This window comes from Taudactylus pleione, unplaced genomic scaffold, assembly GCF_031769625.1.
Source record: "Taudactylus pleione unplaced genomic scaffold, aTauple2 ptg000674l, whole genome shotgun sequence".
NCBI classification, from domain to species: Eukaryota; Metazoa; Chordata; class Amphibia; order Anura; family Myobatrachidae; genus Taudactylus; species Taudactylus pleione.
Window position 1 is genome coordinate 939,277 of NW_028285076.1, and position 72,089 is coordinate 1,011,365.

Genomic DNA, 72,089 nt, shown 5'->3' on the forward strand with positions numbered 1-72,089 from the left:
ATATGCAATTTCTATATATTTTGCACAAAGAAAGTGAAAATATCTAAGTGTTGAAACAGTAAACAGTCAGATCTTATTGCATGTAATATATTGCTCAATAATCCCAGATATCTAACATTTTACCTCAAATGTCTTATGAAATTAATAAAGAATATTTAACTACAGAATTTTTTTTTATTGGTACTGTGACCATCACCATGGGTTACGGCGATTCATCATCAAAGCCACATGTCATGACTGTATGTATTCTGTGTTCCCTGGGTAGTGTGCTCATGGTACTATGAGCAACAACCTGTCCATGAGTGATGTGTATTATTATAGTTCCCCTAAAATATATACAGTATTTCAGGAATGTTTGCTTGCTATGAATTGGTACATTATGTCAAAACTTCATTGCATCAGCAACACAGAACCAAGTAGTCCGGTGCTACCTAGCCTTTAAAGACACCGTTTCATGGAAGGAGTGTTTGCTTTTCACCCTAGGGAGTCCTTGTTCCAGGGCTGTGCACAGACAGGCCAACTCATTTTGTAGTTTATCAGTTTTCCTGCCATAAAAAGACCTTTTCAAGTCATGAAGATATGACACTTTTATGCTGCATACACACGGGACAATTTTCCAGAACGATATGAATAACGATATCGTTGAACAAAATATTGTTAATTTTTAGGCAGTGAACAATCGACCAACTATGCGCATTCCCGCATGGACGATATAGATATCTTTCGTTGTCCATGCATGCAGGCCAACTTGGACGATATTGTCAATTTTCCCTGTTCAGAGATGTGGCAGGATGACTCACTGAATGATATCTCTGAATGATATCCTTCAAGTCGTTGGTGGTACAGATCGTACCATGTGTATGCACCTTTAGTCCTGGTTTACATCTAGACAGATCTTGTGTAGAACAAAAGGACAGTCCCTTTTGATCTCAGAGAGGTGGGGGCTGCTGGGGAAAAGGGTGGTTGTGGAACCATATGACCCAGCCACTCACGCTTTCATGGTGTTCACTCTGCAAAGAAGTAGCTAGGTGTGCTCCACATATTCTGTATATGGTGGTCCCCCTCCACACAGAACTCCTAAGACCTCAGAGTCAGATAACTTAGGATTCTTACTTTTTATCACTTTCTTTTGTGGAATATTAAGTAAGATTTAAGTGTCTGGGGATCGCAAGAGCACTATTCTAATACTCTTCGTGCTGGCAGCTTGAGTAAAACCCACATCACAACCACCCCCTGTGTCAGGTTGGCGTATCTGAGAGCAGGCTGGGGCGCAGTGTCATGACAGGTACATACTGTAGAACAAAAATTCAACAATTAGAATATACCAGTAGTTGATGCATTTGTTACAAATGGGAAGGAAGGCCAGAAATAAATAATTTACTAATTAGGGAACAATCTTTATTAATCACTTTTTTTAATGTTTGTTAGTAAATTCCCCTTAGTGGCTGTTTACAATTCAAGTTTGAATCAGACTGATACTGGCCAAGAAAGGTTAAATACCAAAGTAAATGGCCCCATACATATGCCAGCCAATTCCACAATGTGACCAGAACTGCTGATCCATTGATCAGAAAAGCCGATCTGCGGTCATCGATGTTTGCTGATTCGTCTGGAAATTGGGGATCTTTAACACGAACAATTTTACCAATTTGCTAATCCCAATCATATTATGGTCAGGATAAGCAAATCGGGAAAATCAAACATGCTGGATTTTACCTATGCCACGATCCTGGATTCTTGGGCTTGGGCAATTTCCCCAATACATTGTTCATTTATGGGGGCTTTTAGTCAGGATAGACCAGAATATGAATAAGGTTTGATAGCTGCAGAATTTACATCTAATACCCCTTTCACACTGAAAATCCAATTACCGGGTAAGCACTTTTTCCCGATAATTTGCTGAACACTGGGTTTTTTTTTCCTGTGTGAAAGGGTCATCCCGAGACATAATTCCCAGGTCTCCCACCCTGGTTTGTTTGCCTAATACTACTTTCACATTCTGTGTGAGAGCAGTATTAGGAGCCTCCGTTTACAGCTTGTGCTGTACCGTTGTTGAGATCTGCACAATTGCACTGATCCTTTCTAGTGATGCAGCAATTATTAGACCAGACAATCAAGACACGTTTGCATTAATGCCATACTACGAATCTTCCATAAACTATTTAGAAGAAGTGGTACTAACTACTGAACTACTAACTACTCAATTGGGGGAACTTGTGTAAGAAAGGACCTTCTTTGCTTTTGGATTCTGTTGGAGAATTTCGGGAATTTTCTTCTCCTTTCAATGCAGTAGAAACCACCAATTATTTAGACCTAATTCCCCAAGTGGTTGTTGCTGGGATGCATATTTCTACTCAGTGATTTTAGGATTACATTAATTTGCCCCCCCCCTCCCTCATAACAGACTGGCATTTGTAGTGATACAAATCATCCAGGTCCATCAGCTGCCACATGCGTCTCATCTGTGTTTCTTACTAAGATGAGATTATAAAAGCCAGTAAGTTTGCTCTCTCATTGATTTACTTTTCTCTAAGCTTTTAGCCATAACTGTCAGTAGTATGCCTATCTTTATACAGTGGCTTCTTTCTTTTATTGGCTGTGATGAACTTTCTCTTTAAAATTCTTACTTTCACATAGTCTCCTACCATTCTCACTTAGGACCTCATTCAGAGTCTCTCACAAGCGGCCGCTCGCTCGCATCTAGCGTATGCAAATTTTTCAAAGTGACGCCATGGGAAGCGATCACTCTGTGTATGCTGACACCCATTAGCCTATGTTGAGACGCCCACTTGCGCACATCATCTCCAGGAAGTGTATTAAAACATTGGTACATCGAGCACCATCGGTTGCGATCGCAGCGCTTGTGGTTGCCTTACCGTGCCGCAAGCACTGCGAGGATGTCAGTGTAAAAAACAAGCATGTGACTATGTACATAGTACTGTGTACTATGACGCTGCCTGTTAATTATGCACACCTTAAAAATGGCATTGAAACACTCAGGCACGCCTGCGTTCACACCTCCACTCCCCCGTTATTAGTGTCCTGCCCCTGTTACTACCCACAAATGGCCTCTCCTGTCACTCATTTCACTGGGCTGTCTTTGCTGGGTGAGCGGGCTGCGATTGCACAGAGTAGTTTGCACATGCACAGAACGAAGCATGCGCGTTTGCAAACCATCGGGCCGCTTGTGAGAGACTCTGAATGAGGTCCTTAGTCCACTCCATATTAAGACTGACTAACTTGTTCAAAATCACTCCCCATAGGCAAACGCAGGGGGGGTTCCATCTGCTTGGAAACCCCCCTCCCCAGCACATACCATGACCAGAATAGAAATAGTAATATAATAGATTACTAGTGCTGCATGTTCTTCTCAGTATCACAATTGAAATTAGCACAACCTGTGGATCTTTTAACATGTATCAGCCAGTAATAAATAACCTGTGCACCAACTAGAAGATCTGGAAAACATGCACTATTAGAGATGCACTGCTATAGAGCCCAATATGTACATATATGTCCAGGGCAGTGCTAGGTTCTTCTGCTGCTCCTCCAGGCTCCCAGACTTGCTGCAATGCTCTGTAATGGTGCCCACATCTAATATAAATACATTCAGCTCAAGCAGGATGGCCTACTGATGCATCTAATGGCTTCCTGTGATCACTGGGTCCTGTATATGCTGGAATGATTACACATAATACACTTTGTATGACACTTATTAAAGCTGGTGAAGTACTAATTCTGCCCTCTTCATTGACAGGCCACACTCACTCTAAAATTAAGCATTTGGAAACCCCCATCTGGAAATCCTGCATTTACCACTGCTCCCCTGCATTATCCTGCAGTTCAAGCATCGGTGGGGTGGCCCTTCCTGAACAGTAGCTAATTGCAACCCTTGTGATTGCTGAGAAGCAGTAATCTGCAACAGGTCTTTGATCATCTTTAATTTTGAAGGTTTAGGAAGTAGAATCCAGCTTATTTCTGAATACTGATATAATGGTCTGCTTTACTTTTCAGGTTGGCAGACAACTTATATAACCATAAAGCAGTGGGTGAAAGATTCCAGAGGCTTAATCACACTGCAAATACACAATTGTTTTTTTTAATCTGTCACTTTGATTCGCACTTCTGGATTTTGAGTCACTCTTCACTCATGATGTAAGGACTAAGCTCAACCATGCCAAACCATGTTGCCAGAATTTAATCTAATCATAGCAGTCTCTCTGAATGAACGGTGTCCAGGTTACTTCCATCAATAGAACACCACCATCCTATGTTGAAACTGTGCCTTTTAAATCCTGCTGGTCTCAGGGCGACTAACCTCACCCGAGTTCTCTTACCTATAGCATCGATGCCTTTACGTCATTGTGGTAGCCATATGCCACCTGCTTCCCTGAGAACTCACTCTTATACACCCTCTACTCCAAAAAACTGCCTTGACCAAAGTTGCCAGCATTTTTCTCTCCATTTAATCATTACTCTGTTCTCACTGATCTTGACTTCTCCACCAATCAACCACGGTTTTTGCTCTTACCTCATTCTTTGTGACAGTAATTTATTGATTATCTTATCTTTCCAACCAATATTCTCTCCATCTTAACTTCCACTTCTGCTCCACTTTCCTGTAGGGGATCCTCTCAAGCCTCTGTCTTCTGTGCCCTACTCCTCTTACATTACACCTCCTTGCTTTTGGTGACCTTATCTGCTCCACTGGTTTGTAGCTCCAAATTTATGCTGATAGTAATCAACTTTACCTGTTCTATAATGACCCCACCCTTTCCTCCTTTCTCATACTGTATTTTAGCTGTCTTTCCTCCATTTCATCATGGATATCTCAAAACTTTCTCAAGCTTAATACTGTATATATAATTTTTTTAGTTTCCATGATTCTCATATCTTTAGCCTTCCATCTTTATGGACAATACTACCATCTATTCAGGTTTCAAGACCACTGCCTGGGAGTCACTATTGACTCCTCAATCCCATTCACCCCTTCATCCATTCCTGTTGGTTCCATCTCTAGAACATCACCAGGATTATACCATCCTCTCGCATGATGCTATCAAAACACTCATCCATGGTATTTATGGTCTGTTGCCTAAACTATTGCAACTTTCTTCTGTCTGTTTTCTCCTTTACCAGATTTTTTTTTTCTCTTCAGTAACTCCTTAATGTTATTGTTAAATGGATCTATGTTTTATACCACATCTATCACCATCTACGAGCTTTCTCACTGCAAAATCTGCATATGTATCATCCATAGGGTTCAATTTTGCAGTCAGAAAGCCCATTGATGTTTATTGATTTAGATCTTTTCTAATTCTACCTTTAGTCAAATTTACTTTCTAACTGCAATGTGCCATGCCGGGCAACTGACCCTCCAGGTTCAGTGCTTGCGCCAAGTGTCCTTTTCACCCAAAAATGTGTCACAAATGGATGTTAAAAAAAGCTTCATAAGACTGCACTGATGAGCTTTATATTAGACACTTGTATTTCTGTGTGTGAACCAATGTGTACGGTATTGTTAACACTTCAGAAAGGGATTGTGATCCCTGGGAGTATGAGGGTGAAGACTGGGAGGTGACCTACAATGATTGCAAAAAGGGTCCATTTCATAGGTGTGTTATGGGAGTGTCACAGGTGTCTGGGAACACTTCTGTATTCCCCAATCACATACTGTACACAGCTTCAGAGGCCCAGCACCACACTAACCCATTGCTTAATCCCTCTATATACACTGAATACTTATCATTATGCAATAAATACATTTTACAAACATACATACAACACAACTTTATTGGAATGTACTGTACACTATATTATTTACACTTGCTATTATCTAAGAACTAATATAATATATACAGAGCAAGATAGAGATACAGAATAAAGGTAACAATCTGATTCTAAAACATATATATATTTTTTTCATTCCAGTTCCCATTCCAACCATCAGAGGAGGATCAGATAGATTTGCTTTATCCCATGCAGAAGGTGATTATGCTGCAAATATAACTACAGCTGTGATGTTGGTTCATTTCCACAATTACTGATTTCTCACACTGCTAAATTCTTAGTATTTCTATATTCTCATATTCTTCATCTATATTAATTTATTTTACTGTAGTGAGAGAGAAATAAATATTTGAAGATAACATGACAAATAGAGTCTATAACACAATCTTTACCAACATTTGTGATTAGCATGTTGATATCAGTATGTCGACATGGTTGAGTTGAACGTTATGTTTACACAATGTCAACATTGTCAGAATATCAGCATGACGACATTTTGTAAATATCAGCCCTAACCCTATTCTAACCGCAGCCTGACCTTAATCCTAACATGATCTGTCCATATTCACAATGCTCACATTATATTGATGTTAACATTTTGAATGTCAACATAACATCCATGCTGATACTCTGTGTACATTCAGACCATGTCAACATTCTGGTGTCGGCACTCTGACTACATACTTTACTAACTGTATACTAGGGGTGTGCACCGGCCACTTTTCGTGTTTTGTGATCTGGATCTTTCTTCGTGTTTTGGATCTGGATTGGTTTTGCCAAAACCACCCTTCCGTGTTTTGGGTTCTGGGTTTTGTGTTTTGGATCTGTATTTTTTTGAAAAAAGCATAAAAACAGCTAACATCACAGAATTTGTGGGTTTTTCTGCTCCTATGCTATTATTAACCTCAATAACCTTCATTTCCACTCATTTCCAGTCTATTCTGAACACCTCACACCTTACAATACTGTTTTTATGGCCAAAAGGTTGCACCGAGGTAGCTGGATGACTATGCTAAGCGACACGAGTGGGCGGCACAAACACGTGGCCCATCTAGGAGTGACACTGCAGTGGCAGACAGGATGGCAGTTTGAAAAACTAGGCCCCAAACAGTACATAATGCAAAGAAAAAAAAGAGGTGCAAGATGGAATTGTCCTTGGGACCTCCCACCCACCCTTATGTTGTATAGAGGACATGCACACTTAACAAACCAATCATTTCAGCGCCAGGGTCTGCCACATGACTGTGGCTGAAATGATTGGTTCGTTTGGGCCCCCACAAAATAAGCTGGCAATTAATCTGTCCCTGCACAAACTGGCTCTACGGAGGCAAGATGTCGTCCTCATCCTCCTCATCCACCGATTCCTTGGATACAACAGGACAACGGGATTTAGGTGTCCCTGGACTGCTTACGGTCTTAGCCAAAGTTTCTGAACTTGACTAACTTTTTATGAACGCGCTGCAGGTGCCGTATAAGGGAGGATGTTCCTAGGTGGTTAATGTCCCTACCCCTACTTATTTCACCTTTACATATGGTACATATGGCAAGACAGTTGTTGTCCGGATTTGGATAGAAATATTGCCAGACCAAAGAGGTGGAATGTTTGGTCTTCTGCCCAGGCATGACCGTGATGGGCTTTTTCATCCCACGGACAACAACTGTCTCCCCGGAGCCTGATTTAAACAAACCACATCACCATCAGAATCCTCCTCGCCAACTTCCTCCTCAGCGCCAGCTACACCAGTATCCTCATCCTGTTGTACTTCAACAGTGACATCTTCAATTTGCATATCAGCAAGTGCACTGTGGGTGCTCCTTTCAGCACTTGCAGGGGGCGTGCAAATGGTGGAAAGAGCCACCTCTTCCCATCCAGTGCTGGGAAGGTCAGGCATCACAACCACCACCACACTTGGACTCTCCTTGGGGATTTGTGATATCTTCTTAGAACGCACAGTTCTTCGCTGTGCTTTTGCCAGCTTAACTCGTTTGATTTTTTTAGAGGGAGGAGGGCTTCCATCGTCAAGTGAAGCTGAACCACTAGTCATGAACATAGGGAAAGACCTTAGCCATTCCTTGCCACTCCGTGTCGTAAATGGCATATTGGCAAGTTTATGTTTCTCTTCAGATGATTTAAATGTTTTTTTCAAGGTCATTTTCCTGAACTTTGTCATTTGGGATTGTATGTGCCCTCTACTATGACATTGGGCATCGGCCTTGGCAGACGACGTTGATGGCATGTTATCGTCTATGTCATGACTAGTGGCAGCAGCTTCAGCACTAGGAGGAAGTGGTTCTTGATTTTTCCCTATTTTATTTTTATCGGAGAAAGTTTGGTCCTCCATTTATGTTATATTGATATATACGTGCGGCTAAGGCGCACACAAACACAGAAAATAATTTTTTATTTTTGATGGAGACTAGTGCACTTTGTGGGTTACACCACCCTTTATGAAATGAACCAGCCGGCCCTTTACTTATGGGACACAGGCGCACGCTTGGCGCTGCTCCTTTGTTGATGCACGTGCAGCTACAGCCCACACAATTCACAAACACAGAAAATATTTTTTTATTTTGTTTGGAGTGCCCTTTGGGGGTTACAGCACCCTTTAGCGGTCAATCCAGCTGGCTCTTTATTTATGGGACACAGGCGCACGCTTGGCACTACTTTGTTTATGCACGTGCGGCTACTGCGCACACAATTCACAAACACAGAAAATATTTTTTTTTATTTGGTTTGGAGTGTACTTTGGGGGTTACAGCACCCTATAACGGTCAATCCAGCCGGCCCTTTATTTATGGGACACAGGCGCACGCTTGGCACTACTTTGTTGATGCACGTGCGGCTACTGCGCACACAATTCACAAACACAGAAAATATTTTTTTATTTTGTTTGGAGTGCCCTTTGGGGGTTAAAGCACCCTTTAATGGACAAGCCAGCCGGCCTTTTACTTATGGGACACAGGCGCACGCTTGGCGCTGCTCCTTCATTGATGCACGTGCAGCCATAGTGCACACAATTCACAAACACAGAAATTTTTTTTTTATTTTGTTTGGAGTGCCCTTTGGGGGTTACAGCACCCTTTAGCGGTCAATCCAGCCGGCCCTTTATTTATGGGACACAGGCGCACGCTTGGCACTACTTTGTTGATGCACGTGCGGCTACTGCGCACACAATTCACAAACACAGAAAATATTTTTTTATTTTGTTTGGAGTGTACTTTGGGGGTTACAGCACCCTTTAACAGACAAGCCAGCCGGCCCTTTACTTATGGGACACAGGCGCACGCTTGGCGCTGCTCCTTTGTTGATGCACATGCAGCCACAGTGCACACAATTCACAAACACAGAAAAAATATTTTTTTTTTTAGCACTTGGGGGGAGCACCCCTTATGGACAGAGCACCCCCTGGACAACACTACAGCACCCCTTTAGGACTGGGACACTGCACAGGACTTTGGAGTGGACACAGCCCCTATGGACAACTGACTGCACAACACAGTCCAGCCAGCCCCTATGGACTTTGAAGTAGTGGGCACAGCACAGCACAGCACTGCACTGCACTACACTACACAGCCCAGCCAGGTCTAACTCCCACCCTCCCTCTTCACTGTCCACAGCCGAGTGAGAAAATGGCGCAGACGCGGGTACCTTATATAGGATCCAAAACCCGCGAGACCCGGAAGGCGGGATGATGACGTTTTGCCTCGATTTCAGATCCGAGTCAGGCGGGAAAGTCGAGCCTGACTCGGATCAGCCTCGGATCGGGGGGGTTCGGATTTCAGAAATCCGAACCCGCTCACCCCTACTGTATACCAAATATATACGGGGCACTTACAAAATATAAAGGCTAAATCAGCTCTCTGTTGAGGTCTCCCAGCATTTTAAATGAAAATCAGTTCTGGACGGATTCCCTCCTGTGGTCCGGTCCCCAGCCATATAGACATAATGTATTTTATCACTGGGGGTATGGGGGAGGTATTGCCATGGGGTCATCTATTGCAACTAGGTTATCTATTGCCGTGTAATGAGGGTATAATGTGGCAATGGCATAAACACCTGTTAATATTTTTTTTTCTAAAATATTTTTTTTATATATTTTAAAAATATTTCCCAGACTAATCAGCATAATCTTACATCTATACTCCTTCTAAAGTTTATTCCCACTATCACCAAGCTCCTCATATACTGATGGAAGGAGGATGTGCTTAATGATACATAAGTCTGGATAATGGCATGTATGGTTATCATGTACTCATACAAATGGGGGGATCAGGGATGTTGGCAGCATCTACAGTCATCTACAGCCAGAATGTGAGCATAGGAGACCCCTCGGTACAACAGAACTATATATTGTGTGTAATATACATCTCTAAGTGACCTGTTCATACTGTACATCAGTATAATACATATTAAACAAAGAAAAAACTTGTACCATCCAGAAATAAATAAATAGGATAGTATTACTCACTGAAGGTGTATAATGCCTGAAATCCTTTCAGCTCATCGCTGTCATCACTATAAAATGTCAGTAATAGGGAATTCCTAGTGGTAATTATGGGAGGGATAATGGAATCACCACAGAAATGACCATACCGCTGAAAGTCATCTTCCACCACCAAGTAATCAAATCCACAGTAATTTACCTTCTCAAGGTGAAAATCATTTACAGTCAGTGATATCTGTATAATCAAATTCTGATTAAATAGACATAGCAGAATGCAGACAAGACACAATAATCATAGCCATTTAGCATACTACTCACAATGATGAAATTATTAAACTGAATTCATAGATGTTCATAAATACATACATACATACACATTTGTATGTATTTATGTATGTATATTGTGTGTGTGTGCGTGCGTGCGTGTATGTGCATTAGAGATAAATGATATATAAACCACAACAACCTCCTAAACAAGACGATGGATGACAAATCACTTTACATGACCAGTAATGCATCAGCGGATACTTTCCCGCATAATAAGATTGCTAACTACACAACAAAACTTGCAAAGTCGATACACTTAATGGTGAATGGGAGGTAACTATTACAGAAATACAATAATCACACACTTGGAACACTTTGGATATACACGATTGTGTAATGCAAATAACAAACTGGGTTGACCCGGATGCAGATGTCATGAAGGTGTGCATTAAACTCAGTTATTATGAAACAATCGCTGCGCTACTCGGCGTAATCAATGCAGAAATTGAGTGACATAAACTGGAGGACGGTTTAAAACTGGTACAAACCGCTTGAACGCATTGTATCCTTTGACAGTAAGCCATTGTACCAGCTCACAGCCAGCACTAGAATACTGGGTTTTCAAACTAAAATTAAGTATTTAAAGTCGAGATCAAAGGTGGACAATATACGTTGTACGTGTACACAAACATTATCGAACACCAGAGGGTCGGTGAAAGTTATGTACCATTGCTACGTGCCATTGAAATTAAGGGTCATAACAACGATATGGTCATAATTCAATATGAGAAGCCTGATTATGTACCTTTGAGATAAAGTGACCAGAATGAGAACATAGCATTTTAGTTTGGGAAAACAATCATAAAACTACACTTTAGACTTTGCAAAAACAATTTTTATTAATCAGGCAGAATGGTTGCTGTTAAAAAAAAATTATGGTGATCCGGCGCTTTACGCGCAATATTATAAAACACCAGCCGGTAATGGTTTACTTGGTTTTCACGGCAGCGCTTACATGTACAGCTGCAGTTTAGGCTGTATTTTTTGAAGCCTGTTCAGAAAAGTGGTACCACTTTTTCAGAGAGGTCTAGACTTGGCTAAAGCGCATGTTATATCGCAAAAGATGTTATCGGACTAGCCACAGTGGCCATTGTGAATAAAATACATGAGGCAAACCAATCCACTCAAGATGGTTCAGGAATAATATATACAAGAAAAGGTGTGCCTAAAAGAAAACGGAAGCACATGATAGCGCTTCTGCCTTGGGGCCTACCCTTTTTAAATAAAAAAACGGAGATGACGCAACTAAAAGAAGGAGAAAACCAAAGCGCGGGATTTGTGATATTTTTTAAACATGTCTTTCATACACGCCGAGTCCGTTGAATGGACAAATATAAGGCTGGATCTTTTTGGCATGCCCCCGACACAAACTAGCATAGAGAAAAGCCTATACGTCGAAGTCGTACCTTTAGCAGCGTTATCAGACACAGTGCTGCTTATATTTTATATAGCGGCCAGCGGCGAGCACTACTACGATTTGAACAACATATTGCTGTATGTGATGTGCAATATCGTACAGGCCGATAACCCAAGGGGCTCGGGTCACCCTTATTAATTACCCCATAGCAACTTTATTCAGCCAGGTGGATGTTTCTTTGGGTGACAGGCTCATATCTCAATCCAATAACCTATATGCCTACCGAGCGTGCATTGAGACTATATTGAGTTATAGCTCTGATGCTTTGTCAACAAAACACAACACAGGCTTATTTTACAAAGATGTGGCTGGAGAACATAACAGGGCGCTGGACGGCACAAATATAGGCTTCACATAACGTGCAAGAGCAACCGCGCAGAGTTGCTCGGTTGAATTACTAGGAACGCTGCACTGTGACCTTTTTCACCAACAAAAACTAATTTTAAACACTGTTGATCTAAAGATTAAACTCACCAGAAACAGACTAATTCTGCTTAATGTCAGCGGAAGCTGACCCCTTTAAAATACAGATCGTTGCAGCATCCATGTTTGTGAAAATAGTGCAGGTCTTATCAGCTATGCGGAATAGGCACGCGCAAGCCCTACTAAATGGCAACACAAAATATGCAATTGACCGTGTCGGAATGAAAATCTACAGCATACCTGCAGGCAGTAGAGTGTTTAATTTAGAAAATCTATTTTTAGGTCAAGTGCCAAAAGCAGTCATAGCTGCGTTTGTGGACAATGAAGCATTTTCAGGAGCCCTTGATCGGACCCCTTTTGTTTTGAACATGAAAATGTGAGCTTTGTATCCCTTTTATCTGGATGGAACACTGCAACTGGCAAAACCATTTCAACCTGACTTTGAACACGGTAATGCTGTAAGAGAGTATATGTCGCTCATACAGATCACAAATGAACAGAAATCAGATGCCGGTATACTGATTGACCGACCACGACAGCTACACGCTATTTGATTTTGATCTGTCGCCAGAGCAGGAGTGCGGGGAACACCTTTCGCTGGTAAGAAGTGGCAATCTACGTGTCGAATTCCGCTTTGCAGAAGCATTGGATCGGACAGTCAATGTGCTCATTTACGCTCTATTTGATATCATTGAGATTAATCAAAGGCGCAATGTGCTGTACGATTACCTATAAGTGAAGTAATCTATTTTACTATTTTATCGATTTTTTTTTAACGATCATCATTTTGTGATAAATAATGAACACTCTACAGATAAATTGCATTCTGTATGCAGAGCCAAGCACACACCAATATTTTAAAGGAACCTATGCATGTGATATGTTGCCTACCGATAAACTGACACATTACCCCTGCGCGTTTGTAATCAATACGCATAGTAGCAGACAGCCTGGCAAACACTGGTTGGCCATTTATTTTAATGAAGCAGGGGTTTGTTACTTCTTTAATTCTTACGGACTCTCACCGGACAGTGCCATTTTCCCAAAGAATATCATACATTTTGTACATTTTAATTCAAAAAGCATTTGTCACCAAAACTGCCAATTACAAGACTTTTCAAGCAATGTATGTGGTCAATATTGTATTTACTTTATATTTTTGATGTGTAAAAACAACAAATATGAGGAAATTCTGTCCCGATTTAGTAGTGATACAAATTGTAATGACCGATTAGTTGCAAAGTCGTCTGCCGAAAAGTAATTGTTTGAGATGTTATACAGATAAATGTATACAGAAATGTGTAACTTCTAATCATCCCTGTATTCGAAAAAAATGTTCAACCATGTTTCATAACTATAATCCACAATGGTTTTAAACTTTGTTGTGTGATCGTGAGCTTCTTCCAAAAACGCTGATTAGAAACAAAGAACAAAACAGGACATTCTAGATCATAAACATTTTATTGTAACATAAAAAGTATATTTACAGATACAACATCATTGCAATATTATTACAATTGTAATCAGCATGTTTGAAGTATTTTATATACAATGTTTCATAACTATAACACCATTTTTAAACTTTATTACAATACTGATGCTTAAACAATATACAATAGAAATAGGTTATAGACTCAAATACAGGGAATCCTAAAACAATTCTACATTTCTTTTCCTAGGCATTAAGTAACCGTGAGTCATTGTTAACCCTGGGGTGCTTAAAACTTTTAAGTGTTTTTTGTAGCGACGCTGGAGTTGATAAATAGCCATCACCATTGATATGTTTCTGCATTTAAACGGTCTAGGTACATCCTATTTCATGCATTGCTGCCTACAGTGGATGGTACAGTATATTTAATTCAGCTGTAGCTTGCATGATCTCAGTCCAGCCATTCGGCATTTTATGGCTCAACACGCTATGGCTTTACGTGATGTTTCTTATTAAATCCAGCATGTTGGAGCCCTGTACAGCATTGCCTTTATACAGAAACTCCCCTTTAGCATTCTAGTTTGTGATGTGTTCAGACCTGGTCATTTTACGTAAAAGTATTTCACAGTTCTTCCTATACTGGTCATTAACACCGCCCAAAACTTCATGATAAACAGCGTCAGAACCGTCTGACTGACCAGAGTTAGTTGTTTGAAGAACAGTTGGCGTTTCTTGTGTTAAGAGTTAAAGTTGACCTTTCTCTATCAGACTGCTTACTCAACACCAGATATTTCTGCAATGCAGCTGTGTAACGCTTAGCCTTATCATATTCCGATAAATCATTATTCTGTGGTATGTTTATGATCTCTACATCTAGACCTTGCGTGGCTGTTTTATGTATATCATCGTTGCCCAGTTTGTTGTGTAAACGTTCTATCTGCTGCTGAGGCACCAGATACATTTTCTCAGCATATTTTATCAATGATTAGTCACAGTCCCATTATTAACAGTATAGCAAAACCAAGCAACAAGCCAATAAAGCCGCTGGACTGTTTCACCAATCGCTTCTTTTTTCCAATGGTGCATTTCTTATTACAAAGTGATTTTATAAGGTTACGCTTTTTAAGGTAATTCAATTGTCATTGTGACAACAGTATTTTTCCATTTAGCGTGTTGAGGGCAATCTCACAAATGGCTGTCACCAAATTGTTTGAAGCCGTGGATAAAATAGCGTTTCTTTGAGTCGGTGGCGCCTTTATTAATGCCTTTAAAAGCACCCAATTATGGCGTAAACCTGCCGACATGCTTGCTGTTGATAGTGCTAAGGTGAATGACAAAGTTGTAGAATTACTGCTTTTTAGAAGTATGCCTTTTAAGGACATATGCGACTGGTGTATCTGGCAGGAATAAACCGCTTAGTAAACTATACTCATCAAATGTATTGTTTCTTAAATCAATCAGTAAATAACCATAAAGGGGCGCTGGTTGCATCTTCAAAAGACTCTCTAAAAATGACCTTGATTTACAGAGATACATCTGCCTAGCCAGCATTGTCACTTGCATTTTATCCCTAGGGATTTTGAAAAGGACCATATATTTTGTATTTAAATGTATAGTTCTGCTCTTTTTACCCTGACAAAACACATTTTGCACAAGGTACATGATGCTGAGATTTCTATGGTGTACATACTTTGTGAAAGCTTTCTCAATCTCTGAATTATTACTAGCTGACTCCATCAGATCATCAACCACTGCTAAATTAAGCCTATCAGGGGGAAAAAGTTGGTCATCATTAAGTCTCCAGTAGACCCTCTATAGAATGCATACCGGGGTAATCACGCAGCAGATGATCGTACATAGATTGCCAGCAAGCGTAAAACCAAGCCTTATTATCTGGAACATGCAAGAGGTGCGTAGCGGAATTTTGCAGCAGCATTTTCACAGAATAACTTTTCCCCGAATTGGAGGGGCCTGCTAAAATACATGAAAAAGGATGTTGCGGCCTGATATCCATCTTAATACTCAAATGGAAGCATTGTGTAGTTATCTGTAAGCCTCCGTTTAGTGTAAATGCACTTTTGCATTTTCTGCAGTACGTGCGTTTCAATCTGCTAATACCTTTTTAAAGCGCACTATACCGGGCTGGCAAGTCATAATTTTTTTCTGATCCTCGCCTTAGGGGTTTAAAGGATAATCTAAGACCAGTTCTTTCAGGCTGTCAAAGTTGACATGTTGCGCATTATCAACGTTGAGTGTGATTTCTTTAACTTTTAAACTGGTCTTTCCCTTTACTTAATCGATATCCTTATGACTTGGGGCCCACTGAGACAAACTGTTATATGCACACCCACTGGAATTTCGCTAGTCAGTTCACCTAGATAATCACCCAATGGTGGATTCCAATCACCGGGCCTGCTGACAAAAATGAGTCTGTATCATGGTAAAGACTACGCTCTTGCAATCTATCCAGTAGATTGTACAGTTCAAAACAGGCATATGTGGTCGTTATTGCTGCTATAAAAATATTACAATTATGTGATTTTGTGTAATGATCTTTGGTGTATTTCCAATTTACCATCACCATATCATCATCTATAAAGTCTTAAGCAGACACCCCATAGTGGGGTAAACCCGCGTATTCAAAAAGTTTGACAGGGTCAGATACTAGGGCTGTATTGGGTAAGTTACCTTGTTGCCCAAATATACCCCATAAACTATTAAGAAATAACTTCAAGATTTGTCTTTTTAGCTGGATTGATTTCATTTGATCGAGTCGTAAAGACACCCTTTCATTTTTTAGATAGGCATCAATATATATTTGGCATTTCTCAGTCTGTACACAATTCGGAATAGCTGGACACCTCTTGTTTGTCCCTCAGATGTAATTTAATGTACCCTGAAAACAATTTGCCAGATTGGTTATCAAAATGTCACACCTCCATAGATTTTCCACACTTTGTAACCCTTGTCAACGGCTGAATTTAACTCTATGGTGTACCACGTGCCAATGAGGGTGCGTTCCTCCCCCTCCCCCGCGGCGGGTACACTTTTTTACTTTAGCAATACCTAAATATGTTGTAATATCGTCAATCTCTATAAATGATCCTGGGATGTTTTACAGGATACGATTTTTATTTTGTTGACAAAAGGGTACAGACTGGTAAAATCATAGTAGTGTATGCTCTGACCCTGCTGTGTTCTGTGATAGTTTTATGGAATTTGTACGACCTCCGTAAAGCGTTGCTCGCGAGTCTAAGGGTTTGGGTAAATCTTTACCCTTGAAGTCCTTATGTCTATGCCTTCTGTATGCACTATGTACATTAGCCACTGAATGGCTGGTGTTGAGTAATGCTTCTGAGTCTTCTGATAGTTATCACCCGGTACAAGCACCAACATGTTTTCCTCTAAAAATTAGCATTGGAACATAGCCATGCAAACCGATGCTCAGTTGAAAGTGGTCGACATGCCTCTTAACAATGACCGGCCCCTTTTTATTTTGTATGACAATTTCCTGTTCTGTCATTGATATAACAGCATCTTGGAATGCCTTACAAGCCCTTTGTAATATTATTACATCCTCCTTGAAATAACATTTAAGTTCCTCCTGGAAGTTAAATGGCTCATGCTTGTGTTTGTCTCATACCACTCTTTGAATTCCACCTTCTCTGATTCCATCATTTATTGCATGCCAAAATGCTGAATAGCCGGCATGGCGCCAATATAATCTTGGTTAGCTGCGGCGTTAAAAAAAAAAAAAAAAAATGCGGGAAATTGCCTTTTGAACCCTCAAAACCCATAGCTTTAGAAAAACGAGGTGCATGGGCAAAAAATTTAAAGTCAATCTTTAAATCAGTCGCCATTATGCATATCCATTTAATGCCTTGTGCCAGCACATGGGTTTTAAATTTCTCCTTAATCAGCTGGTGCATTACAAAGTATGCATCATAATGCCCGGCATTATGGGCTATGAATGTGTACCCCTCAAATTTTGGTCTCATGAATGTTTTTACAAAATCTTCGATACAAGCAATTACCCTGAAACGCCCAGGATTTCTCATCCGCTGGTGTTAACACATAATAGCAATTAGTTATGTGTACACCCGTCTCTTGCATGCATTTGAAATCATAAATTTATTTTTTAGTAGGTTCCACAGGTTTAATGTTTTGTAAATGACACAAATGGCCCACAAAACTGTCAACACACACCTTGCAAAAGGGACATACACTCACACTTGTGATTGGGGTTGGTGTACAAACCGCATTGATCACAAAACATTTCTTTCAAGAGACAGCATTTGAGAGACAATGCTAGAGACTTGTATCTCTCTAAACACAGTTGACCTGCAAAACACTCCACACACAGTACATGTTAGCGCTGCCTGACCTGTATCAACACAATCCTTTCTGAGGCAGGCATGATTATTTCTGTGGTGGTTTGCTGTGTGGCAAAACATGAAGAAGAAACGGGCACCTACAAATGCTTTGCTATCTAATATACCATAGTAGTGGTCATCATGCCATAAGACAAACAGTATATTGTCTTTGTATTGACAGTCTGTGCAAAAGGAACACCAATCCACATTGCTGTTGTATAGAATTTTAATTGATACTTTTTAAGCTTGCTTTATCAAGGGGGAAATTCAAAGCTTTATGAAGCTCGAGAGCCCTCTCTTGTATCACGAGGTTTGTGTTACGATCCTCTAGCAAATGCTAGGACCGAGATGGAGGTATTGGAGATACATGGCACATAGAAGAACAGTCACAAGCAGAATATTAGAATAATGGCAGTTTACTTAATAAATGATATGGTGGACCAGGAGGGCCAGTACAAACACAACATGTCCATGATGTAATAAGGAGTTGAAACAATAGGACAGTTAATAGAATATACTGTAGACATACAGTCCAAACTAAAATTGTTAAATGGCCAGGAGGCCTAGTTGACAGTGATGCTTGAAATGTGGTGTAGAAGCAGGATTGCTGGATGGCCTGGAGGGCCTAGTAGACAGCGATGCTTGAAACGTGCTATTGAAGCAGGGTAGCTGTATGGCCTGGAGGGCACTGCAGACAGCGATGCTTGAACCCAGGGTACTTGGGTCACTTAGAAGCCGGTGAGCAGAATACATGCAGCATGTACAAATTACAGCTGGAAGTCTGGATGCACAGAAAGCAGGTTGCATAACCAAAAGTTCCACTTGAAAACTCTATAGCCAACAGGGTGGCAACAGTCCAGGAAGTTCAAATAGGATTAGCTGCCAATCAGGCAACACTAGGAGGAAACATGTGAAATCCTCTGACGTCTGGGTCTCCTAGCAACCAGCAACCTAGAAGCATGTCAGGAGCAGGAGGAATACTGGCAGGAGACAAGTCCTGGACTGGACTTGTAACAGTACCCCCCCCTTGACGTGGGGTTGAAGAACCCCCAGATCCAGGTTTATCAGGAAACTTCTGAAAGAAAAGTCTTTTCAGTCTGGGAGCATGGAGTTAATCTTCCTCTGGGCCGTAACCCCTCCAATGAACCAAAAACTGTACTTTACCTCTGGAGAACTTGGAGTCCAGAATTCTATCAACAACAAATTCCTGTTGACCATAGACAGTCACTGGACCAGGTTTGGCACTAGGCTTACTTCCAAATCTCGTGGAAGAAAAAAACGGTTTGAGGAGAGAGCAATGAAAAGTGTTGTTAATACGTAAAGAATTGGGTAGTTGCAATTTGAAAGCAACGGGATTCACTTGAGCAATGATGCGAAAAGGCCCGATGAATCTAGGTCCCAATTTATGACTTGGTTGGCGCAGCTTGATATTCTTAGTAGAAAGCCAGACCAAATCTCCCTTTTTCAATAAACACGGTCTTTGATGCCTGTCAGCAATACTCTTGGAACGAAGAGAAACTTTGCAGAGACTTTGATGAACTTTGGGCCTGATTCAGACCCACTCGCGAGCGGCTGTCCGCTCGCAAGTGGGTCGATGTTCTGGACTGAGCATGCGCACGATGGAGGGAGCTCCGTCGTGCGCATGCGCCAGACGCGACGAGCGAAGGAAAGTCCTTCGCTCGTTGTGTCCGATCAAAGGGGGCGTGCTGTCAATGTTGATTGACAGCACGCCCCCTTTGGTAGGCGTGCCGGGGGCGTGCCTCCCTGCCGGGGGCGTTCCCATGGGAACGCCTCCCGTCAAAAGCCGGCCCACTGACATCACTAGTGATGTCAGTGGGAGTGATTTTGGCTCTGATAGAGCCAAAATCACTCCGGAGCTTGCGGTTGAAAACCTCAACCGCAGGCTCCGGCTCGCAATTTCGATGGTCGTGATGGTCTCGACCATCGAGGCCATCAAAATGCACGCTCGTATAGCCTGTGGGTGGTGACCCACAGCTATACGAGCGTCCAGAAGGACGCTCCATTTTCATGGAGGCCGGCCCTCATTCAGAGCAGAGCGCTCAGAGCGTACGGCTCTGAATGAGGGCCTTTGCTCCAAATACGGCGAAGCCGAGACACAGATGATGGAGTAGACACACTGGAAGCATTTCAAAGGAGTTAGCTCTGGGATGCTGATCGGTGACACAGATGAAGCTGAATGACAAGCATTGTTGAATGCAAATTCTGCCAGAGGCAAATACAGGGTCCAATCTGAATGACATTTGGAAATGGAACAACGTAAATATTGCTCCAGAGACTGGTTGGCACGTTCCATCTGACCATTGGACTGTGGATGATATCCTGAAGAGAGACTGATAGAAATACCCATCGAGGAACAAAATGCTCTCCAAAATTGTGCAATGAATTGATCAGACTCACTATCTAAAGGCAATCCATGAAGTCTAAAAATGTGTTGTATAAATAATGAAGAAAGTTCTCTGGCCGATGGCAGCTTGGACAAAGGAACAGTGTGCTATTTTACTAAATCGGTCCACATCCGTCCAGACAACTGAACATCCAGAGGAAACTGGAAGATCCACAACGAAGTCCATGGCAATGTGCGTCCAAGGTCTCTTAGGTGTAGACAATGGAAGAAGAAGACCAGGAGGAGCTGTCAGAGAAGTCTTATTATGGGCACAGAATTCACATGCTAACACAAACTCATGGACATCTTTAGCTAAGGATGGCCACCAGACAGAATGAGAGAGAATGTCCATAGTCTTAGTAATGCCTGGATGACCAAAGGCTTTTTTAGAATGAAAATCCAAAAGGACAGTTTTCCTAAGTCTCTCAGGAACAAAAAGAAGATGAGCAGGAACATTTGATTGAGCTTCAGATTGGCATCTCTGGAGTGTCTCAGCTAGAGTCTGGGTTAAGGCAAAATGAATGAAATCTTTAGGAATGATGGGTTCTTCAGAAATGGAGACTTGTTGGTCAGAGAAGAAACTTCTGGAGAGAGCATCAGCTTTAACATTTTTAGAACCAGGACGGAAGGAAATAAAATGAAAACGAATAAAAATTAAAGCCCAACGTGCTTGTCTGGAATTGAGATGCTTAGCTGTTTCAATATAGGCCAGATTTTTATGATCAGTGAGAACCGTGACTTGATGTTTGGCCCCCTCAAGCCAGTGTCTCCAATCTTCAAAAGCCCATTTAATGGCTAGCAATTCTCTGTTCCCCACATCATAATTCCGTTCAGCAGTGGCAAATTTGCGTGAAAAAAAAGCACATGGATGCAATTTCTTATCTGGAGGACTTCTTTGAGAAAGAATTGCTCCAGCCCCAACCTCTGATGCGTCAACTTCCAAAATAAATGGCAACTCAGGGTCAGGATGACGTAGAACAGGTGCATGAGTAAAGGCAGTCTTCAGATCTTCAAAAGCCTGGATAGCCTTCAGAGGCCAATTAGCTGTATCCACTCCTTTCTTGGTAGGGTCCACAATAGGAGCCACAATGGTAGAGAAAGAATTGATAAATCTCCGGTAATAATTAGCAAATCCAAGGAAACGCTGGATGCCCTTCAAAGTATTGGGCTGAACCCATTCAAGAACTGCTTTGACTTTACTGTGATCCATTGAAAATCCCTCAGTAGAGATGACATAACCCAGAAAGGATACTTGAGCAACGTGGAATTCACATTTCTACAATTTCGCAAAAAGGTGATGCTCACAAAGCTGTTGCAAAACCAAACGAACATGTTGAACATGGAGCTCTTCTGTCTTGGAGTAAATAAGGATATCATCCAAATAGACAACCATGAAAACACCCAGGAACTCTCGAAGGACGTCATTAATTAAATCCTGAAAAACAGCAGGAGCGTTAGCGAGTCCGAATAGCATGACGAGATACTCAGTGACCTGAATGGGTGTTGAAAGCGGTCTTCCACTCATCACCTTCCTTAATGCGAATAAGGTTATAAGCTCCTCTGAGATCAATTTTGGAGAAAATTTTCGCTTCTCTGAGTTGATCAAAAAGTACAGAAATAAGAGGTAGCGGATATGAGTTCTTGATGGTTATACTGTTAAGTCCTCTAAAGTCTATACATGGACGTAGAGACCCATCCTTCTTTTGGACAAAAAAGAAGCCTGCACCGACCGGGGACTTGGATGGACGAATAAATCCTCTGGCTAAATCCTCTTTAATATAATCCTCCATAGCTTTACTCTCAGGAATGGACAGAGAATACGAACGACCTTTAGACAACTTGGCTCCAGGAACCAGATTGATTGGCGCAATCATATGGTCGATGTGGAGGCAATGCATTAGCTTTTTGTTTAGAAAACACATCAGCAAAATCCAAATATTGAGGAGGAATGCTACAAGCGGACGAAACTTCAGGACATTGTAGCATCTGCACACTGAGTGAAAAGGTGCATACACACACAATGATTGTTTGAACAATTATCGTTAAACGATATTGTTTAACAATAATCGTTTGTAAAAATCGTTCTCTTTCTGAGTCAAACTATGAACGATTTTCGTTCATGCGCGATCACGTTTGTAGTTTGTAGTTCAGTCAGACGTGTCAACTCAACGATTTTCAGTAAGGGACTATGCAAAAATCATTTGTAGTTCTAGAAAATCGTTCATTACATTTAAATGAACATAGTAAATGAACAACTTTAGTAAACTATTTTAGTTCATTTGTTCAAGGGAGAAAATTGTTTACTAAAATAGTTCATTAACTAAATCGTTGTGTGTGTATGCAGCTAAAGGCATGAGGACTGACATTCAGGGCTCCACTTAATAATCTCCCCAGAGGACCAGTCAATGGATGGATTGTGTAATTTAAGCCACGGAAGGCCCAATACAATTGGAACCAAAGGACAATGCAGAAGAAAAAATTAAATGAGTTCAATATGTAAAACACCCACGGTAAGCCGAATAAGAGGTGTCTTAGCCTTAAGAGTTCCTTTAGAGATTAAGCCTCCATCCAGGCCACAAATGGAAACTTCTTGCTTTAATGGAACTGCAGGAATCTTTAACTTCTGAAAGAATGCATAGTCCATAAAATTAGCTGCTGCTTCACTATCCAATAAAGCCCATGTCTTGAACTCTTTATCAGCTAAATGAATGGATACAGGAACAAGTACTGAATTATTGGAGGAAATTGAGGCTAGACCTAAGTGTAATCCCTTCTGTACACTTAGACCTGCCTTTTAACGAATATCAAAGGACAGTCTTTTATGGAATGAGCCTTGTCTCCACAGTATATACAGAGACCTTGTGAACGTCTTCTATGCCTTTCTCCCGGAGACAGGCAAGAAGCTCCAACTTGCATAGGCTCCTCACGATCCAGTGAAGGGGGCCACGAAGAATATCGGGGAGACCTAGTAGGCAACTGCTGCTCACTCCGTCTTTCACGTAAACGATGGTCAATACGGATAACTGTCTGCATGAAGTCATCCAGAGTCTTTGCCGGGGAAAGTTGTACAAGAATGTCCTTTATTACCTCAGAAAGACCAGGGTACTTTGGTCACTTAGAAGCCGGTGAGCAGAATACACGCAGCATGTACAAATTATAGCTGGAAGTCTGGATGCACAGAAAGCAGGTTGCATAACCAAAAGTTCCACATGAAAACTTTATAACCGACAGGGCGGTGACAGTCCAGGAAGTTCAAATAGGATCAGCTGCCAATCAGGCAACACTAGGAGGAAACATGTGAAATCCTCTGATGTCTGGGTCTCCTAGCAACCTGCAACCTAGAAGCATGGTCAGGAGCAGGAGGAATACTGGCAGGAGACAAGTCCTGGACTGGACTTGTAACAGTTTGTGGCGTTATCTTTATCCAGAAGTTTGCAGAGGCTAGCTGCCAGACACAGATTGTTACTGCTGTTGAAATCAAATAACAAACATCATAACAAACATCTGCATTGCTTAATAATAAGGCTGTGTGGTATTCTCCATAGGCATTTACCTGTCAGGGCTCCGCCTACGTGATTCTTGAAAACAGAGATCACAAATTTCAACTCAGTATCAGATAAAAACTCAGTTACTTTGCAGCGTGTTTATCTAATTAAATAACCAGATGGTGTCTAATGTATCATGCGGCTTACAGTGTGAATAGATGGCATTGTGTAACCGACCTCTGTCCAACCTTAACTGCATGCGATCATTAGGGTCAACATTAACCATGTAGCTGTTGAGCATAGTCTGTATAGTGTTGTGTATTGCCCTCATCGCATCTACAAATTAAGTAACCCTATCCAAATTGATAAACCAAAACTGATGGTGGAATTCAGATGCCCTGTAATTGGGGTGGTTTAGTTTGTATCTGTCAATGGATTTAAAAAAAACCAGGGTGCAACTCCTTGTTTATTTCCAGCTGTTGCCGGACTGTGTGCTACCTCTTGCATGGGTGATATGACTTCAACACTGTCCATCTGTGATGGGTGTCTGTCAGTCATGGCATTTGTAGTACATTGTCAATTTGTTCACTAAACCATCGCGTCACTTGTCGCCCCAGTCTAAGCTTTTTCTGCTTTCTTAAGTTTATTAACATTCTTAAAGCCCATTTTACTTTTAAATGCCTGTTTGATTTTTTTTTTTACCATGTGATCTATGCATTACAAAGCACTTCAAACCACGCACAGTCATAACTAGTCATTTATGTTTCTTACCGAATGCGTGGGCATGTAGGAATACCCCTGTTTCCCTATATTGTCTACTCTGTTTTATTGTGTCTACCATATATTGTTTAATAAAATCAAGAGTGTGCTGGTTGCAGTTGCCGCTGTGAATTATTTCTGTGAGACGCTTTGACACGCCTTTTACTATGTATTCCGTGTAACTGATTGTCTCTCCAAAGCATGCCTATCACCGCATATTTTAATTTTGTGGCTTTACCCGCACGTTCTGTCCTTTGTGGATTTGTCTGTAGTGTTTTATTGCCCAACAACCAAACCTGATGATCTGCAACAGCCCTATTTTGTTGCCTAACTCCTACGCCTGATGGCCCGGCAACAACCTTATCCATCGTGGCAGAATGATACTCATCCATCACCACACTGCTCCCTTTGTTCAGAGCATTTGAAATGCCTTCTGCCTCATGTGTCTCTTGTATTTGTATGGAGGGCATATAAAACACCTGGGCATTCAAATCCTCATTATCACCTGGTATGATAATAGGATTAAACTGTGTCTGGGATTGTTATAATCTCATCCTCTTTTGCTCGTGTGACCTTGTTATAGGTCTTTCTTTTTGAGAGCCTGCAGACCCTCTTAACTTTTGCACTCTCTGCTACAGTTTTAACACTACCGCAGGGCACTTGTTCATCATCCTGCTTGTCTGGTCTCTTGGATTTGATTTTTTTTACAGAGATTTAAAACCTCTTATATGAAGTCAACCTCCTTCTTTTAGGTTCAACGCCATCTGTATAGGTTAACTCTCTCTTTATACCCCTTTGATCAGATGTTTCATTTACCCAATGTGTTGTGTGTGACATACCTCATGTGTTTGTATGGCTTAATTTTACTATATATCTGATACACTATAAATGGCGTAGAACCATCTAGGCGATAATGCCTGTTCAGAGGGACCGGCACTCATTGGTTCTCTTTGTCATCATTGGGTGATATGCGGCATTATTATTCTGGCCGTGCTTGTATGGGGTACAGGGTCTTCAGTCGTTTCATCATCTGATACAATCAAATCATAATATTCCTCTGTACCAGTGTAATATTCATCTGGGTCGGGTGCTGAAATAAAAAAAAATTCAGTTAGATATACAGTTATGATTTACATTTTGCACAGTGGAAAAATTGTTTTAGATGCAGGTAACATGTCTATAGCGTAGTTTAATTACCTTACTCTGCATAAAATGCTCTTTGACCGGTTCTGGCGATGGTGGTGGACACATTGGCACATCGCATATAAGCTTTTCAACGGCTGTTTCACCACACGCACTGTCGGGCTATCTGTGAATTACAAACATGTAATTTAAAATAATTTTGCACAATATATTTACAGGAGATTTGTGCTCTCTATAAATTGGTTAATTTCTTTTAAAAGGATAAAATCATATCACGCGATCATTCATATACTTACAGCTGTTTGGTAACTCGGCATATGACTGGTAAGGATTCTGAAATGTGTCAATATCTTCCCCAAATACGTATTCTGCATCATATGGAGTGGATCTTCGCACGCCATCATCGTTGTTTAAAGATCCTCCGTACGATAAATTATGGTTAATTATGCGAGAATTAACATTTTAAAAATAAAAAAATTTAAAACATATAGCCGTCGATAAACACATGATCACTCGCTTTAATGTATGGGAGTAAATGATCAGCAATATACTCCTAAATGCCAGAAAACAGATAAAAATGGTTGTTCAGACAAGTTTGAACAAATTGTTTAGAATAAACATTTAACAAACAGTTTTTGTCTATTTTCTGGCAATTGTGAGCAAATTGCTGATTGTCATTTGCTTTCATACCTTACCAGATTTTCATTCCAACCAATCAACTAGTTGGCTGGTTGGATAGATAATCTTTAGATGTGTGTGGCCAGCTTAAGTGTTCCTTGAGGACTGAGGGCCTGATTTAGACCCGCTCGCAAGCGCTATGCGCTCGCGAGCGGGTCGATGTTATGCCACTGGGCATACGTACGACGGGAGCTCTGTCGCTCCGGGTCTCGCACCAAAAGGGGGCGGCTGCCGATTTTGATCGACAGCTCGCACCATTTTGGAGGCATGGCGTGGGGGTGGCTTCACAAACTGAGGCGTTCCCATGCAAATGCCTGCCTTTTGTGGGCGGCCCCACTGACATCACCAGTGATGTCAGTGGGAGAGCTTCTGGCTCTATTAGAGCCAGAAGTTCTCTGGGGCTTGCGGCCACAAGCCCTACCACAAGGGTCTCGTCGCATGCCCGATGGTCTTGATGGTCTGATGGTGACCCACAGCTATGCGAGCGGCCAGGAGGCCAAAAAAATTAAAAAAATCCTCTGATTCTGAGCGAGTGCTCTTTCAGAGTGTCTGGCTCTGAATCTGGGCCTGAGTTTGGGATACCCTGTACTAGTGAATTATTAGGAGTGAAAAAGTAAGTATGATTTCTTAGTGATTTTTCTTTTACAATAAATCACTGCAATATTATGTGTCTGGTTTTTATTTATTTTTACAGGTGCACTGTAGGTCCAAGAATTCCCTAGCAGCCAATAACATTTGGCATGACAGGTCTTGCTGGGATCCATAGTGCACCATTAATGATATTTTTTATTAAAGCATAATTATTAACTCAACATCCACTGGTTTTGTTTCTTCTGGGGTGAGACATATTTTTGGTGGGGGGACCAATCAATCTAGGGCATGGGTTCCCAACCACCTCAAGGCACAAAGACAGTTCAGGTTTTAAGAATAGCCATACTTGAGCACAGGTGACTTTTTAACTTAGTTATTTTGATTTAACCATATGTTCTCAAGTATGGATATCACTAAAACCAGGTCTGTTGGTGTTCATTGAGGTTGGTAATCACTGCCCTAGGGAGTATAGCCTGTGCTCACCGTCCTTAGGTGTGTTTGGCACTATGAAAGGAGGACCACTCCACTACCAGCCAAGGCTTCTACATTATTCCAGGGACCCACCAGTCCTATAATAATCTGGCAAGTATTTTCTTTTCACTACTTTTAAAATGGTGAAACAGAAGGTGAGAACATAGAAGTCACAATGAGTTGATGGTTGGTACTGAATGGCCCTACTGCTCCCCCCAGCCTTCTGCAGCATCACATAGCAATGGATTCCTGCTGGGGCTATGAGACAAGCCACACAAGACTTAGACAATATGGAGATAGTGAAATGTTTGTTGTAGATGGTCATGCAAATATTATTAAAACTAAGCTATATGTAAGTGTGGCACACTCCTCAGTACAATTAAGGCTACATATAGAAACCACTATATCAAATTAAATTAATTTAACACTTCATACCCGATATCCCTCAGGAGCTGTGATGATGAATGTACAGTGGTAGTTTGGAGGGAAGGCATCAGGGTATCCAGGAGATGTAAAGTTCTTTTGAAATTCAAAGAAAATTCCAGCACATTGTACTGTGGTGATTAGGAGGTGGGTGTGGGGTTTGGATGAAAACAGAGATTAAATGTCATTGTTAATATAAAATCCACTGTAGGTACAAACAGTATAAAGCTCTAAAGCAGGGGTCCTCATCCCTGACATTTCTGTCTATTCTAGCAGGTAGAATAATTACTGACCTAGCAAAAGAGATTAACTCACATGTGTATGATTAAAAACTTCCAGAAAACATGACCTGTTACTTGTACAGTACTTCAGGTCTGGGCTTGAGACCACTGCTCTAAAGTATGATGAAAATAGTAAATCATATATCCTCTATAACCACTCTAATGCTTTTTGGTATACAATTTATTTATACTGCAGCTAATGATTAGAGAAAGATCTGTACATTACCAGTTTTTCTATTTTGTCTTTAACTATTAACTGAATAAAGCACAGTCCACTTGGACACGTCCCCTCCCCTTATAGCAATCTATCGCCAGGACATAGGACCCTTTTTTAAGAATATGTCCCATTTAAAAGTGATAGCTGCAGTTTATTAAAATCTCAGAGAAGAATTAAGAGATTGTAAATGATAAAGTGGCACAGTAGTGTGGTTTAAAAAAAAAAGGAAAGAAAATAAGATGTACACTGATCAAAAGCGGTATGCGGAATTTTTAGATGGCAGCTTCTTCATATCGTGTAATCCTTTGGCACAATGTACAAGCAAAATGTTGCAGATTTACTTTTTGGCAAAGATGGTTTAATCAAGCAGCATCCTAAGATTGATCTTTTTTGAAGTAAACTGAAAATGACACCTTAATAACAAAGCACCTAAAATGATGCTAGTGGGCATTGATTGTACAGGTGCACTGTCACCTTACTTGCACTTTACCTGTAATGGTAGGGTCATATGTTAATTATATCATGACAACATTTCTAATTTAAGGAGGCTTCCTAACATAATGCAGGTGGCTGCTAAAATCTAATGTAGGTTCTTATTCTCTCTCCAGATATTAAAGGTCACCTCATTTATTACACCCCAGCCTTAACTGCTATGTAGAGTGTATTGGACACATATCATAGCCTTCATATAAGAAACTCTTCCTATACTGCTTTGATCAAAGATATATGCAGATTACTATTTTCTTTTTCTAACTCAAACTTTGTCACATCGTTTTTTTTTCAAATGTCACTTGCTAAGATTGAGGATTTATGAGAATATACAGACATACAGACATTTTTCTGAAACTAACATAAACCATTAAAAGAAAAGATAAAATCTCTAAGAAAGCATTGCTTTTAATGTTTTATATGTGGATATTTGTAAGAAACATATTTTCTTTTTCCCTACTGAGAGGCTGTGCATATCTTGTATTTATAACTGTAACAAGATTCTTGACAGAAAAAATACAGCTTTTATATAAAGGATTATCTATGACTATTTTTTTTTCTTAATATATATTTTGGGATGTTATACCTTCAACACAGATGGCATACATTTTGTATTATGCACTTGGTTTGTATTATAGCAAAGATCGTCCTGTAATAAATAGGGTATATTCAACTTGGAAAAAAAATAATTAAATCTCAGAGCCAGCAGAATTAGATGATACAGTCCCAAAGTGGTAAGTGCCAGTCTGAGGGCTATGCACACTCATGTATGTCAAATTCTAAAGACAGAAAAAGAAGAAAAAGAAAATTGTACAACGTGGCGCACAAATATTCATTAATTAAAACATAACTTTTAATATTAAATGGACAATAAAGACACCTTGTTCAGTGAAATATTAAAATCAAAGGACAAATCTCTTACAGAAATAGTGAAATATAAGTAAGAAAAGTGAAAATAAAATATGGCTGACATGTCAAATGCTGCTCACTTGTTGTATGTTGCTGTAATAGTTGGAATGACTTCTAAATAATTCATGTGTAATAATCTAATTGGACAAAAGTAGATCGATTGTTCTGTCACTAGTAGATATAAATTTCTAGTGCATATATATGTGCATCTCTATTGGAAATACTCCTACTGCCCAGTTAGTTATATAGATTATACGTTATCTCCAATAACATTGTAAATTAGAAATAACTAATATGCAACAGTTGAAAATAATACCTACATATGTTCGTAATTTTAATTCTTGCATCAGTAAGATTCATATATTGCATATACAGCAAATAGATCAATTATATTCTCATGCTGTATTCTGTTGTAACAACCTTAACTGGCAAGATACATTTGCTGGTTATACATTTTGAAATATTTGTTTCCAAATGTAGATATAAGAACATAAATCAGTATGCTTCAGTATAAGAAGCATTTATTCCACATCCTCTGCTATCAATCAATTCCCAAGTGCGGACATGGTTCAAATTCTGTCAGTCAAAAAGATTATTAATGTGAGCACACAATGCGTGTCTGGTTTAAAGATACTGTCAGCAAACTTGGCCTATAATAACACAACTGGTAAATGGTCTGAACAATAGTTATTAAGGGCAAATGCCTAATGATCACAGTGTCTCTCACTAGTTTGACTGAGATGTTTCAATCCAAGTAGTTGGTTCCAGACAGAAATATTCAGTACTCTGTATTGGTTGTAATCACTTTTTCAGGATTCAACTCGAGCGTGCTGTAGCTGCGTCTCGAGTGTAACGGTGTAATCTATTCAAGCTATCATAATGTTAACTTATACATATGACAACACATGTTTATACATTGTGGGAGCAACACCCACGGTCAGCGTAGAAGACTGCTGATGTACGTTTCACTGTAAGCTTTGTTAGCTATGCACAATCATGGCCTGGCTAGCCAGTTCACGCATCTGCAGTGGAATTGAAAGCAGAAATTTTGAGCATTTAAAAAAATAAGTTAAAAATATATTGAAACATTTTAAGAAACTACATATCTTAAAAATGTTGAACATTAAAAATAAAACTATTTAAATATACTATATCTAATAATGCCTTAATAGTAAGTTATTCTACATTTCCAATATTTGTTGCTAGTTTTTCTCAGCACTCCACTTTAATTTTCAGTGTGGGTGGAGTCACAGATGCACATCTGAGGTACAATTTACTCTACTTCAAGGATAAATGTCTGGGCAAAATAAGGGCAGAGCCATGGGCAACCTTCTGCTGGAACTTAGCCACATAGACCCCTACCATCCCCAAAACATGTTCAAATAATTCAGCCATGGAGCACGAGGAAAAACAAGAATTAGCCAATCACAAGGTGAGCTTCCCCAAGCCTTCAGGCCCTATGGAAATTGTACCCTGGGCATCTACTTTAATTATTATTCTACAATTTTAGAAGTGGAAAACAATAATATTAACTATAATTGGTTCTAAAATTGAATACAATACCAGAGCCATATGTTGCTTTAAAACCAACTCCTGTGTCACTGACAAACTCAACTAGCATGTGCCTAGTGGAAGCATCTATTAAAGGAATAGGTCCAGTCCCACAAGTTTTGTTCAGTAACACAGTATAGGTCTTACTGGGACCATCATAAATCTTGATGTAGTCAGATGAGCAATTAGATGAGGACTGCACATCAAAATGATTAAAATGCAGAGTTACCTAAATATAAAACAGTTACAGTATATGGCAATAAAAATGTACTTACACATTTAGTAAGGAAATGCAAAACAAAAATGAAAAATGAACACAACTTTTCATATGGCAGACTGGTTCATTTATTTGGTATCTGTTTTTATTAAAAAAAAAGAAAATTGAGAATTATTTTCAAGGTAACATTTTTAATACACATTCAATTTTCCAGCCTTTTAGTCATATAATTGCTAGTAAATAATGCTATATTCTAACCTCAAGTAAAAAATGCCATAATGCGCTGTTTGATAAATCTCCCCCTTGATTTCAGAAGTAAAATAACTGACTTAATATACATACTTTATGCCAAACTAGTCTTTATTACATGGAGAATGTGATCACCTATATAACACTGTGCCCAGCAACTTAATTGTCAGTGCATTACTAAGACATAGTCATATGGCAGACCCAGGTTGTCAGTGCTCTTTGTTAAAATTTCCCACATTATAACAAAAAATCTCGAATTACTATAGATGATTTCAATGGAAACACCAAAAAGCTTTAATTAAAAAATATTTTTGCAATTGCCTTGTGCATTGTACCTGGTGAGATATATTGGAACTAACTCCCCCCCGGCTCCATGCTCTAACTGCATCATTGCACTGAGACTATATCAGCGGGAGCAACCCGGCGGGCTGATCATAGCCAGAGATGGATTACTGCAATGACAAGGGCTAAGCATCGGGGAGCAGAGGGCAGTTAATCCTGTTCACTCAGCACACACAGTATCCGCAGGCAGTTCATTTTTAAGGTATCCTCTTTCTCTTCCTTCTGATCATTGTGTGACTGATTTTGGTGCATTTGGCCCCTGCAATGCATGAAGTGCAACAGAGACCATCTAACACCAAGGGCGAATTTGATCCCTGCAATGTCATTAACATCAGGGTTCACCTAACACCCTATTCTGATCTTTAACACACCACCACTGTAATTTATCTTCTAACAAGACACCAGTCTCCCTGCTCTCTCATCTCTTGTCCTATACGTTGTATGATGGGCGAAAGCAGAAGCGGGGGGACACTTATGTGCCTTACTTTACTTATTGTTCATTTAATTATAATGTGACCTGCCTGTGTAAAAGGAACTATTGTCAGTTTATTCAAGTCTCTGTCTATGAAACTTAATAAGCAGGTATGACAATCTGCATAGGGTTAAATTAATTGCGTCAACACTATTTCAATTGCTGATTAAATATTTTGTAACATATAACAATTAAGTGATGTATCAATGTTAAAACAATGTTTCTTCTTCCTCTGAAATAAGCAATTGTTTCTGTTGATATAGAAGTGTGAATATTTCTCCACAAACAATTTTATTTGCATTGAATACATTGGGAGATAATGCTAGTGTTCAAATTATGTGACACACTGGAGTATTATGACTAGCATGTCCCAGATATTGTACCAGTGCTCTACGAACAACTAATATTTCAATTATATGTGGCTATTGATGAATTACATTTTTGTATAGGATGCATATAGATTGTGAGATATTACCTCACTCTTATTAATACTAATCGTTTTCAATTCATATGTACCAAGTCAATTGTTTTGTGCTGGTGCATATGTCATTTGCTATTCAAATTTGTTCTTGAGATGTATTGACCCTTTTACTGTACGAATACATAATACTGTGTGGTCCTAGGTGTATTAGGATATTGAGATAGATGTTTAATTTTTGAAGATTAATTATTCATTCGTGTTTACATGTTTTTCTAACACGTATATAATTACCTATAATTTATTTACTTTTCAAAAAAAAAAATTATTTGCATATTTTTCACCTTTTAATATAGGCGGTATCGTGTATCTCCACAATACAGTTGATACTGATCGTTTTATAAGGGTATACATTAAAAGTTTCATTTTAATAGAGACAATCATATCACATTTTTTATATGAATTAAACATACCAAAAGAGTGCCCCCACCAAGGAATTTCTTTCTTCTGCCTGTGCAGAAATCTATTATATTGTATTAATGGCACCTTCCTTTACTGGTACCTTAATGCCTACATTAATCAGAAAAGGAGGGAAACATCCATAGGTTTGTGTACTGTGAGTAATATTCTTGTCAAGTAATTGTTTTAATTCAACGTTGTCAGTCATTTCTATTCAAAAAAGTTGCTTTAGGGCAATAACTCACTTATCTTTGTTTTTAAAAAAACAATGATTGAATTTTTACTATAATCAACCTAAATTGTTCTTACAGCTCTATCTTTAAACTGAACATTTTATATACCACTGTAGTTATGCATTTAGCAATATGTTGATACCTTTATTCAGTAATCATGTAGAATATATCATGAGGGTCTTTTGCATCTGTTTCTTGAAATACAAGTGCACATGTAATAAACAATATACTGCATTTATCTCTCGAGTGCAAAACAGAAAGCACAAAACATACTAAAGAGATTTATGAAGACATGAGAATAATTTTCTTGTGGATATTTTATATGTAACACATGGATTTCATTAGGAGCAAGCAAATACTGTGATCTAGGACTTGTAGTTGCTCCTACGGGTCACAGTTTAAAATAAAATCTGGAAAAAAAACAAGTCTTTTGATGTATTTGTAATGGAATTATTAAAATTTGGTTCCCACCGCTGTTTATTTTGTCTATTGGAAGGTGTTTCAATCTAAAAGATCCCAGATGGGTGGATTCCCAGAAATGATACTTAAACAAACAAATTGAATATGAAAGTGTAAATTTAATATAACACTTAGCTACAGTTGTCGATTCATTCAGTAGATACAGCAATCACATCAGCAAAATCCAGGAACCTTTCTCTCAGCATCTAGAGACTGGATTATTTTCAAACATCCTGGCACTTTTGCAGTCAGTGTTGATCCAGGAATTAGGCTCCCTCTATACTGACACAGTACAGCTTATATAGGCTAGATGCTGAGAGAAACAACTTCTTAATAGGTATTTTAAAAGGTATAAAGATCATCTTTTGCAATACACACAAATAACAACAGACAGTAGAGGGCACTGTTTCCTCAATTATGAATATTGGAATTCAGTATATTTATGGTGCGTATGTTGTGTAGTTGAAGGTAAAACTGTTGACACAGACTTAAATATATTTTGTCACATAACAATACATTTGTAATAGCTAGCATTAATGGTGCGTATGTTGTGTAGTTGAAGATAAAACTATGTTAGCATAGGCTTAATATATACATTGTCTCATAACAATACATTTGTAATAGCTAACTAGTTAGCATTCTAAAACATATTGACATATACTGGACTATGTCACAATCTGTATATGATGCAAAACCGACTGAGAGCACTGAACATCAAAATGGCTTCAAAACTCTATTTTGGTCACTCCTGATACACTCTACCCTTGCTCTCAGGTGATATTGCACCATATAGCTTCCAAATTTTTCCTATATCAGTTATCATCTAAACAGGATATGACTTAACATTTTCTACACTAGAACAAAATTTCCTAATGACCATATACCACATTTGATCACCAAATATATTGCTAAAATCATTATTAACATATATCCTATTAAATGTAAGATGCCCATGAACCACCCATTGATCCCAGTGGACCAATTAGCTGGATCTAGCCAGGATAGCCATCCTGCACTATCTAGGTCGTACTCTGGGTCATTATGAGCTTTCCTAAACTCTTCCTTTAACTTATGTACTTCCTTAATATGTGCTGTTATAAGGTCACTAAAATTGTCTGCAATATAATTGCAACATGCGGGACCCACTATTTGACACATACCTCCTTGAGCTGCTGTCAGATAATCCAATTAAATATGACCATTACTGAGGTTTTATTCAGTATTCATGAGGAAAATATTTGATCGCTACAGCCATTTAAAATACCACGCCTAGCTTGATTGTAGTTATACTGCTCGCTATTGGTGGCTGATGTCTTTAAGATACACCTTCTGTACTGTGTCAACAACAATTTGCTCCTGTTAGGACTGTCATCTGTGTGTCTTGTTTTGCCATTGGAGACGCGAGGCAGTAGAATTTGTGGAACCTGCCATTTTGCTTGCTGTGCAGAGGGCTGTGTACTTCTGAGTGCTGTGGTCTTTATCCATGATTTCCTATTCACCACAATGCTACAATACTCAGTACCTTCAGTGTCACCCTCAGTAATAGTCTTTCACAAATGTGCATTGTGCGTCCTTTATGATTATCCAATGATGCAGTTATTACAAGTGTCCATATCTTCAAATCTTCATTGCTTTAAACAAGGTTTTGATGTTGTGACAAACAATGCACACCGGACTTGTATACAGGCATGTGATTTCAAAGGTATACAGTACAGTACAGTTGCAGTAATGAAAGGGTCCCTTTTCTTGTGGAACTAAAACTGTTTTTGGGTTTGTCCATGTGTCAGTATATTTAGACAGGTATCAACTCTGCTGTTCTAACGATCTTCTGATGTGATGACAACATCATGGGTTGTGCAGCGAAGCTGAACTTGTAAACTATAATTCAAACAAAGAAATACAATGAATATAATGACCATTTACAAAGTGATTTAGCATTGCTTGCTATGAATTCTGTCCTGTCTTCTGCATGCTATGTCAGGTACAGAATTTACAGATATGTGTCTTTAAAGATTTACTAAAATCAAGTTTATGGCCTGTGCCAGTCTTTTCTCTCTGTAATGTTGTGTGTCATTGACAACACAAACTTTGCTGCAGATAATCTGCAGGTTGGATTCAATCATGAAATAACAGATTATTTTACCATGTGGGATCTCTATAGGGCAATCTCTCATTTCAATCCCCATAGTGGCTGTATTTGATCAAAAAGGTAAACCAAGTAAAGAAGTGATACTACCATCTTTCCTTGTGGACATACTCCACTGTGGATTAGTCACGATCCAGCCATTATCCAATCGTGGATTTTTCTTGTCAGTGTGACTTCTTAGCCATGAAGAATCTAGGAGATCCTGCAAAATATTCTCATGCGGAGAAAAACTTGTTAAACTGGGCCAAATATCCTTTGTAGGTCCCAGGGCTTTCAGGCTGCTCAGATATGCAAGAAAATGGTTGTGGCCCCAAGGCACAATAATCATTTCTCCTGGTGACTGTTTTTGTCTTTGTGGCAATTTGGTGTGGTATCTTCAGATTGACACTCTACATGTGGTCTCTCTGGGAGACTGAAATCATTTGCTCCACCACTAGATGGCTCTAAATGCAGTGTGGGTTTTACATAGGTATTGGAGATGTTTGTGTGACTAGATGTCTGCACTTCTTTGCTCTTATCTGTGTTTAAGACTATTTGCTCACTGTTCACTAAAGGTGTAGAAAATTCATCAATAACAATGGGAATTCTAAGACTGTATTCAGCAGAATCTCCCTTTGTTTGATAATCTGAACTCCATTGATTACTCACTTCAGCAAAAATTCTATAGGATACATCTGCTCCAACTTTCTCTGCATTGATGCACTCTTTTTGGATTAATACATCCTGCACAATGTTTCTTTCTTTCTCATTTATAGGAACCTGATTGATTATATTAATCCTGACTCCAGTAGATTCCGTGTACAAAGTCTCAAATAAATCTCCAATATTTTCTTTTGTAATTTTGGGTGTTTCTATATCCTCAACTTGTTTGCTGGGTGTTTATATAATCTCCTCGTTAGAGGTTTTGACAATTTAAGTACAAACTGCAAGGCTTTCAGCTTCAAACTTTCCTGTTTAATTTTTTCCCCTTTAAGGGACTTTAACCATGTTGTATATAGAGGATTCCTCACAAACATTTGTACCCCTCCTGGTCCTGTTATAGCTGTTGTCCCATCATTTCCTACCACTGGTAACATGGAGGGTTGATTATTTGAGTCCATAGCTATCCCATCTGCTAGGACCTGTTGCTGCTGCTGTCTAATCTCTTATGTGGATGTACGGGTAGTATGCCTAACAGGGCGCAGCTGCCCCATCACATCTTCCTCACATTTTACCTCAGAATCACTGTCTAGCTGTTCCCAATTCTGAGCAATAATCAATGTACGTATTTGTGCAGCATCATGTCTGCTTTTTCTACCTTGACGTTTCTTACGGTTTACTCTGTTTATCACATATATTGTTCACACTGAGGTCCTGATTCAGAGCCGGACGCTCTGACAGAGCACTCGCTCTGAATCAGGGCCGTCCTTCTTAATTTTTAGAGTGGCCTCCTGGCCGCTCGTATAGCTGTGGGTGACCACCCACAGCTATAGCGAGCGGCCAGGAAGATGGTCGCGATGGTGAAGACCATCGCGACCATCAGGCTTGCGATGAGACCCTTGTGGTAGGGTCTCGTTGCTGCAAGCCCTGGAGTGCTTTTGACTCTATCAGAGCCGAAGGCACTCCCACTGACATCACTTGTGATGTCAGTAGGGCTGGCCCCAGACGGTAGGCATTCCCATGGGAACACCTCCATCTGGGCAGCCACCCCCCCGGCACATCCACCAAAGGGTGCGTGCTGTCACTCACCACCGACAGCACGCCCCCTTTGGTACGAGACCTGGAGCGACGGCTTGCCCGACGCTATCCGGGTCTCGCGCATGTGCACGATGGAGCCGGCTCCGTCGTGCGCATGCACACTGGGCCAACATCGACCTGCTTGCGAGCGGGTCTGAATCAGGCCCTGAGTCTGCCATTCACTGTTACACTCTTCCTGTGGGACTGCACACAAGCAGGGCCGGATTCACCACAAGGCAACAGAGGTGGATGCCTTGGGCCCAGTGGGTCCTAGGGGGGCCCGCCTCTCCCAACCAGCAAGATACTGTATGTAAAAAAAAAAGTGTTTTATTATTAAACAGATATTATCCCCTCCACCTGCCGGTGGGGCCACTCTATGGCAGCTGGGTGAGCGAGTGTGTGGGGATCCACTGGCTGTCCACTAAAACATGCTGCCACTAAGCCTCCAGGGGGTGTGGTGTGGGCAGAGCTGCCAGCGATTATGTGGAGTTGGGGGTGGGTGCTGGCACAGTAATCTATGGGTGAGCGGGTGTGTGTGAATCACTGGCTGGCCACTGAAGCAGGCAACTATTAGCCTCCAGGAGGCATGGTGTGGGTGGAGCAACCAACAATGATGTGGAGTTGGGGGGCAGGTGCCAGCACTGTAATGTATTGTGTGTGCCACTGCCCAACACCTTTAGCCCTGACCACAGGACAGAGGGACAACAGAAGATGATGGGGTTCCACTATTCAAGACCCACAGATGGCCACACTCTACCGTAAGTGTGATGCCATTTGACCTGTGCTCCTCCTCCTCTATGTATTTCCTGTCAGAGCACCTCTGCCCTGTTCTCTTTAGTTTTCTATCTGTGCCTGTCAACTTCAGTCATATATGTGTATATATATCCATGTCCCCCCTCAGATCTCAGTGTGGATGTCTCACCTCAAGCCCCCAATATATATGTCTCCATGCCCCCCCTCCAAGTTACCAATGGTTATGTCTCCACGCCCCTCCCCCACCTCCAGTGTGTATCTTAAACACTGGAGGTGGGGGGATGGGGACATGGAGACGCACAGTGTATGTCTACATGACCCGCTTCCTCCACTCCCAGTGTGTGTGTCTCCATGTTCCCCTCCCCCCAGACACCAGTGTATACTGTATGTGTACTCACTCCCCCACCAGTCACAACTGTGTATCTCTACATGTCACCCTAACAGTCACCAGTGTGAATTTCTTCATGTCCACCTCCCCCCATGCACCAGTGTGTATGTCTCCATGCCTCCCCCCAGTCACAGTTGTGTATGTCTCCATCACCCCCCGAGTCACACATGTGTATGTCTCCAGGTCTCCCCCCCCCAGTCACAGGTGTGTATGTCTCCATGTTTCCCCCCTCAGTCACAGGTGTGTATGTCTCATGCCTCCCCCCAAATCATAGGTGTGTATGTGTCCATGCCCCCCCTTCTAAGCACAGGTGTGTATGTCTCCATGCCCCCCCCAGTAATAGGTGTGTATGTCTCCATGTTACCTCCTTAGTCACAATTTTGTATGTCTCCATTTTTCCCCCTCAGTCAAAGGTGTGTATGTCTCCATGCCTCCCCCCCAGTCACAGGTGTGTATGTCTCCATGTCCCCCCCAGTCACAGGTGTGTATGTCTCCATGTTTCCCCCCCAGTCACATGTGTGTATGTCTCCATGCCTCCCCCCAGTCACAGGTGTGTATGTCTCCAGTATTCCCCCTTTGTCACAGGTGTGTATGTCTCCATGTCCCCCCCAGTCATAGGTGTGTATGTCTCCATGCCACCCCCCAGTTATAGATGTGTAAGTCAACATGTTTCCCTCTCAGTCACAGATGTGTATGTCTCCATGTTTCCCCCAGTCACAGGTGTGTATGTTTCCATGCTTCCCCCCTCAGTCACAGGTGTGTATGTCTCCATGTTTCCCTCAGTCACAGGTGTGTATGTCTCCATGTTTCCCCCAGTCACAGGTGTGTATGTGTCCATGCCCCCCCTTCTAAGCACAGGTGTGTATGTCTCCATGCCCCCCCCAGTAATAGGTGTGTATGTCTCCATGTTACCTCCTTAGTCACAATTTTGTATGTCTCCATTTTTCCCCCTCAGTCAAAGGTGTGTATGTCTCCATGCCTCCCCCCCAGTCACAGATGTGTATGTCTCCATGTCCCCCCCAGTCACAGGTGTGTATGTCTCCATGCCTCCCCCCCAGTCACAGATGTGTATGTCTCCATGTCCCCCCCAGTCACAGGTGTGTATGTCTCCATGCCTCCCCCCAGTCACAGGTGTGTGTGTCTCCATGCCTCCCCCCCAGTCATAGGTGTGTGTGTCTCCATGTCCCCCCCAGTCACAGGTGTGTATGTCTCCATGTCCCCCCCAGTCATAGGTGTGTATGTCTCCATGTCCCCCCCAGTCATAGGTGTGTATGTCTCCATGTTTCCCCCCAGTCACAGGTGTGTATGTCTCCATGCCTCCCCCCCAGTCACAGGTGTGTATGTTTCCATTCCCCACCCCCCAATCACAGGTGCGTATGTTTCCATTCCCCTCCCCCCAATCACAGGTGTGTATGTCTCCATGCCTCCCCCCAGTCATAGGTGTGTATGTCTCCATGTTTCCCCCTTAGTCACAGGTGTGTATGCCTCCATGTCCCCCCCCAGTCACAGGTGTGTCTGTCTCCATGCCCCACCCCCCAGTCACAGGTGTGTATGTCTCCATGCCTCCCCCCAGTCACAGGTGTGTATGTCTCCATGCACCCCCCAGTTATAGGTTTGTATGTCTGAATACCTCCCACCCCCCAGTCACAGGTATGTATGTCTCCATGTTTCCCCCATAGTCACAGGTGTGTATGTCTCCATTATTCCCCCTTTGTCATAGGTGTTTATGTGCATGGCGGTAACTAGAGGGGGGGGCTAGAGGTGCACATGCATCAGGTGCTGGAATCAGGGTGAAAAAGGGCTGACTCACGGTGGCTTGGGGGCTGCAGAGTCAGAAAACGGCCATCCAAAAATGGCTGCTGCCAAGGAGGACACAGACACTAGAGGTCCTACTGGACCTCTAGTGTCTATTAGGCAAGCGCAATGCACACAGCATTCCCAGAAGTGCTGGGAGAAGATGCAAACCCCATGGCAACAAGCATAAACCCTATAGCAAAGAGCATGAAAGCCCCTGGCAAGGAGCAGGTAATTTTAAAGTAATTAGAAGCCTTACTGTGGGGCATAAAATGGTGTTGGGCAAATATGTTAGTGGCACTTTGGTAATAGGGCATTACAGTGTGTGGCATAATGTGTAATGGGCATTATGGTGTGTGGAATAATGTAAGTCACTATACCAGGGACGTTTGACTAGTGCACTGCCTTATGGAGGAGCAAGGACAAAATCCAGGTTCGCAAAGGGAGGGGGCGCAAAATTGCTGCCTTGCACTGGGTGATAGATATCCTAGTTTTGGCCCTGGTATGTCTCAATGTTTCCCCCCCAGTCACAGGTGTGTATGTCTCCATGCCTCCCCCCCCACTCATAGGTATGTATGTCTCCATGTTTCCACCTCAGTCTTAGGTGTGTATGTCTACATGTTTCCCCCTCAGTCTTAGGTGTGAATGTATCCATGTGTTCTCCTTAGTCACAGGTGTGTATGTCTCAATGTTTCCCCCCCGACTCCTAGGTGTGTATGTCTCCATGTCCCCCCCAGTCACAGGTGTGTATGTTTCCATGCCCCCCCCAGTCATAGGTGTGTATGTCTCCATGTTTTCCCAACAGTCACAGGTGTGTATGTCTCCATGTTTTCCCAACAGTCACAGGTGTGTATGTCTCCATGTTTCTCCCCCAGTCACCAGTGTGTATGTCTCCATGCCCCCCCAGTCATAGGTGTGTTTGTCTCCATGCCCCCCCCCCAGTCATAGGTGTGTATGTCTCCATGCCCCCCCCCAGTCATAGGTGTGTATGTCTCCATGCCCCCCCAGTCATAGGTGTGTATGTCTCCATGCCCCCCCCCCCAGTCATAGGTGTGTATGTCTCCATGCCCCCCCCAGTCATAGGTGTGTATGTCTCCATGTTTTCCCAACAGTCACAGGTGTGTATGTCTCCATGTTTCTCCCCCAGTCACCGGTGTGTATGTCTCCATGCCCCCCCTCAGTCATAGGTGTGTATGTCTCCATGTTTTCCCAACAGTCACAGGTGTGTATGTCTCCATGTTTCTCCCCCAGTCACCGGTGTGTATGTCTCCATGCCCCCCCCCAGTCATAGGTGTGTATGTCTCCATGTTTTCCCAACAGTCACAGGTGTGTATGTCTCCATGTTTCTCCCCCAGTCATAGGTGTGTATGTCTCCATGCCCCCCCCAGTCATAGGTTTGTATGTTTCCATGTCCCCCCAGGCCTTAGTATGTCTCTATCATCTTTGTGTGTGTTTGGCCTTTGTGTTTCCTTTTTCCTTTGCTTGTGTAATGCATTACTTCTCCTATTATATATATCCGCCCATCTAATTCTATCATTCATCCCCCACAATCAATTTTTCTTCCTGTACCCCAACCACCCACTTTTCCCCTGTGCCCTTCACAAACCACTTTTCCTCTTGCCATGCTGCTCCTCCAGCCACCCACTTTCCTCTTCCACTTGTCCCTTCTTCACTGCTCACATTCTTTCTCTTCTGCTGAAGGTAATGGAATCCTGCTGGCCAATGAAAGTGGCATGGAGAAACTTGAACATGGCAGGTAAGCACAATCTTCTGTTTAATTTATTTTTCCCTATAACACTATTGTTACTGGTGAAAACCCTGACGGCAGTAAAATTTGCCAGTTTTCATCAGCGAAGCTTTCCCATATGAACTGCACAAGTATGATGGCAGTACTTATATTGCTATAATACCTGTTCTTCTAGCAGATTAAAGTCACTTAAAATGCTTTTTGAATTGTTTTGTCTCCAATATGGCAATGAAAGCCTTCCTTGGTAAGGCGGTAAATTAACCCTTACCATTTTTTTGTGCAGGGACGGGTGAGGGGGCCCAGACCAGTAACTTGCCTAGGGCCCCATGAAGTGTAAATCCGACTCTGCACACAAGTCCTCAGTATAGCATTCTGTTCCAGCGAGATTTAGAATTGCAGCTGCAGCTCTGCTCTATTTTCAGAATACATACTTAAATCATCATTTGTTAAATCTTCTAAAGGTGTTACAGTTTGATTGGTTGCATGTATTTACAGGCAGTTTCCATCATGTCAGCCCAGGGTCCGGATCTAGTCAGCCATGAAGGAAAACTTGCCCTCTTTTTCTTACTGAATAATAACTGAAACATTTTGTTAGACAATACAGAACTTTTCTGGGGGTCCAAACGGGATCTCCTACCTGGCTCGCCAAATGTTTCAAGTGGGTTCAATCTAAAAGATCCAAGATGGGTGGATTCCCAGAAATTATACTTAAACAAATTGAATATGAAAGTGTAAATTTAATATAACACTTAGCTACAGTTGTCGATTCATTCAGTAGATACAGCAATCACATCAGCAAAATCCAGGAACCTTTCTCTCAGCATCTAGAGACTGGATTATTTTCAAACATCCTGGCACTTTTGCAGTCAGTGTTGATCCAGGAATTAGGCTCCCTCTATACTGACACAGTACAGCTTATATAGGCTAGATGCTGAGAGAAACAACTTCTTAATAGGTATTTTAAAAGGTATAAAGGTCATTTTTCACAATACATACAAATATCAACAGACAGTAGAGGGCACTGTTTCCTCAATTATGAATATTGGAATTCAGTATATTTATGGTGCGTAGTTGAAGGTAAAACTGTTAGCACAGGCTTAAATATATTTTGTCACATAACAATACATTTGTAATAGCTAGCATTAATGGTGCGTATGTTGTGTAGTTGAAGATAAAACTATGTTAGCATAGGCTTAATATATACATTGTCTCATAACAATACATTTGTAATAGCTAACTAGTTAGCATTCTAAAACATATTGACATATACTGGACTATGTCACAATCTGTATATGATGCAAAACCGACTGAGAGCACTGACCATCAAAATGGCTTGAAAACTCCATTTTGGTCACTCCTGATACAGAAGGAAATAAATAAACTTGAATAGGCCTCATACTATAACATGGGTAGATAATAGTGACATCCTAAGAGTAATAATAGCTGTCAAATATCAGAGGCAGCCGATTCCTTACATAAAGACCAATATATAGAAATGGTTACTATTTCCAATCACAATATATGAGGTCTCTAACAATACATATCAAAAAGTTTTTTTTTTTTTTTACTTTTGTTGTATAAATAACACCAATAAGCATATAATAGTTATAAAGAAACTATTAAGGCGCATATAATGTATAAATACCTAGAGCACTTAGACAACATGCACATCTACAAAATTATTTTGAAAGGTTCCATTGGAACAATCCCAGAGGCTTATCTGTGGGTTAGAATGTGTAACCAAAACTTAAAGAATTGGAGATTTAACATGTTTTGTTAATGAGTATCTGTTTGGATAGACTTTTGCAAAACTTTAAACTAGCAGGACTCAATGGCCATTTTGAGTTTGATTCCTTGATTACTCCAGTGGTTGGCATAAGAGTTCTGTTGTGCTCATGCTGCATATATTATTATACCGTACCTGTTCCATATAAAAACCTGAATGTGATGCATAAAAAGATGTTATTTCTCACATTACCATCTGTATCCTCCTTAATTTAATCTCTTCTAGCAGCAATAGGTTTTTTAGGTAATGTTATTTTCACTGTAAGTATGTTATTGTAGGTTTTAGAACATTTATCCACTCTTTGAGATTATGCTTTTGTTAGATTGCTGGTGTGTTAACATTACTATCTTAATGTCACTGTAATTACTACCATAATGGATCAAATACAGGTGTGCCTTAAATTAGGAGTCCAGTAGCTCACTCACTAGAGTTAAGGAGGATAAAGGGTAAACATGGAGGCTTGCTAAGACATCTGGAAAAAAAAATTCCTTTGTATGAGATGAAAGGAGGATTTGCCATCTTAAATTGCTATTGGACTCTTCCAGAGACATGACCGTGCATCAGACAGGGGTACAGCCCAACTTCACAACTCACTGAAACACTCTGTAGAGTTTGGTTATGGATACATCTGACAGTGTGGGCGTCTATGTGTAAGCATGTGGATACACATATGAGCATCTAATTGTATGCATATATGTTTGTGTGTGCGTGTTACGTGCATCAGTATATGTGTGTGGTGGATTCACATTTGTGCGCATTGGATTGCGGTGATGCAAGGTAGCGTCTGATTTACTCTTTATCAGTCCATAGATGACTAGATCGTCAGATAATAATTGTAAGCGATCATATCCAAAGATTTGACTTCGACACCCTCATGGGCAGCTTGCCGTGGCACCTCGACTGTTCAGCTTTGTAAGGCGGCCACGTGGTCTTCTATCCAGACCTTTCTAAAGTTCTATGCATTTAGTACCTTCACCTTTCAGGATGCTTCCTTTGGGCGCCTGATTCTCCTCTCAGCACAGGAGTGTCACCACCCTTAAAAGAACTGCTTTGGGACATCCCCAAGGCCTCCCTGTGGAGCCTATGGACCCTGAAGAAGATACAAGTGCTGCTTGTCTACTGTGTATTCAATATCTGTAATACTAATTGTAGCATGGATTCAGATTGCACCAAGTACCACCAACGGGTCATTTCTTTAATCATGACAGCAGTTATCCCACCTGCTTCCACCGACAGAAATCCTGCTGGATAAATGTGAGGGTTGAGCTTGAGAACCACTGTGCCAGAGGATGGATATTCTAAGCAGGATGTAAGTAACAGCTAAGTCCCAATATGATACTTACCTTATGTATGTGATGTTTGAGTAATTTTATAGTGATTAAATTAATTTACTATACAGCAGAATTCCATTATTTTATATGCCTTGGCACTTCATTTTATTTACCATGTTTGTACTACAGTATGTATTGTTAAATATATAAAGCATATAAAACTTCATTTTTATAGTGATTGATTTTTTGTAAGTTTTGAGAATGACACAAGTATTGGTTTTCACAAACAAAAGCATCTTGAGACCATTCATGCGTGGGGTTGTCTCTCAGCCAAGGGAGTGGGCTCACTTACAATTTTGCCTAAGAACCCAGCCATGAATAAAGAATGGTACCAAAACATCCTCCAAGAGCAATTTCTAACCATCCATGAACAATTTGGTGACGTAAAATTCCTTTTCCAGCATGATGGAGCACCTTGCCATAAGGCAAAAGTGATAACTAAGGAACAAAACATCGAATTTGAGTGCATGGCCAGTAAACTCCCCAGACCTTAATCCCATTGAGCACTTGTGGTCCATCCTCAAGAGGCATGTGGACAAACAAAAACCCACAAAATCTAACAAACTTCAAGCATTGATTAGGCAAGAATGGATGTCCATCAGTCAGTATGTGGGCCAGAATTTGACGGCATGATGCCAGGGGGCGAATTGCAGAGGTCTTGATAAAGAAGGGTCAACACTGCAAATATTGTCTCTGCATAAACGTATTGTAATTGTCAATAAAAGCCTTTGACCCATATGAAATGCTTGTAATTTTACTTCTGTATACCATAGTAACATCTGACAAAAAGGTCTAAAAACACTGAAGCAGCAAACTTTGTGAAAACAACTTGTTTCATTACTTGTGCCTTTCTCAAAACTTTTGGCCATGGCTGTACTGTACAGTTTAAAATCACATTAATGTTGATAAATATAGACTGAGTCTAAATCAACCTTTAGTAAAATTTACCTTCAAGCCTCAATACACCATGCTGGGCAAGTGACCCTCCAAGCATAGTGCGCTGCAGCTTGCGCCAAGTGTCTTTTTCTGCCAAAAATGTGGTTTCGTCACAAATGGATGTGACCAACTGCTTCACAAGACTTTACTGATTAATTTGATATGAGACACTTGTAGTTGTGTATGTGAACCAATGTGCGTCATCAAAGTTGGTGCAATGCAGTAAGATAATATGCATTGCAGGAAGGCACCTTCCCCACTCCACTGGGCATATAGCTTCATTCTCTGTGAGTCCCAGCATCTGAGTGATCATGTATCCTGCCCTTCCCCCATCACCTTTGCTGCTGGGATCCCCCCTCCCCTTCTGCCCTAATCACCTTCAATTATATTCTTAATGTAACACATTTCAAAATACTGTCATAGCTGGGACTCAAACCTGTCACCTCACACTTTGCAGTCAGACAGCTTACCAATGGAGCCATTTGCTCTTACAAAAGAAATCTGTGAATTCTAACTATATGAAGCTACTTCACATTCTGATTCAGTTGAACTATAGCCATGCCTGGGATTCAAACCTATCATCCCACACTATGTAGTGAGACATTTTAACAATGGAGCCATTTGCACCTGTAATAGAAATGTGTGAATGTGAACTACATGAGTGCAAATTTATACCAGCACCACACTCACCCATTGCTTAATCCCTCTGTAGACACTGAATATTTAATATTATGCAATAAATAAATGTCAAACAAATATACAACACAACTTTATTACATTATTTACACTTACTGTTAAGAACTTTTATATATACATAACAAGAGAGATACAGAACAAAGGTAACAGTTTAATTCTATATAGAATGTTTATTGTTTTTCTCATTCCAGTTCCCATTCCAACCATCAGAGGAGGATCAGATAGATTTGCTTTATCCCATGCAGAAGGTGATTATGCTGCAAATATAACTACAGCTGTGATGTTGGTTCACTTCCACAATTACTGATTTCTCACACTGCTAAATTCTCAGTGTTTCCATATTATCATGTTCTTCATCTATATTAATTTATTTTACTGTAGTGATAGAGAATTAGATATTAGAAGACAAAATGACAAATACAGAGTCTATAACACAATCTTTACCAACGTTTGTGATTAGAATGTTGATATCAGAATGTCAACATGGTTGAGATGGACATTATGACTACACAATGTTGACATTGCCAGAATATCATCATTGTGAATGTTTACAGTCGGCATGATGACATTTTGTGAATATCAGCCCTAACCCTAATCTTAAGCGAAGCCTCACCCTAATCCTAACATGAGCTGTCCATATTCACAATGTTCATATTATATTGATGTTGACATTTTGAATGTCAATATAACATCCATGCTGACACTCTGAATGTGTACATTCACACAATGTCAATATTCTGGTGTCGGCACTCTGACTACATACCTTACTAACTGTATATAATTTATATACGGGGCAGTTACAAAATATAAGGGCTAAATTACCTCTCTGTTAAGGTCTCCCAGCATTATAAATGAAAATCAGTTCTATACTGGTTCTCTCCTGTGGTCCGGTCCCCATCCATGCAGGCATAATGGTCTTTTATCACTGGGGGTATGGGTGAGGTATTGCCATGGGGGGATCTATTGCAACTAGGGAATCTCACCATGTAATGGGGGGTATAATGTTACAATGGCATAAACACCTGTTAATATTGTTTTTACTATAAGATTTTTAAAATTGTTTTTGACTTATCAAAAAAAAATATTTCCCAGACCGATCACCATAATCTTCCATCTATACTCATTTTAATGTTTATTCCCACTATCACCAAGCTCCTCATATACTGATGGAAGGAGGACGTGCTTAATGATACATAAGTCTGGATTATGGCATGTATGGTTATCATGTACTCATACAAATGGGGGGATCAGGGATGTTGGCAGCATCTACAGCCAGAATGTGAGCATAGGAGACCCCTCGGTACAACAGAACTATATATATTGTGTGTAATATACATCTCTAAGTGACCTGTTCATACTGTATATCAATATAATACATATTAAACAAACAAAAAAACAAGTAATGTTATGTTAAACTTGTACCATCCAGGAATGAATAAATAGGATAATATTACTCACTGAAGGTGTATAAGGCCTGAAATCCTTTATGCTCATCGCTATCATCACTGCAAAATGTCAGCAATAGGGAATTTCTAGAGGAAATTATTGGAGGGATAATAGAATCACCACAGGACATTTCGAGTTAGAAACCTTGAGCCCTAAGGGTCTGAATGAGCAGTGTCTGTTGAACTGCTTTATTTGATTAATCTGTATGTACATGCTGATGTCAGTTTGCCGCGATGGGGCTCCGGGATGGCGCTTTTATCAGGTGGCTGGAGGCTTGTCTGCACAGTGGGTAACGAGTCTCCTGCAGATGACGTCAGTCAGCCGCGATGGGGCGCTGGGACGGCGCTGATGGGAGTCAGTGGGAGGATCAGTGTCACTTGGGGTAAGTGGTGAAGGGTATATTATGATGTAGATGTTTGTTCTTTATGTCCTGACAAACATTCTGTTATTGAAATGAAACATTGATGAGCAGCGGCTCTGTTATTTTTTCATATATTGACTTTGAGTGCCACCTAACATCTGTTTGGAACTATATATATATATACATTTATATTATGTGTGTGACAGTTGTAGAAGGAGGCAGAGTGATACAGCTGGGATGGATTTGATTTCTATCACAGAAAGAGGCTCCGGTTACAGACTGGTTACTCCCATCCAGAGCACACCTCCCTGTGGCCGAGCTGTAAACAGCAGTGGTTAGGCACAGGGGAGAGTGTAGCTTGTGAGGGAGTCTGGGTCCTACCTTTTAATTTGGGAACAGCTAAGGACAGTCTAGCTGGAGCAGCTGGGAGAGAGAGGAGCCAGGTAACCAGTCAGTGTCTGCAGCAGCTCCATGGTGGACAGTGATTAGGAAGCCAGCTGAAGTACAAAAAAACTCAATCCCAGTACACAGTGCAAGGTTCCCTGCTGGCCACCAATGACAGCTCCAGTGTGAAGAGCTGGGGGAGTGACAGCTAAAGAGATCCACAGGCAGCCAATCAAAGAGATACTGTACTGGTAGGGTAAGATAAATATTGGGTGCACTGCACACACACTACAAGCGGCACATGAATGATGCAGGCTAGTACTGGCTGGCTCCATTACTAACAGTCTATGTACAGTTTTTTGGGTGTATAACCTGTACAAGCCTTTCAATCTATACATCTAACCCACTAGTACCAACCCATCTATGGACTGGAGCTCCATTTTCAATAAAAAATATATATGCATATATATGAGGACTACACCTATTGATTTGTTAGGTAATGCCCTTTATTGTATAATTGGTTATTGCTTAGTTATTAGACATATGCCTTGTGTTTCTGCTTCTCTAGGTTGATACTAAGAGTTTAGGGTTATTACATACAAGAAGTGTGATGTGAATGTTTTCTTATGCAATTTGTTTGTGAAATCTGCCTAATGGTAGTGAAGAAATAACTTATCAGATAATCTGTACCTGGAATATGGTGTAAGTAGTGACTAATATACACACAAGGGCAGCTGTTATATAGCTGAAAGTATAATTACCATCACTCCTACATTGCAAGAGTGTTTTCCCAAGTAGACCCATTACCACATACCAATACTTGGGTGGAGGCACTGCTATAAAAAGGTATACCACTTACCGGGAGGTTATAGGTAAGTACATTCTATACACCAAAGTAACTGGTAACCTAGGGTCCATTTTAGAGGTTAAAGGGGGGGGGGGGTTACACTGATTTCCTCTACACTCAAGAGGAGAGATTTTGGTGAACTGTCGCCTGTTGTTTATGTTGTCACTGTCCGCTTGCACTCAAACAATTTTATGTGTTAATAAGACACTTTCTTTAAGGTGCAACACATTTTTAATGGACCCTGAACTTATCAAGGGAACGATTGGTCTGGTTTATATTGAATTCCACTGGTCTGATTTTATTCTGAATTCTAGAAGTTTGATTTATATTTGTAGACAATTATATTATATGTATTATCAAAAGTCAAAGGATAACCCCTGAAGGAGTCCCTTAGAGACAAAACACATATGGTTAAACATTAGAGGACTCATTCACCGTGCTTAATGGTGCATGCACATGGTACTGCTTGAACAACGATAGATATCGTTGATAGATTTCCCTCCAACTTTCTGTAGTGCCGGGCAAACAAATTTGGTTGTACACACTTACAGTCCAGGTTTTAAAGGATATCTATGCATGTGCAAAGATGGTATAACTTATACCCCTTTCACATTGAAAATGAAAATCCCAGGTAATTCACTTTTACTTTGTAATTTGCTAAACAACCCAGGATTTTTTCTTGTGTGAAAGGGTCATCCTGGGACTAAATTCCCAGGTCCCCTACCCTGTTTTTTGTAGGGTCATAGACCTGGTATTAAGTGCTGGGTTGACCCTTTCACACAGGGGGAAAAAAAACAGGTTGTTAAGCAAATTAGCAGGTGATACCACTTCAGACAGAAAATGGCAAAAAAACCCACCTTTTACCCCGCATTTTGTGTGCCAGGTTTTTTTCCATTTTCTGTCTGATACCCCTTTCAGACAGGAAAATTAAAATCCCAGGCAATTCACTTTTACCTGGTAATTTGCTAAACAAACTGGGTTTTTTGGTGTGGGGACTGATCACTGTTGGGCAGGGGTTCCCAACCACAGACCTTAAGGCACAATAACAGTTCAGGTTTGAAGGATAGCCATACTTGACCACAGGTGACTTAATTAATCTGTTATCTTTATTTAACCAAATGTGCTAAAGTATGGATATTACTAATACCAGGATTAGTGGTGTTCCTTGAGGACCAAGATTGGGAATCACAGCCTGTGCTGACAGTCCTTAGGTGTGGTTGGCACTATGAATGGAGGACCACTCACTGTGTGACCTCATGCTGTAATGACACCAGCCCAAGCTGTTAAAACATGATACTGGAAAATTCTGAGGGCCGCACAATCTTTGTCCTAAAATTTCTTTCACTACCATCCAAGGCTTCTACAGTATTCCCGGGCCCCATCAGTCCTGTAATAATCTGACAAGTATTTTCTTTTCACTACTTTTAAAATGGTGGAAATGAAGGAGAGAACATAGAAGTCACAATGAGTTGATGGTTACTTTTGAATGGCCCTACTGCTCCATCCAGCCTTCTGCAGCATCACATAGCAATGCATTCCTGCTGGGGCTGCGAGACAAACCACATAAGGCTCAGACAATATAGAGGCATTCAGCAGATACTAGGTCTCCTGCTAATGGATTTACCACCAAGATAGTGAAATGTTTATAGTAGATGGTCGTGTACAGTAGTTTCAATAAGTCATGCAAATAAAATTAAGCTATATGCAAGTGTGGTACAATTTTCAGTACAATTACGGCTACATATAGAAACCACTATATCAAATTAATGTTACAGAATACTTCATACCTGGTATCCCCAGGAGCTGTGATGAGGTAGGATAATTAGTCACCTAGCAAAATAGATTAACTCACCTGTGCATGATTAATGACATCCAGAAAACATGACCCGTTACTGGTATAGTACTTTAGGACTGGGTATGAACCACATCTCTAAAGTATGATGAATATAATAAATCATAAAGCCACCAAAAGAAGTTTAATGCATTTTGGTATACAATTTATTTATAGCTAATGATTAGAGAGAGCTGTACATTACCAGTTTTTCTATTTTGTCTACAACTATATACTGAATACAGTCCAATCCACTTAGGCTCATCCCCGCCCCTTACAGCAATATATCACCAGGGCATAGGACCCTTTCTTAAGAACATGTCCCATTAACAGCAGTGACCTTTTTATAATTCACAGTTATAGCTGCAGTTTATTAAAATGTCAGAGGCAGCAGAATTAGATGATACAATTCCAAAGTAGTAAGTGCCAGTCTAAGGGCTATGCCCACTCATGGCCTGGCTAGCCAGTTCACGCATCTGCAGTGGAATTGAAAGAAGAAATTTTGGGCCTAAACAAATTAAATTAAAAGTAGATTGAAACATATTTTAATAAGTTAAAAATCTTTAAAATGTTGTATATATACCTTAACAGTAAGTTCTTCTACATTTCCACTATTTATTGTCCGTTTTTCTCAGCACTCCAATTTAAATGTCAGTGTGGATAGAGTCATAGATGCACATATGAGGTACAACTCACTCCACTTCAAGGATAAATGTGTTGGCAGAGCCACGGGCAACCTACAGACCCCTACCACCCCCAAAACATTTTCAAACAATTCAGCCATGGAGCTCGAAGGAGATAAAACAAGAATTAGCCAATCACAAGGTGAGCTCCACCAAGCCTTCAGGCCCTATGGAAATTGTACCCTGGGCACCTACTATAATTATTATTCTATATATGGAGAAGTGGAAAACCATAATATTTACTATAACTGGTTCTAAAATAGAATACAATACCAGAGCCATATGTTGCTTTGAAGCCAACTCCTGTGTCACTGACAAACTCAACTAGCATGAGCCTAGTGGAAGCAACTATTAAAGGAATAGGTCCAGTCCCACAAGTTGTGCTCAGTAACATAGGATAGGTCTAACTGGGACCATCAAAAATCTTCATGTAGTCAGATGAGCAATTAGTTGAGGACTGCACATCAAAATGATTAAACTGCAGTTACCTAAATATAAAACAGTTATATCAGGAAGTCAACAATACAAATGTACTTACACATTTAGTAAGGAAATGTAAAACAAATAACAGTTCAAAATTAACAGTTTATATGGCGTTTTGCTGTAAACTGTTGTAGTTACTATGCCAGAACTATCTGGCCAATCATCAGATATGGAGTCACAATAGTTGTTATGATGGCAATCAATATTTACAGTACTAAGGGGCAAATGCCATTAATGCTTAATCTATGGAGGCAACATTTATGAATATAATTAGTGGGGCAAAATATTTGTAAGGTCATAGCAATATTAATGTATTCCTAATGTAGGACACTTATTTTATGGCACTTCAAATGCTGCCCATAGTATGAAAGTAACAAGTGGTGCCCCAGCTGTAAATACATTTTATTACTCCAGGTAGTAATAATTAATACTATCCCCTAAAATTAATTAATACATATGGTTGCTTTCTAAATATAATTATACATTAATCCTCACACCTAATATACCCCTAAATGAATGTCCCCCTTAATCAATAAATAAGAATTATCCTCCTAATAACTGCAGACTGATGCATTTTTTTTGGTATCTGTTTTTATTAAAAAAGAAAATTGAGACAATGATTTTTAAGGTGACCTTTTTTTTCGACATTTTCAAATTTCCAGCTTTTTAGTTGCACAATTACTAGTAAATAATGCTGTTTTCTAACCTCTCCCCCTTCATTTCAGAAATAAAAATGTGACTTAATATACATACTTTATGCCAAACTAGTCTTTATAACATAGAGGATGTGATCACCTACAGGACATAACCACTTGGTTATTGTACATATGTAAAATGGAGCATTGCACCTTAGCATTAAGTAGCAGCAAACAGAGTATATGACACCATTGTCTACAATGTCCCATGTCTCTGTTACATGGTTTTCTTCATATGCTAGATTTCTCCAAGTACTACATTATACTGATAGTCTGGAATAATGTTAGGCCAACAATATAATTGTAATATTATTGTTTCACCTGTTGTATTTGAGATTATATTGGAATAACGTATAATCGCTTGACCCCCTTCAACATCACAATATGGTTAAAGCATTAATAATGTAGTTAAAGCAAAAATAAAAATAAAAGTTGTTGCTTTTTGTTACATATGCATCAGCTCCTATGTGTGTATTGCATGGCTGACTGTGACTGAACTGATTTTAGATATGTGTTGTGCTGGCACCAATAAACTTGAAAACCTGTTTCTGCATATAACCTGTTGCACTCGGTCATTACTGTACCTGTCCATATGGGGTTCTGATCAACCAAACACAGCTGGTGTTACTTGTATAGTTGGAGGAGTAGTTGGCTGAGTTCAAAGTTTCACTCTGTTCATTAAGCAAAGCCACACAAACATCTATGAAGAAAGACACAAAATACAGGTTGTTGTAGATGTGGTGAAATAAATGTAGTTGTTCCGTCATTGGGATGCACTTTGCTGTACATGTAACAGACATAATCTGCAGTATTTTCTCATAGTATTTATATATCCGTTAATACTTACTGCACTGGTACAGCTGGTTAATTTTGGCAACATCCAAGATACTCAGTGTCACGGACCTCTGGCCGATCTTTCCAGATATGCCGCCCATGACTTTTACAAGTTAACTCAGCACGCGTGGTTAAATAAACCTGATGGCTGCCACCAGCAAAGGGGAACTTTAGTATTAAATACAGGGTAAGCCTTTGCTCTTACCTGCTAAGCAATTATGCACACTTAGTAAAAAGGTAACATGGGCCAGTTGAGGCCTTGGGTCATAAAAACACAGTTCCAGAACAAGAATTAATGTTTTAATTCAAGAATACCTTCAAAGCTAAGTTACAAAAAGTTACAAGATTATAATAATAAAAGGTTGCACACAAATTACTTACAATTTCAGAAATAAAAAATAAGGGAATGAACAAACCACGTTTATCTGTAAGTGGTGTGAGACAAGGCAGTCTATATGATGAACTCTGGATCAATTTGTCCTCACTCCCCCTCCCTGGGGTAATTTTAACCCTTCTAACTCATTGTATTGTTCCTCTAGCTGGACTACAGGGTTTCTCTGTCATTTGGGCAGGGGTTATTTTATTATACCTTCTGTTCTGTTAGAAGTTGAGCTCCAAGACTTAATTCAATAAATATACCCCTGGACTTAGGTGAGGGAATTCACACCTTTTGTTTGAATTCTTTTGATCTTATAGTATGTTCCAATTTTTCTGGTAATGCACTTTTAGTCAATTTGTCTTTTACATTTGCTGTTCTTCTATATACGTTCTTACCTCAAGCTACATTTTGCCAAATTAAGTTATTTTCCCCATACGTCATAAATAGGTTGACATAGCTTGGGGTGAACTTGGTGCCCATAGCAGTGCAAACCTTTTGTATGTAGAAATTCCCATCAAAGTAAAATAGTTATTTTTTTTTAAATAAAATCGATACTCTCAATGATTAAATACTTTTTTCTTCTGTGTTATGTGTTTGATCAAACCACATAATAACCTCAAATACTTTCTGATGTGGAATGCTATAATATAATGAAACAATCTTAGATTTGTGGGAATACTGGAACAGGGTAGAGGTCAAGGATTAATAAAAGTACTGCAGAAAGAGTTAATAGAGGCTCTCTCGCTGGGGGAAGTCCTAGGTGAAGAAATAAATGAAAGAACCCACAGACTTCAGAGATAAGGAAACAATCATGAGAGCATTTAGAAAACTTCCCATACTCACACTATGGGGAAACAAAATTCTGATATTTCAAGACTTTTCAGCCCAAGTCTTTAGGAAGAGAGAAGAGTTTACCCAATTATGTTCTATGCTTCACAAACATATTAATTTCACACTATAATACCCAGTAAAATTGAGAGTGACAAGAAATGACCAACAGTATATTTTTGGGGAAGTTAAAGATGCAAAAATATTTGTGGAGCAATTGTTAGATATGGGATAAGTGGTAAGTGGAAAAACTTATGGGTAAAATTAGGAAAAAAAAGGAAATGCAAAAAGTTTTGAATAATATTTTTTGCAAAGTTAAGAAATGGGGAGAAAAGGAGGCACAGATAGGAAAATAGGTAATCTTAACTTAGAAGCATGCTTACAGGCAGGGTTAAAGGAGATTAAGAAAGAGGAGTATGGGCGACATTTTAAAGGAATGGGAAAAGTAGGTTGGAAAGTCAGAAGCATAGGGGAAAACATATCAAGGAGATGCCTAGATGTCAAATGATAAAATGATGGTCAGGGCTATTCCGGTACCTAATATTCGCATTATGTCATGGAATGTAGAAAGACTTAACACACCTATTAAAAGAAAAAAATGTGTTCAACCACCTAAAAAATACAAATTAGACATTGTCTTCCTACAGGAAACCCATTGGGACTCAAGTAACACAAAGGGAATACATGCTAATTGGATAGAGGAATGTGTCAATGCCTCATGCGACTGAAAAGCAAGATGCATTGCAATAAAATTGAATAAAAATCTCGACTATACTATAGAAAATAAAGTGGCAGGTCCGGGGGGGAAGATATTTGCTATTAGATTTGATGATTGGAAAAGAAAAATTTACCTTTTTGAATATCTGTGCACTAAATGAACCTAATCACGAGTTCTTTGTATCCATTTCACAATTGTTATTTCAACTGGAGGCACCAAATTTAATAATAGGGGAAGATTTTAACTATGTAGATAATTTAATTTTAGATAAATCTAACTTAGTGAAAGCAAAGAGCTATCAAAATAAGGAAAATATTTTAAGGATCAAAAACCATCTTGCAGTAGTGGACCCATGGAGGTTATTTTAATCCCATTGATAAAAAAAATATACTTTCTACTCCCATCCTAATAAATGTTTCTCCAGAATTGACTACCTACTAGTGTTAGATCTATTGAACGGTAGGATTGAAGAAGCAGAAATCTTGGATATATTGAAATCAGACCATGCAACAGTTTGTGTCAATTCAGATACAGACGTTAAACAGGGGTACACCTAGATGGCGCTTTCCCTCATATTTAAAACAATCAGAAGAATTTAAAGATTACTTAAAGATGAAATGGGAAGAATACATAAGGGATAATGCTAAGTATATTAATAAGCATGTAGTATTCTGGGAAACAGCCAAGGCTGTCCTCAGGGGACATATTATTGCATATAGAATCAGACAAAGGAAGGAACTGAATGCTAAGTATGAGGAGCTGCATCTAAAGTTATTTTCTAGATTCTAGGCTTTTCTAGATTATAGATTCTAGGCTTTTCTAGATTATAATCGCCAACCTACCGAAGGCAGTCTGGAATTATATACAGCCTCAAGGCAAATATTGGAGTCATTTCTGTTTACTCAAGCACAAAACCAGATAGACTATAATAACAACAAATTTTATAGGTGGGGGGGAAGGTGGGTAGGATACTAGCCAATATGACAACAAATTTTAGGAAAAAACATAGAATAGCGGTGATTAGAGACCCAGATTCAAAAACGATTCATAACGAAATATTAAAGATTATCTACATTTTTCATAATTATTACAAATCACTTTATAAAGAAGCACTTGAACACTAGCAACTGCATGATAGGTTTTTGTATGAAGCACAAATGTCAAAGCTCTCTAGGACGCAAAGAGGTTTCCTTAATGCAGATATTACAGAGCTAGAGATAAGAGAAGTAATGCTATAGCTGCATACACGTAAAGATTTTCTGTCCAACAATCCAACTAGTTGATTGGTTTGAATGAAAATCTGGTAATGTATGGGAGTAACTGATGATCAGCAATTTGCTCCTAAATGCCAGAAAACAGATGAAAATGGTCATTCAGGCAAGTTTGTTAAATGTTTGATCTAAACAATTTGTTTAATCAACAGTTTTTGTCCATTTTCTGGCGTTTGGGAGCAAATTGCTGATTGTCATTTGCTTTCATACCTTACCAGATTTTCATTCCAACCAATCAACTAAGTTGGATGGTTGGACAGAAAATCTTTACAGCTTTTCACTTAAGAATAATAAATCTCTGGTTCCTAATGGGTATTAGTGCTGAATTCTATTAAATATTGGAACCACAATTACCACCATACTTCAATAAACTTTTTCATACACTACACAAAGAAAACACTCAATATCCACAGTTTAATGAAGCACATACAATTCCTATTTTAAAACAAGGTAAACCAATGGAAGTGTCTTCCTATCAGCCAATCACACTATTAAATCAAGATCTTAAAATGCTAGCGAAGATAAAAGCTAATATACTTCAAAAACTATTACCCTTTTAGATAGCTACATACCAGTTGGGATTCACACAGAATCGATTTGCAGTAAAAGGGGTTAGGACGGCAATCGCAGCAATTATAGCATCAAAAAAGGTATAGGGTTAAGAATACCAAATGCTTTTAAACCTGGAGATGGAAAAAGTGTTTGATAAACGTATCATGGAAATATCTGCAAAAATTTTTTGTGCTAAGAGTTTGGACATGCAATCTCACAATTTATTAAATTTATTTATACAATACCAAAAACTTTTTTGATTATTAATGACATGATTAGCTCACCTTTAGTAACGAATAGAGGCACAAGGCAAGGCTGCCCTTTATCACCTTTATTGTTTAATTTAGCACTAGACCCACTACTTTGCACTCTTCAGATGAATGATAAGTTCGAGGGAATTAAAATAGGGATGCACGAGGTTAAAATCACAGCGTTTGCGGATGATCTTTTATTATTTATATCAAACCCACCACAATCTATACCACATATATTTGAGAAAATTTCACAATTTGGTAATATTTCAGGATTGGGAACTGGGAAATATCTAATGCGCTATAATTACACAAAGATAAAAATCCAAAATGGACGGGGTGGACTGACACTAAATTGGATGAGCTACTCAATAAAATATCTTGGCATTCAGATTCCAAAGGATATGGGGCCTGATTCAGACCAACTCGCGAGCGGCTGTCCGCTCGCAAGTGGGTCGATGTTCTGGACTGAGCATGCGCACGACGGAGGGAGCTCCGTCGTGCGCATGCGCCAGACGCGACGAGCGAAGGAAAGTCCTTCGCTCGTTGTGTCCGATCAAAGGGGGCGTGCTGTCAATGTTGATTGACAGCACGCCCCCTTTGGTAGGCGTGCCTCCCTGACGGGGGCGTTCCCACGGGAACGCCTCCCGTCAAAAGCCGGCCCACTGACATCACTAGTGATGTCAGTGGGAGTGATTTTGGCTCTGATAGAGCCAAAATCACTCCGGAGCTTGCGGTTGAAAACCTCAACCGCAGGCTCCGGCTCGCAATTTCGATGGTCGCGATGGTCTCGACCGTCGCGGCCATCAAAATGCACGCTCGTATAGCCTGTGGGTGGTGACCCACAGCTATATGAGCGTCCAGAAGGACGCTCCATTTTCATGGAGGCCGGCCCTCATTCAGAGCGTGCGCTCTGAATGAGGGCCATAGATAGAATTTATAACATTAATATGGAACCACTGCTCAGGTCCAGTAAAAGGGACTTGGAGAGGTGGCAGAAACTACCCCTTACATATATGGGCAGGGCAAATTTGATAAAGATTACCATATTTCCCAGAGCATTATGCCCCTTACAGTCATTGCCAATATTGATTTCAAAAAGAGAAGTCTAGAAGGAGGTTTCAGGAAGTTTATTTGGTATAATAAGCAACCCAGAATAGCTTTAATTAAGCTGCAACAAAAGACATAGGAAGGAGGAATTAATATGCCTAATATACAAAGATACAATCTAGCCAGTATAATGAGATTTATCAGAGATTGGAAACATGATAGCATAGCTATCTCTAACAGTACGTTAGAACAAACCATTTTAGAAAATGAATCATTAATATAATTTCTCCCTGCCTTAAGGTCAGAACTAACGGTGGAAATTCAGAACAATCCACTGCTGAGGACATGCTGGGAAGCTTGGAAAAATATAAGGAAACTACAAGGGTTAAATAGTCGATACACATTGCTTCTACCATTTATTAAAAACAAAGCATTTCAGAGAGGAGAAGCAGCTAAACCTTATGATAGATAGAAAAAACTAGGATTAATAAATATAGGAAGATTGGTGGTAGGATTATGAAGAGTATTAAAATTGTGGAGATGTATAAATTACGAGTATCGGATAAATTTGATGTATTTCAGGCATTACATTATGCACAACAGGTACTGCAGGAGCTATTGCAAACAGATCTGAATAATAATTTAGACAAAATATTAAACCAACCGTTAGTGGGTAACCATGCTATTACAAAACACTATAATGTACTGAGAGAATTACTAGATAAATCTAGAATAAGAAAAGGTCTAGAAAAATGGCATGACGTCTTCTCCGAAATTTCAACAGAAACCTTTCTTAAGACATTGGAATACTCAAGCAAAACTGTGCAGGCTATATCGTATAAAGACAGTATTTTAAATGTGTGCCATAGAGGTTATATATCCCCGCAGAGAAGATTTCAGATGGGACTGAGTGAATCAGATGAATGTATAAAATGTATGAGGAAACATGCTGCCACTTTTCATTTGTTTTTTGGAATGCCCAGTAATAAAGAACTTCTGGGAACAGGTTAAAGATTTTGCATATACACATCTGATTGAGTTTGTCCCTATGACAGCAGAATGGGCGATATTGGGGATCCTAGATCATAAACTAAAATTCACAAGTGGAAGTAGGAAAATATTAACAATTGTGTCAGCAGTGGCAAAAAAATGCATGTTGCAAAGATTGATTGAAATCAATCCTCCTACATTATCATTATTCTTGAACAAGCTGTTTTTTGCATTTTGTATGGAGTGGATAGAATCATCCATGAATAGAGAGGAAAAAGTAGAGGATTTGTTTGAGGTGTGGGGAGGTTTTATTAATTCACTACCTATATCTCTGAAAATCCAACTGCATAAATGTTTTGAAAGATGTCAATAGTACAAAACAAATATCATTTCTGGAGATCCATCTATCGATGGATTAACAGGTTAGGGGAAAGACATTTTTTTGTCTTTCTTCTCTCCTCTGTGTTGTTAAAACTCGTAGGTTATAAAAAATATATGTATAATTATTGAAGTTATTACAATACTCTATCTCTTGTTTTTAATCAATAATGGGGAAAAAAGTCCTTTTTGTTTATAAGGGAAAGTAAGGTATAGTTTAAGGGGAAGGGAAATTATTATACTTATGTCACAATTAGCTTTAAGTGAATTAAATTCTACATTAAATAGGAAAAGATGTTGAGGTAAAGGGTGGATGTATCAATACCTAAATTAAATACTTTAATCATTGAATATTTTGAAAATTCTGATTAAAGGGAGATGATGGATCAATAAAGAGATTAAAGAGATTCCTATACTTAGAAATTATAAGGTACAACATCATACCTGTATTTATATAGAACCCTGACCTTGTAGCCTCTGTAAAATTGATGAAATGTATAACTTCTTAAGTCTGTTTCCTTCTGTTCTAATTTTTTATATATATTTATAGATAAACATAAGTAATGTAACTTTGTAGTTAAATGTATATGTGAATTATGTGACCTGGTTGTCAAATGCAATTTTTTTTTCTAATAAAAAGCTAATAAAAACATAAAAAAAAAAGAATATAATGATGCTATGTCTGCAGTAACGAACATCATTCCTCTTTTCCAGTTTATGGACTTGAGCCTCAATATGGTGTCAGGGTTATCTCTCAAATAGGATCTAGTTTTAGTCACTATTGACTGCAACATTGAATCAATATGCTCTGACAGGCTCATTGTAAGGCTTCCTACTACCACTATAATTAGTCTTTGTCAGGCTTCTATGTACCTTCGGGAGTACATAAATTGTTGGTGTAATAGGTTCCATAGCATTAAAAAATTCATATTCTTGTTTTGTGATGACTCCTTTATAGGTATTTAATAGTTTAACAAAGTTGGTCTTAATTCTTCCTGTTGGGTCTCCCTTTAGTTTTTTTTATATGTTATGCCATCATTTAGCTGCTGATATATTTTTTCTTTGTAGTCATCTATGTTCAAAATTACTCCTCCACCTTTTGTCACATGGCTTTATAGATATAGAAGTATCATTGCTCAATGTTTTCAATGCTTCTCTCTCTTTGCAAGTTAGATTTTCTTTTGTTGGTCTTATGTTCCAATTTTTCTTTATCCTCTTTTACACATATTTGGAAGCTGTCCAGTAAAATGCCCTTCAGATGTTTCGGGTAGAAAGATGATCTCTTCTTACATTTTTTCTGGTTTTCATCACATACTGTTTATTCATTTCTTCTTCTTTCTGTTCTTCAATGTTATTGAGTTTATAGAAGTTTTTTAAAGTTCATTTTCTTTCTCAATATGGATAAAGATAGCGTTAACTGCAGGGGCCAATCTCTGGAATGTCTTGCATTGTGGAGACTGGTAAATCTGGCAGCATCACATCCCCCATGGAAACCTACTGTATGAGGACTGTGGCTGCTTACAGGAATGGAGGGATCATAGCAGGTATCTGAGATATCTTTTATAAATGGGGTGATACTAAATGTGTGGTTACCCCCAGAAAATGGGTGTTTGTAAGTTTTGAGTCATACCAGAAGACATGTCTAAAAGGCAGTGTATGGCACAGCAGAGGAAAGAGGGGAAGAGGTCTGGGGAATACAGGTTATGAGTGGTGGAATAAGGGACTTGGCTCCAATCTTATCCTGGTGAGCTACTTTTGATTGTTGCAGTTGAGCTGGTGTCTTGGGTCCTTCACAATCAGACTATTGTTTTCTCTTTGTTAGGACTGTTGAATCTTGCAGTATTGTGGAATCACCACTGGGGGCTGATGTCTAGACACCACTCTGTCTGGACATACAAGGATATGCTTGTGAGGGGGTATTCCTGGCTGATTAACTGCACCTGGTATGCAGGTATTTGACTTCTCTCTCTGGGACAATAAGTGGCTTGTCATTGCTGCTCATGGCCAGTTCCTGAGATCTAACTGTGATGATTTCTGTGGAGTCACATTTGTATGTTATTTATGAATTTCTCTGCTTGCATGCTATTGACTGAATATTAATTTATGTACTCTCCTTTAAGTCTTTAAGTGCTCCGCATAACCCTGCCTTCTTGTTTGCTTTATATAATAAACCATTTGTGCACCTGCAAATATTTCTGGAATCTGTAATTGGGTTTTTGCACACACTAAATTCATAAAAGATTGCACAACTTAATTAAAATGGAGGTAGATTCACCTGCTAATCCATTGGAAACGTTTTGAGATGGAAGAGAGGTCATGGGTTCCAGCTATACATATATTCATGCAGATTAATTTATACTAACTGACTTTCCAAAAATCCTCTCCAGGAGCAGCCCAGAGAGGAGATGCTGCTGTCACCTTCGGGGGGTAGGGCCAGCCTGTAGACATCAGTAGGTCCTGCCCCTTTTACAGGGAAAACCTGTGATTCGTGGGTTCACAAGGAGGGGGTGGGGCTAAACTTTGTGTAATTTAGGTCTGCCCCCTCCCTACGGACCTGCACATTCTACGTAAAATCTCCCCATCATGACCACTTTGGTAGGAAGTGGGCGGGATGCTAGTGTTCTGCGTACACTGTCAGGGTTGTGGGGGGCTACCCGAAAAATTGTGAGCTTCTTGTAACTTAAGGGGGAGTAGGCAAGTATGGATTTAATGACAGAAGCATTCCATAAAAGCTATCTTAAAAAGTATGGAAACTGAGTTCCTTTGATAACTTCAGGAACATCCACTCAGAGGATTAATTTAATGAACTGCTGTGACTGCCGGTGATTCCCATCTGACTGATGATACTAGATGAGCAATATGTTAAATGTGAGCAGTTTGTAATCATTTGAGATTACATTTCTTTTTTTTAACGTTATCAAACTATGGAAGTCCATTCATTGATTGAAGTTTCTCTGGATCTTGTGGAAAATATCCTCATAACTTGGTGAATAGAGGAATGACACCATTTATTGAGATCAGCTGATATTGGGCTAAATGTAATATCTTGCAATCTTCAGCCACTGCTGGGATTTATGAGAGTCTTCCCATATTTTAATAGAGGAAATCATTTTAAAGGCTAAACAAAGCAGGTTTAGCTTGAGCCTCCCTATGTTGCATTCTGGTAGCCATTTGAATTGATGTCCCCTGTAGGGGGGATGCCATCATAATACCAACAGTCAGGATGCTGCTGCTTAGAATGCAAGTGCCAGAATCCCAACACCTGTCAGAATACCAGCACCAGGATCTCAATGTTAAGTACTGGGGATAGGGGGAAGAGTTAAGGGTTAGGCACTAGGGGAAAGGTTATGGTTAGGCACTAAGGGGGGGGGGTTAGGATTAGGGTGTGGGGGAAGGTTAGGTTTAGGCACAATGTGGAGGAGGGTTAGGTTTAGGTAGCATTAGGGGTAGGGAGAGGAGGAGGGTTTGGATACTAACTGACAAGTGTTGGTATCTGAATTTTGTCGGGATGCTGATGTTGGGATTCTGACCGCCAGCGTCTCATACCTAATCCAATCATAGGACTGCCTTTAGGTCACACTGTAAATTGGTGATTGAAGTGTCCTCAGATTTATTATACTGGAGGAACTCTATCTGGGAGGAGTGGATTGCCTTAACTGGTTTTGTTGACTTCTGTTATGAACTTATTTTCTTACTGTATATGTCTTTAGCAAAACTGTAGCTGGAAATGTCCTTGTGTAATTCAAGCAAGCTATTGGTGATTTGAACTTTGCTCTCAGAGATTTCAGTGATGTTGTAATATATGTGAGTCTCTAACTGGCTGTTTTTGTTATACTAACATTTGTAATGCACTAGATATTTTTCATTAACAATCTGTAGTGGTGTGCCTTATGCATGTGTTCATTCCCCATCAGTTATCCACAAAGGTGTAATATGAAACCTATAGCTGACTATAGAGTAGTCTATTATAAAAAAATAAGTGCTATATTAAATTAGGGGTTGCCTCTTTTGTGAAAGTGCACAGGATCTCTATGAAACATTGTCAGGACCTATGTTAAGGTTTACATGCATGAACCACCAGATGACCATTGCCTTCCAGTATTGGGGTTCATTGGATTAAATGTCAATCTTGTGTTAATCAATTAAGCTATGTATATGTTTGCTTACACTCTCTGATTCCTGTTATTGTTGATTATATTATGGCCCCGCCACAGTGTTATGTCACAAGGAGGGGGTGTGGCCTGCACTGGGCACGCGAATAATGTTATATATATCAAAATGGCCCTCAGCAGAAAAAATGGTTACCCACCCCTGACTTAGAATCTCCCTGAATCTTCTGGTGGTCTGGATTTTAGCTATGTGGCTTTGACTCTATGAAGCTCAATTCCCCGCACAGTTTGAGAGGCCTCCTCATGAGAATTCTTCAAAAAAAAGACTGAAGACTCACCTGTTCCTCATGCATTTCACTAATGTCCCTTCACTACTGTTTCTCTGTTAATCTTATTTTGTATTTTGCATTTTCAATGCAAATGTAAATCACTGAGTCCTATTGGGATATAAGTGCTATATAAATAACATTATTATTATTATTATTATTATTATTATTATTATTATGTTACCATATAGTAATTATGTTTATAACTACAAGGAGCTATCATCATCTCTAGGGAATGTGATGGGTATCAGAAGCAGTCTGGTTGTTTACCTTTGTTGTAGCCAAGTTGGACCAAACTTACACTATGGTGAATTACACTGTAAGTCAGTAGTTTTAGTCCAATTTATGGTTTAGCTAAAAGCACCAGAGTTCCCAACACCACACTTACCTTTTGCTTAATACTTCTGTAGTAAAAGGATGCTAAAAATAACACAAATATCCAATAAAACAACTTAATTGGAATACACAGTATACATTCTACTGTGATAGTAATTACTGTTGACAAAGAAATAAAATACATTCAACTTCATAATAAAATAGAGATACAGATTTCTAAAATAAAATTGATTGTACATAGAAAGTTTATTTTTTTACATTTCTAATTTAAACTCCTCAGAGCAAGATAAAACAGAACTGCATTATCCCAAATAGAAAGGTAATTATACATTTATTTTTCCTCCAGTTGCAATGTCAGTTCATTTCCACAATTAGTGACTTTTCTCACTGTAAACTTCTGTGTGTTCACATTATAGTGTGTAATACTTGTTTATTTTACTGCAATGAAAGAGACAAAAATATGTGCTAGAAAACAAAATGATTATACAAATATAGACGGTAAAAGCACACATTTTAATAACAGTCCACATAATACATATCACTATATGCTACAGTTAACAACAGGCCCAGCACTACCATTAGACTGGTTTGAACAACTGCCTAGGGCACCAAGCCCCGGGGTCTTCACTGGGGCCACTCAGCACTAAACATAAGAGCATCTGTAAGACACATCCTTAATGTGGTTAAACTTGGCTGTTGTCTCAGGTTTTTAATCAGCCACCATACCTTCAGAGTCAGACTGCTTGATTGCCCCAAACCATGTAATCCAGTGACAATAGTGAGGGACCCTGGCTCACTGTACCATTATGAGTAATTGACATCACTAATGACACTACAACATTGTCTATGTAGAGGAGTTGGGGGGAAACTAACTGAACAATGCAATAGTCTATTGGACAGAGCCTTAAGGTTAGTAATATAACTATTCTTCATCAGTTTCAAGAAAACAGTGGATATAAAGGAATATATATATATATATATATATATGAATCGGAGGCGGAAGCGATTTTGTTCACTGATGATTTGAGCAATCACACAGCAGCACTTACTGTGCATGACATTTATAATGACCTTTTGTGTCTCAAGAAACGTGAGATAGACTTTTTTTTATCATGGATTGACACTATCGAATTATTATAAGGAGAAGAAGATACCTAGAGGGTTTAGGGTGAAAAACACTCCCACTATAGGCCGCAACAATATAGAGTTCTGCAAAAAATGGACATCCATATTGAATAAATGCTTGTTCGATTTATTATTGCTTGTGATCGAAGAGTCTAAGAAAGAAATAGATCTAGCTAAATCTAAAATAAAAATTTTTGAGGATGTTCATCTTTCAACGCTTTCTAGTGATAAGCAAACTGATTGGATATCTAAATTGGGAATCCAGCTGGAACTTTATAAAAATGATCTCATCAAATTTAAGAATGAGAAGAAAAAGAAAGTAGATCTTGATTATGAAAATCATCGTGTGTATCATTGGTTAACGGGAGCTTTTTCTAAATCTGACAGACGTCCGTTATTTCGTCGGACTGTCAATCGTGCGCGTTTTGATACCTCAGACGATACTAGCACGACTGAGAGTGAGCCTGAGGCCTCCACCAGTGCGTTGCCTAGAGCAAGTGGATCAGGCAATATGGGTAAACGTACGAGGAATCGTTTTTTAGACCAGGGCCCCATCGTACCCGCAGAGGTCAGCAGAATAAAAGGGAGGGGAAGGCCTCCAAGCGGCCGCAGGACTTAATCTTCAATTTATCTGATAGGTCCTTTTCTGAGATTGAGCTCTCTGTTTTGAGTAGGGGCCTGTCATTTGTACCTACAGTTTCGTTTGACAAAATTCAGTGGAAGAAGGAACTCTATAAGCTGAATAGGAGCATCAAAATTAAGGAACATTTTGCTTGTAGTCCGATTATCGAATCTGATGTTCCCGTGCAACTTTTGAAATTACAGGAGCGGTCATCCTTTGACCCTATTAGTTCTAATGCATCCATTAAGACGTTCTCACGTTTGTTGGACCACGCTGTTTGTGATGATGTGAATACTTTTCAACCCAAGTTCAGGAATTTGAATAAAGATGAGCAATTGGCTCTTAAGCAGTTATCCATGGTGTTCCGCCAGGCTGATAAGGGAGGGGCGATTGAGGTACTTAACCTATGTGATTACAAGGCAGAGGCATATAGACAGCTTGGCGATATAGATACATATAGAAAGTTGTCAGTAGATCCGACTTGTAATTTTAAAAAAGAAATAGATTCTTTATTGACAGTATCTTGCACACAAGGGTTTATTTCAGCATCTATCAAGAAAGCATTGGAGGTTAGGTTCCCCATCAGACCTCTGTTCTATTTAATTCCGAAAATACATAAGGACCCGGTGAAGCCACCGGGGCGTCCTATCATTGCAGCCCGAGGATCATTATATCAGACCATCTCCACATATCTAGATGCTCTGTTGCAACCATGTGTACAGGCTAGGCCCACCTTTTTGAAGGACACGAATAGTTTGTTGGTGTCCTTGAAATCATTACCGGATTTGCCTTTTAACTGTGTTTTATGCTCAGTCGACGTTTGCAATTTATATACTTGTATTCCTCATGACCAAGGATTACAGGCTACTAAATTGCTCATTACCAATAATCCATTATATAAGGGACCTCCTGTAGAGCTTTTTCTACAGTTGTTGGAATTGGTATTAACTCGTAATTATTTCATGTTCGATGGACAATTTTTTTTGCAGGTATCCGGTTGTGCGATGGGGTCCAATGTGGCCCCATCGTACGCGAATGCCTTTATGTTTGCGGTTGAATTTGATGTATTTGTTTCTGATCCGAATGTGGCTAAAAGCATCTTAGCGTATTATCGATACATCGATGACCTTTTTATAGTCTGGCGAGGTTCGCAACAGTCGTTTGCTGATTTGCTTGACTCACACAATAGGCGCATAGATCCTGTTAAATTCACGTATTCTATTGACATGCATTGCGTAAATTTTCTTGACGTTACCATAACTAAAAGTAATGGTCGTCTAGTGCCTTCCCTGTTTGCAAAACCGACTGATAGAAATAACATCCTATTGGCAAGCAGTGCACACCCTGTCCCTTTGAAAAATGCCTTGCCTTACTCTCAATTTTTGCGAGCTTTAAGGATTGCACCTGACAGGGTTGTAGCATTACAACAGGTGGATATGATGTATGCTAAGTTTCTGCAGAGAGGGTATCAGAAGAGTGTTTTAGAACAGGCTAAAGCTAAAGCTTTGGCTATCCCTGTCGATAAATTATTGACCGATGTAAATTCCACCAAGGACCGCAGCATTGATAGACATCTTTGGATTAATCGATATAATCATCGTAGCACTGATATTAATAAACAAGCAAAATTATTATGGCCTATTATAACGTCCGATAAGGATCTTAACATGCTACATAATAAAAAATTGATGTTTCGTTATCAGAGAGGCAAAAATTTGAGAGATTATCTGGTCAAGAACGATGTTTCATCGATGGGCAAGCCTAGTAATATCAAGTCTTTTTTGGGTACGCCGAAGGTGGGGTGTTTTAGGTGTCCGAATTGTATCACTTGCCGTTCTCTTCAAACTGGTACATTTTTTTTCCACCCGTATTCTGGTATTAAATATACCATTAGACATCATGTAACGTGTACCACCAAGTTTATTGTCTATGTTATTACATGCCCTTGTTAGAAGATTTATGTAGGCAAGACGGAATGTACTTTGAAAGAAAGGATGGCCCAACACCGTTCTGCTATTAGGGCTGCCCTTGCCATAGGTACTAGTGATCAACCAGTGGCACGACATTTTGTTACTGCAGGGCATAATCTTTCAGCACTCCGCTACAAAATTATCAACCACGTCCCCCCTCTTATCAGAGGTGGTGATCGAGGACGAAAGTTGCTACAGTGTGAGTCACAATGGATCATGCGTTTAGACTCCCTTTCCCCTCGTGGGTTAAATGAAACGCTGGGTCTTCAGTGTTTCCTTTAAATAGGTCACTATTTGTATCCATTTCAGGTGTATAGGGGCCACACTTTGTTCCTTTATTTTATCAAGTTCTTATGTGACACGCATTTGTTATTTTTTGTGTATCTTTTAATGGTCTGATATTAATAGGAGGGATCTGCTAATTATTCAATTTTGTGCAGCATATTCTATGACTAGGTTCTTGTAATGATCAGTTGTTACTTACTTTGATGTGCACGCAATTGTGCACCAGTGTAGTTATGCATTTATGGTGATGTTTTGCCCTACTTGCTAATAAGCACTTCGATATATTTTAAATGATTGTTTGTATTGTTTTTATGTGTGTGTATCTTGTTCAGTGTTATTGTAGCCATGGCAACCGTTTGTTGCTGTTGTGCTGTGGTGAGGTCACTTCCGGGTCCGGAGACTTCCGGTTTTCGGCTCCAGGAAGTGAGGTCTCCGCAAGGCATGGCGTCTAACTACTATTTATATGTGGTAAGTGTCTATTATATGTTTGACTTGTATGCTTGACGAAAGCGCGGAATAAAGCGCTGAAACGTTGCGAAATTATCTTCTGGTTGTGAACACATTTATTACGGAGTGCAGGCTTGCGTTCTATGTATCCAGTTTGCCCTGCTTCTTGAGGCTGACTGTGGAAGGCACCCGGCTCAGATACCTGTGGAACCTGTGAGTGCCGGAGTGATGGCTATATATATATATATATATATATATACAGATGTGTCCTGGTACATCTTTCCTCCATACACCATGTAGCGCGCCATGCAGGTCACGCTGTGCTGTGTTGTATTGAGCCACATCGGGGGGAATTCAATTCAGCGCGATGTTGAATAGCAACGGGAGGGAGCTCCCGAAGCTATTAAATACACCGCGCTGTTTGGTCAGGCTAAGGATTTTTCTTGCACCCCCCTGGGGATGTGAGGAGAAATCCGACCAAAATGCTGGGCGCGTAGCTGTTTTTCTGCATAGTGTGGAGCTAACAGCCGCGCGCCTGGCATTTTGGTCAGAGAATGCCAGTTAACACGCCTTAACACCCTTGTTAAGGTGCGATAACCGGCATTCTCTGACCACACAACGCACTGAATTGAATAGCTCTGGGAGCTTGCTCCAGGCACTATTCAATTCGCGTTGAATTGAATCGCCCCCATTGTAAAGTATTGAAGCACTGGAAAATCCGGAGAGTGTAATACAACTTTCTGTACAGCATATGTCACTTTTCCTAAACTGCACATGCATCAATGTTTGTAGTACCACCCACTGATTGGCTGACTGAATGTGTCATTAATGTATGGAGAGCTGTAATTGAGTGTCTAATAAAGGAGAAAATCATTTGGTGTGCGATTCCTGAGTACACTTTTGAAAAACAATTTATAATTGGGTTCTGCCATCATTATTACAGTATATAATGGTAGATCCAGGTATCAGCAATATAATGACTCATTTTAGAAAAGTCAGTATCAGTCCATGCAACATTGTTCTGCAGTGATGTGCAGCACATACACAGTGATAACATGCCTTAGAAAGGAACAGTTGGGTTTTAAGGGCACTGTATAAAACCATCACTGAACTACAAGTCTCGGCCCAGAAAGAGGTGTCT

At 39.9% G+C, this 72,089-nt stretch overlaps 1 protein-coding gene across 1 annotated transcript; it reads right to left on the bottom strand.

The window, feature by feature from the left end:
• Window positions 1-10,251: 10,251 nt before the first annotated feature.
• LOC148478159 (embryonic protein UVS.2-like) lies at window positions 10,252-55,412 on the bottom strand. Its single transcript, XM_088455861.1, has 5 exons — window positions 55,325-55,412; window positions 55,062-55,177; window positions 31,618-31,834; window positions 28,171-28,289; window positions 10,252-10,470 (listed from the first exon to the last, which is right to left on the bottom strand). Exons 1-5 carry the CDS (start codon window positions 55,410-55,412, stop codon window positions 10,252-10,254), a joined length of 759 nt encoding a protein of 252 aa, XP_088311987.1.
• Window positions 55,413-72,089: the final 16,677 nt, after the last annotated feature.

Excerpts from the sequence above, each read along its gene's own strand:
- LOC148478159 (XM_088455861.1), bottom strand. The coding sequence starts at position 55,412 with ATGGGCGGCATATCTGGAAAGATCGGCCAGAGGTCCGTGACACTGAGT. Across the intron at positions 55,178-55,324 it reads TAACCAGCTGTACCAGTGCA|ATGTTTGTGTGGCTTTGCTT; the intron begins GTAAGTATTAAC and ends CTTTCTTCATAG. Across the intron at positions 28,290-31,617 it reads TAAAGCAACATATGGCTCTG|TACAATGTGCTGGAATTTTC; the intron begins GTATTGTATTCA and ends TAATCACCACAG.